The 71573-nt window shown below is 35.4% G+C and overlaps 6 protein-coding genes across 17 annotated transcripts; 2 read left to right on the forward strand and 4 right to left on the reverse strand.

Moving 5' to 3' along the window:
- Positions 1-788: 788 nt before the first annotated feature.
- Positions 789-21786, reverse strand: LOC105216129 (39S ribosomal protein L10, mitochondrial). Of its 3 annotated transcripts, none has more exons than XM_029042804.2 (4): positions 21598-21786; positions 20563-21537; positions 4811-5430; positions 789-916 (listed from the first exon to the last, which is right to left on the reverse strand). In XM_029042804.2, the coding sequence occupies exons 1-2, from the start codon at positions 21617-21619 to the stop codon at positions 20795-20797; spliced, it is 765 nt and encodes a 254-aa protein (XP_028898637.1). In that variant the 5' UTR covers positions 21620-21786; the 3' UTR covers positions 789-916; positions 4811-5430; positions 20563-20794. The 3 variants fall into 3 exon arrangements, with proteins under 3 accessions (XP_028898637.1, XP_054083463.1, XP_011188754.1); XM_054227488.1 differs by having other exon boundaries at positions 4811-5480; XM_011190452.3 differs by lacking the exon at positions 4811-5430.
- On the forward strand, positions 10041-20114 carry LOC105216130 (iroquois-class homeodomain protein irx-5). Of its 8 annotated transcripts, none has more exons than XM_054227479.1 (4): positions 10041-11691; positions 18250-18341; positions 18738-19652; positions 19715-20114. In XM_054227479.1, exons 2-4 carry the CDS (start codon positions 18280-18282, stop codon positions 19941-19943), a joined length of 1206 nt encoding a protein of 401 aa, XP_054083454.1. In that variant the 5' UTR covers positions 10041-11691; positions 18250-18279; the 3' UTR covers positions 19944-20114. The 8 variants fall into 8 exon arrangements, with proteins under 8 accessions (XP_054083454.1, XP_054083456.1, XP_011188756.1 ...); XM_054227481.1 differs by having other exon boundaries at positions 10044-11691; positions 18250-18329; XM_011190454.3 differs by lacking the exon at positions 10041-11691 and adding an exon at positions 13705-16442.
- Positions 21787-21844: 58 nt separating the features above from the next.
- LOC105216146 (uncharacterized) lies at positions 21845-31102 on the forward strand. The gene is made up of 21 exons (XM_011190499.3): positions 21845-22018; positions 22078-22199; positions 22474-22681; positions 22796-22928; positions 22990-23123; positions 24613-24938; positions 25066-25348; positions 25485-25689; positions 25754-26136; positions 26201-26766; positions 26837-26967; positions 27026-27206; positions 27308-27457; positions 27515-28010; positions 28193-28428; positions 28483-28662; positions 28719-29187; positions 29267-29394; positions 29461-30383; positions 30449-30833; positions 30900-31102. The coding sequence occupies exons 1-21, from the start codon at positions 21982-21984 to the stop codon at positions 30981-30983; spliced, it is 5760 nt and encodes a 1919-aa protein (XP_011188801.1). The 5' UTR covers positions 21845-21981; the 3' UTR covers positions 30984-31102.
- Positions 24606-32964, reverse strand: LOC105216128 (peptidyl-prolyl cis-trans isomerase, rhodopsin-specific isozyme). The gene is made up of 4 exons (XM_011190451.3): positions 32278-32964; positions 31546-31769; positions 31388-31488; positions 24606-31231 (listed from the first exon to the last, which is right to left on the reverse strand). The coding sequence occupies exons 1-4, from the start codon at positions 32552-32554 to the stop codon at positions 31129-31131; spliced, it is 705 nt and encodes a 234-aa protein (XP_011188753.1). The 5' UTR covers positions 32555-32964; the 3' UTR covers positions 24606-31128.
- Positions 32965-36604: 3640 nt separating this feature from the next.
- On the reverse strand, positions 36605-46005 carry LOC105216127 (serine/threonine-protein phosphatase 1 regulatory subunit 10). Its single transcript, XM_011190449.3, has 6 exons — positions 45866-46005; positions 45546-45711; positions 45323-45420; positions 44862-45136; positions 42818-44455; positions 36605-39278 (listed from the first exon to the last, which is right to left on the reverse strand). Exons 2-6 carry the CDS (start codon positions 45546-45548, stop codon positions 37567-37569), a joined length of 3726 nt encoding a protein of 1241 aa, XP_011188751.1. The 5' UTR covers positions 45549-45711; positions 45866-46005; the 3' UTR covers positions 36605-37566.
- On the reverse strand, positions 45862-54548 carry LOC105216126 (ring canal kelch protein). Of its 3 annotated transcripts, XM_011190447.3 has the most exons (10): positions 54171-54544; positions 53872-54021; positions 52284-52685; positions 51757-52221; positions 51041-51689; positions 50853-50977; positions 50271-50785; positions 49541-50197; positions 49039-49472; positions 45862-48964 (listed from the first exon to the last, which is right to left on the reverse strand). In XM_011190447.3, the coding sequence occupies exons 1-10, from the start codon at positions 54368-54370 to the stop codon at positions 47975-47977; spliced, it is 4587 nt and encodes a 1528-aa protein (XP_011188749.2). In that variant the 5' UTR covers positions 54371-54544; the 3' UTR covers positions 45862-47974. The 3 variants fall into 3 exon arrangements, with proteins under 3 accessions (XP_011188749.2, XP_028898643.1, XP_028898644.1); XM_029042810.2 differs by lacking the exons at positions 53872-54021; positions 54171-54544 and adding an exon at positions 52777-52990 and having other exon boundaries at positions 47387-48964; XM_029042811.2 differs by lacking the exons at positions 45862-48964; positions 49039-49472; positions 49541-50197; positions 50271-50785 and having other exon boundaries at positions 50879-50977; positions 54171-54548.
- Between the last annotated feature and the right edge of the window lie 17025 nt (positions 54549-71573).

Raw genomic sequence — 71573 nt, forward strand, 5'->3', positions numbered from 1 at the left:
CAGCACAACGGCAGCTGCTGAAAATTCGGCAGCCGCCATTCATCTACCGATTCTGGTTGCCTGGTAGATGACGCGCGACGAGTACAACACCTTAGCTGTTGGCGACCACGCGACGGCACAGGGTGACCAATGCGATTTAAAATTTTGAAAAATTATAAAAAAAATAGCCCACTATAGAGGATTTCATTAATTAATGAATTTTTTTAGAATGAAAAGAAGCAAATTGTATGAAAATTTATTAAAAATTAAAATTTTTGTATTTTAAAATTTTTATTTATGCATTTAATCGTTAAATTATGGTAAAATTTTTAGTAAATATTACATATTTAAATTAATTACAGTAATAAATGGTTAATAATATATTTTTTATTAATTTAAAAAACAATTATTGCTAAATTTAATATATTATTGTTGTGTAGACCATACGAATGCTGCTACTACTGGATTCAGGCGAGTTCTTCCGGATGGCATTGGCAACCCTGCCTCCACATTCGGCTTCTGGATATGGAGCGTGCTGTGTGGTGTTGCTTGCGGCTGCTGCTTGTTGATGCTTTTGTTTATCCACTGCCATTTTTGTTGTTATTGTCGCCGTGTTGCCCTGTCGCGATGCAACAATTTCGATTTGTGTATGGAAAAGCGGGCGCGCAGGAAAGCTAGTAGCTGAAATGGAATATGAAAGACATGTTTAGGTGATGTAGATACTTTTTGTTTGTTTATACAAGCACATATATACATATACACATATTTAATTTCATTATTGTGTACCTGCATCGTTTAGTAGCTATACATTTGGTGTGTATGTGGCGCACTATGAATCGTGTGGTTGTTTACATTTGTAGAATGGCCGCTTGGAAACAGCTGATGACTGGAACTGGTGAAAGTTAGAGGGAGGAAGTTTCGGTGTGCGCATTGAGACCTGTAGATATAAGGAGAGCAGATTAAAATGGTTGTAAGCGAATGTATATAGACAAATGTACAAGCATATTAGCAGGTAATCACAGTTAAATACATATATCTGTAAGAATAATTTCTTTTGTTATATTAACATCTATTGCAGCTAGTTCGCATCGTGCGCCTGGAGTATAGCCGCAGTTTTCGGCAGGGATACCCATTCCGCAATTTCCGGTGAGTACTCCCATTATTGCCACAAAATGAGCAGGTTTTAGCGGTTATCAAGCTCGCAAAAGGTCCAGTGATCCAGGGCTAGAGCACAGGAGAACAACGGAGCACCGACGCGTTACCAGGGACGACGGGTCCCCCCTTCTTACTCACCCGCTGTGCAGCTCCCAGCGATTCCGCTGTGACCTGGCACCCACACGAGTCCGATAGTGAAATAGCTGGACGCTATCGATAATGATCTAAGGCACTCCTTAACTAGCTCTGAGCACGCATTCAGCGAGCTCGGTGCCATGATTGCCGCTCTACTATCGGAGTGGATACTCACCTCCCTACAGGAGGCTACTTTTCGGAGCAGTTCATCTACCTTAATTGCAGACACCTCTGCTTGAAAGACACTACAGTGACACAGGTAACCTGAACCAAATTTTTTTTCGAAAAACTCTCCCTACAACCTTTCCACACACTCCCCTCCCTACTTTTCGATCTATCCGTGAAAATGCTAGCTGCGCCTCTTCTCCAGCGGCTTCATCCTGACCACATACCCCTCGGGGAAAGTGAACAGAGAAGGAACCACAGAGATTGGGCGCCGCGGCACATTGGTCGATGTTTTCAGGGATGCCGTCGAGGTTGCAGAGAATTTCGGAATTTCCCAGCTTGGAACCCTTCATGGCCCGGGCTTCTCTGAGTCTAATAGCAGCTTTTGCTGCAATGCAGCTGCCAACGATACCCACAGGCGCTATATGCAGCCCTGCATTCAGGGTTATTATTGGCGTAGGCCGTATTGCTTCACAGATGCTAATGAGAAGCGCTCTTTGAAGACGTTCTAGCTTTTTAGCTAGTGGGGTCTTTTCGAGCACCCTCCCTCATCCAAAAACGCCATAAAACCGTATTGGCTTAACCACGGTTTCGTAGGGCCAATTTACCACTTTTTGTAAGAGGCCCACCACTTCCGAATGACTCCCCTACAACAGTATAGGACAACCGATGCCTTCCTCACTGTCCCCCCAATGTTTGACTTCCAAGACAGCTTCCTGTCTAGGATGAGCCCCAAATACTTCACCCTGTCAGCAGGATGCAACAGAGAGCCCCCCAAAGAAGGAAGGGTGGTGATGGTATTTTATACCTTCTTAGTAAATAAAACCAATTCGGTTTTATTTGGGTTGACGGCCCTACCCCTTCTCACTGCCCAACCGGCTACCACATTCTGGTACCCTTAAGTGAACTCATACGCGGTATCCGGGAATTTTCCTTTTACCATGAGAGCTACATCGTCACCTAGCACTCGACAGCCTTGTTCCTAGAGCTCCTTTAAAAGATCGTTGACAACTAAAATCCAGAGCAGAGGGAGAGTACGCCACCGTGAGCGGTAGCCCTGTTAACCTTTCGGAGTGCATGTGCACTACCGCATTCCGCCACGACAATTCTATTGCACGGAAGGCTGTAGTAAGGTGCTTGAGGTTCGATTCGATCGCAAATTTATCGAGCCCTGTCTACCGCCTTACATTGTTGGAGGCCTTCTCGATATCGAAAAAGGTACCAACCGCTTATTTCTTGTGCATAAGAGCTCCCTCAATTTATGCCCCGATACCGAAAAGCGCAGTGTTAGCCGACCTGCTGTGCCCTTAACAGCTTACGCCTAGGAATTTTACTTCTGATGTACAGGTCCATTAGCCTCTCCAATGTTTTCAACAGAAATAAGGATAGGCTGATGGATCTGAAATCCTTGGCACTAACGTGGGAGCTTTTCCAGCCTTGGAGGCTGGCTAGACAGTGTTCACCCTTAAAGCTGGTAAAAGCTCTCATGTCACTGCCAAATATTTCAGGCCCATTAGCCTCTCTTCGTTTCTTTTGAAAGCGCTGGAGAAGCTCATGAATCTGTACATAAGGAATAAAATCCCTACAAAAAAGCTATAAAAGCTCAATACGCCTACTGTAAAACAGGAAAGTAGACACCGCTTTTCACTCGGTAGTGCAACGGTAGGATGGAGGAAGCCCTCCTTTTCGATGGTTATGCAGTACGCATCTTCCTCGATATCGAGCGGTCCTTTAACAATGTAAGACTCGACTTTTGGAGTCAAAGCGATCCTCAAGCCTCTCATCTACAGTCTGATCAGCGATAGAACTATCATTGCGGAGTGGAGTAGAGCACGTGCTCCTCGGCCGTAAATAGGGGAACCACGAACGGTGGTGTTCTCTCCACTTTGCTCTAGATCGTGGTAGTAAACGACCTACTGAAGGAACTTGGAAAGCAGGGATGTCGATTAACAATGTAACCCTTATGGTAAAATGGAAATTCCCAATGACCGTCTATGAGATGACCCAAGGAGTCTCAAATATGGTAACCTGTTGGGGCGCAGAAGTGACTTAGCCATAAACCCTAATAAAGCAGAACTCGTTTTATCCTCATGGAGGTATAAAATCTCAAATCCCACTTTCCCCTCACTAGGAGGCTCCTTCTGCAACCCGTTGACACGGTGGAATACCTGGGGCTTGTCCAATCAGGATGCTGTCTTCCAAACATTGAGGAGAAATTGAAAAAGGCTATCGACCTGTACTGCTTTAGAGGAGCTATTGGGGAAAAGGTGGGGCCTCTCACCAAAAGTGATTTAATGGTTCTATGAGACCATAATTACGCCCATAATGTTTTAGGGCGTTGTCTAGTGGAGGGCACTCGGAAAAATCACACTAAACAACTAGAGCTGGTCCAAAGAGCGAATCTCATTGGAATCAACATAGGACTAAGGACTACACCAACAATTTCACTAAATGCCTTCCTACACGTCGCACTTGTATATAATATAAGCAGGTGCATTGCGACAAACGTCGCTATCAGGCTCAGTCAGAGACGCTGGGTACATGAAGCGTCACAAACAGGGGTACTCCAAAATCCTCCGCCAGTTCGCTGGCATCTCTGATTACTTGAACCACTGCATCGCGTAATCGTCCCTCAGCGGTTTCTTCTCTAATCTAAGAGGGCTATGTGGGAAGGGAGAAGCCGGTGGCAAAGAGGTGCAATGAGCTTTTTCACGGATGGATCGAAGCTCAGGCGGAAGGTCTTTAGACTACCAGTCCACTGGAGTGTTTTTCAAGCAGAGGTGACTGCGATCAAGTTAGCAGTGGACACACTGCTCCTTAGTGTGGCCTTCTTCTGAGAGATATGCATTCACTCCGAAAGCAGATTGGTAATACTAGCATTGAAATCGACGACAGTACGCTTCAAGCTAGTTAAGGAGTGTCTTATATTGTTATCAATAGCTCCTAGTTATTTTGCTATCCGACTTGTGTGGGTACACGGTCACCGCTGAATCATTGACAACTGCAAAGCGGATACAAGCTTGCGAGAGGGTGTACCCTATCAACATCGGAATAGGAAGGGAGAGAGTATCAATCCATGGTCCACTTACAAACAGCACCAGTGCAGTTGAGACTATATTTTCGACCGAATTGGAGCCTAAAAGGTCCTACAAACTATTTTCTCTCAGCAAGGTCCATCTCGGCGCGATCATTGGAGATGGACCTTACCTGGTTCCTAATGTGCCTTCGCCTCAGGTATAAGCGGATGTTATGAGTAAAAACTACTTTTTCTCACTTCTGAGTGAGTATTTCTATTATCACTAGTATAACTGTATGTACATACGAATATGATAAATAAATACATAATGTAAAATATGCTTATGATTCTATCACTCACCTTAATAAAGATTATCTATCCGACGTCCAGGATAATCACTGCTTCACTCCTCATGAATTTGGTCAAATGTATCCAATTTAATTGCATGCTTTATGTTTGTGTACGATGAAGTTAAAGCATGTAATAAACACACAAACGTTGATATGAGCGAAATATATTATTTCATTCGCTTGCTCGTTTATTTCCGGTTTTCGTTCATAGGCTCAAAATGCCTATAAAATCATCTACCAATGGCATAACATTGCAGCAGAGCTTGCAGGCCAATCATCGGTGCTTGGACTCCACCCTCGATAAACGGGATTGTATGAAGGTAAGTACGGATAGGTAGTAGTTGTAGCAGTAGGTACTCGTTACATACAAGCTTGCTATAATGTTGCTGTGGCAAAAAAGCTCATCGCAATCACGACGACCGAATCCACCTCCCAGTCCACAGCAACGCACAGCCAACGCCATGCTAAGTAGTCGCTCGGTCGGTTGGTCAGCTACTTTATGGAATGTCGCAACTGAGTACCTACAGCGGTTGGAGTGTGTTGTGGGATGACAGGGAGGCAATATCAAGTGGCATAACATATTGCAAAAGCACGATTAAATCTCCAATCAAAACGTTGCAATTTTCACTACTACCAGTTGCGGCCGTTGAGTGCCATTGGATTAAATGCAGAAATAAAATCTATTTCATTGTTTATATTTTAATAATAAAAATAATTAATAATTAATTGCATATTGAAAATAACACAAACAATATGTTTTATAATTTCAATCGGTCGATGTTGATATAAGTGTGTATGAAAAAGTCCCTCATTAGCAATCCCTTAAAAGAAACGTTATGCATTTTGCACTGTTTATTGTGCTAATTTCCGTTATGAACGCGATTGTAACGGAAAAAACTTGTTTACTTTGACAACTTTTATTTTCAATTATGCATACTATTGCTATTGATTAGCTTGGCTTGCATATTAATATTTGTAAATATGTATGTATGATTGACATGTTACAGTGTTGCCTTTTGCATATTTATGAGGGATGAAAAATATGGACAGGTATTATAGTTTTGATTAGAAATAAGTGTAGTCAAAAATATATGAATCGGAGGTTTTTTAAGAACTCAAAAATGATAAATGTATCCCTATAATTTTTCTAAATAATGGTAGAAAATTAAAGACGCACTAGCCCGATCGACATTGGCAACAAAAATGCGGAGACCAGAACCCTTTTTACGGGTAGGACCCCACCCAGATTTTCAGGGTGGAAGAAAAGACATACAGAGAAATGCGCTCGCGACGAATAGTGGGTTCCAGTTTTTAATAAACCTCCCAAGGAACAAACTAATAAATCTTCCACTCTGATCTCTGACTTTATACAGGCTCTGATAGTAAACTCAGGAAATACCTGCACAATCTCATCGGAAAACTACCGCTTCCCTGACATGGATGATGAAACTCACCTACACCTTTTGTTAGAATGTGAACCCCACCTCAGCAGAATCTTGTAGCTTAATAATCCAAGCGAGAAGCGCAACCACTCCCTTACTTCTGGCAACATTCTTGAGTTCATCAGAGTACTGGAACCTATGGAGTCGATGTAGATGTCATGAGGATATAATAGACCATAGGTCGCAGTACAAAGATTCAACCGATTGATAGTGCGCACCCAAAACAACTAAGTACCCCAACCTTAAAGCAAATGCCAAAATAATTATATATTTGCAGTGAAAGACTGGTCTATACTCTTTTAACTTCGCTTTCGATTTCTTCGACTTCTAAACTGGCGAATTTCCTCACCGAGTTTTTGTTCTTAATTAAAAATGGATCAATTAATTATGTCGTTTTCCGAAAATTTTGAATTTTTGAATTCGAAAACCTTCAGATTATGCTTTTATTTAGAATTTTTTATGAACTACGCATAGTTTTTGCTTTCATTGTCTTCGGATCCATTTATAAATACTTAAATCAGCTTGGGAATGCGTTTAATGAAAGCGGAAATATTCAGAACAAAACCACAGTAAGTACCGACAGTTAGACAGATTGATTTAATGTTCCGGAAGTAGATTTAAGATTGTCCAGTCCAATACAAGACGACAAATATTTTTTAAAGTTGCAATTACTAGAAACACTGGAAAATTTGCTGTGCTGCTTTAAACGAGATATTACGTTTGCAGTGTTGATTTTACCAAGGACGCACTGCACTAAATATACTTCATAAAATGTCCTCAATCGAGTTTAACTAGTTAGAAGACGCTTTAATTAAACAATCGTAGCTGTAGCTTGTAGAGTTCATGAAATTCTCAGTACATATTAGCATAGCTAATGTTAAATAAATACGCACACTTGTCAATATAATAAATATAAATGCTCAGTACATCAATTACAGTACAACAATTCATAATTTGAAGTAGCCAAGCCACTTAAGTGCCCAGTCGAACGATTTTTGGTTGGTCAATAATATTCCTCCCAGCTGATAGCCAACCGCATCAGCAGCCAACCAACAAAATACTAAGCGCACAAATGCACACACCAACAAATACCTTTACCCACAAACAAACATAATTCGCATTGCCCTGCATAAAACGGCGCTATAATCGATAGTTGATTGTTGACTCTTACCGGCAATCAAAACGGGACGAAGGCAAAAGTATGATGCCGCTGACATTGTTGGGTGTGAGGATGGTGTGTCAACTGAGCTGCCATTGTCGTTTTCAATTTAAAGCGGCAAATAACAATAGGAGGAAAACCCCGGGAACAGCCAACCAAACACACAGCAACTGACGCCACAATTGTACTACAATACTACCACAACACTCAACACTAAAAAGGCACAACAATAAAGCAAAGAATGGCTGCGAACCAGCAGGCGCTATCACGATAGCAGCCACACACACACACACGCAAACACACCGACAGCGCAGTGATAGCACAACAATACGTGTACAACAACAGTGCGCAGCAAAAGCAAAACAGAAGCAGAAAACAGGAACACCGAAACCCAAAAGTCAGCAGCTCTACAACAGCGGTAAACGTAAACAGCCAGCGAGCAAGCCAGCCAGCCACCAGCGAACTGCAACACTGGCACTGACAGCCAATAAGAACATTCATCCAACTGTAACAATGCAAACACTTTCGGCCGTTGCTGTGCGCCTATTATTCGGGATGTACGATTCGACCAACACGAAATTTTCGAAATTCATTTCTGCTATTCTCGCACGGCAACGACCAATAAAGTGCTGCGACTGCTATTTGAGCAACAGCACCAACCAGCAACGGGGGCACAACAACAGCGCGCCGTTGCCATTTGAAGGCGAATGCAGTCGTCGACGTCGAGCAACAGCCAACCACGGTAACACGGTCACACAACACTGCCAGTTAATACAGGCGCGCACGTACACAGCTCGTCTCGTACTCGTCGACACTATCGACCCAGTCAGCCAGCTAGCCGACATGCCCAGCCCGCACTAGCGCCCGTGCGTAGTCTTCACTTCGAAACAACAATGCGAATAACGACCGACAGACCGAACGACCATGCCCATTCCAAACGCAGACGCCGCGTCGCATCGATTTTTTCACTTTTTCATGTTTACCCCCTTTTGATATACTTTCGCTTAACAGCCAGCCAGCCAGCCAGTCAGTGAACAAACCAACCAACCGACAAACAAGCAATCAACCACCTAAACAGTCGTCGTCGTCGTCGTCGTCGGTTAGTTAGTAGTCAGGCAGTCACTTAGTCAGCTGTTTGTATAATAGTTGTTTGTGTTACATGAAAATCGATCGAGCGAACGAGCACGTTGCTCGTATTAACTGCGCGTCGAGTAGGAAATGTGCTGTTGGCTGAGGTTAGGCGTGCAGCCGCATAAGAAGTCGCTGGCTTCGACAAAAAGGTTCATTTACGTAGATACATGTGCGTCACGTACACAACAATACAATAAAAGTGAATTTATGAATATACACACAAACAAGCAGAAATATATATTTATGCTCAAGTGTATGCAGTATGTATCTAAAGAAGTGTGTTTGGATTTTGCGCGATAATCAACACCAGAACACAGTGTTCAATAATAGTGAAAAAATGTTTTAAATATTTGTATACAAAAAATAAATAAAAGAATTATAAAAAATAAAGAAAAATAAATAAAATAAAATAATAAAAAATAAAATAAATATATAAACGATTAATAAAATAATTATAAAAAAAAATAGAAATTAAAAAAATTCAAAGAAATAATTTTAATTTAATTTTATAAAAAATATTTTATATAAAAAAATTAAATTATAAAAAATTAAAAAAACATAAAAGTAAAAAAAAACTAAAAACAAAATTATAAAAAAAAAAATAAAAAATGTAATTTTATAAAGAATAAAAAATAAATAGAAATTTAAAAAAATATTTTCTAAGAACCGATGTATATAAAACTATTTTTTATAAGAACCTAAACATTTAAAAAAAAAATTCTTAGAAATAATTTTAATTTAATTATATAAAAAATATTTTATATAAAAAAAAAATAAAATTATAAAAAATTAAAAAAACATAAAAATAAAAAAAAATAAAAAAAAAACCAAAAACAAAATTACAAAACAATTACAAAAAAAAAATAAAAAATACATAGAAATTAAAAAAAAGTTCAAAGAAATAATTTTAATTTAATTTTATAAAAAATATTTTATATAAAAAAAATTAAATTATAAAAAATATAAAAATAAAAAAATAAAAAAAAAACTAAAAACAAAATTACAAAACAATTACAAAAAAATAAAAAATTTAATTTTATGAAGAATAAAAAATAAATAGAAATTAAAAAAAAATATTTTCTAAGAACCGATGTTCATACCTTCACATTTAGGCAATAGCTATGCACAAAATATTTGATAAAAAAAGAAAAATCCCCATAATAGATGACGCAATCAATATTAATGCAATATTACAAACATATATGAGATCTAGAATAGAACGAATCACGTCCCTGGGTTTATTGAATTTTTTCGACAATCTACATTTCCAATTTTTCTTTTAAAAATGCTAGTTTTCGTATTTTTATTGAAACTACTGAAACCTAGGAATGTCATTGTTAGATAATTGTGCTTTTTATTTTGGGGTCATAATTTCTAACTCTCTAATAATATGGAGTATAAATAAACAAGTAGCTCATTTATCTTCCTAACACCCACCAAAGCAGTATTTATGCCGAAATTTACACTACACAGTTTTTAAATTAAATTTGTGTAATCAATTCACAACACTAACCCACTGTGCCATATAATTGAAAAAGTAGGAAATGCGCGCCACTAAAATTTGCCGTAACGAGTGTTTGAACACTGCCTCACGCATTGCTGCGCGCCTGTTGAAAATATCGGTAACGCTGTGCAGCCAACGTCATGTGCAAACGACACGGCAAACGACAGCGACAATCATAGCGACATTACGTCGTTTGGCGTTTGCTATGCTATGAAAACGGAAAGTAGCACGAAAGCGCAGCGGCCAGTGCACGCGCTTACAGCCGCATTGTGTGTGTGTCAAATGACGGAAATGGGTGCGGCTTGCGACTTTACGCGTTTGGTATACAACGTGAAGACGGACGTATGACGGCGACAATAGCGCGCGCGAATGAAAGCGTTAATCCAGCGAGCGCGCGCTTTTCAAAACGATATCGCTTTTGTTAAAGTATGCATTGCAAGTAGTCCCGATAACAGAAAGGGACTACTCATTGCTGCCGCGCTATGTACTTTGCGCGAAATTTTTGCTCAGCGACGAACGGAAAGCGCGCGCGTTGAAGGTCAACCTTGGATACACTTTTCGCCTTGATACGTGTTCGCTCCAGATTGTTGTCCTTCGAAAGTAGGGCATAACCTTGGCGCTTCAAGGTTTTCACCTTGTGCTCAATGTCGCATGCGGTTAGGTCAATGGCATGACCTTGTTCTTTGGCGGTCATACGAATGGCATTGAGCGTCGCGCGAAGAACAGCGGCAAACTCTTAATCTTAGTAGCGGAGCGGAAACCCGATAAGCTTTGTACAATGTCGCATTTGAAATGTGTGTATAACGCCGGCAAAGCGCGAACGCGTAGTCAGTGTATAGTGTACAGCAAAACTTAAGCACAAACACACGCCGTATATTTATATTAGAACAATCATTAGAACCGCATACACACATATAAAGCACGAGATAGATACATTCTCAAACTTTGGGTTGAACGCGCCATTATTTCCATAGCCACATGTGTCGATACTCGAAAGCTTGTTCGAGTTTCGTTGGTCGCGCCGCCAGCCATACCGCGCTCGGTTTCAATTCGATTCAAGGTTTGCGGCGAAGCGCTTTTTTGTTGGCGCTGGCGCGTTCAGCGCGAGCTCAACATCAGCTAACAGCAGCGCACGAAAGCCAAGCAAGCGAACGACCACCGCACAATTATCGAAACTCGTTTTACCGCCAAAAAGTTTAGCGCTTGAGCACAAAAACCTGCCATTATAAAAAGAACATCAGCGGCAGTAGAACCATCTCACTCACACGCCTTGTCTTGGCGGCGAAACGTATCGGCAAATTGTAGCGCCTACCTGCCGCGTTCACTCACACCTATAACGACGCTCCGTTAAATGTACGCGCCGCGCCACCTAGCGAACTCAATCAACCACAAGCGATGAAGGCGCGCGCTGTACTATGTTGAGCGAAGTTGGCGCGTATACACGCTGCCGCTGCGTTTCTCTGCGCCTAGTAAGACGGTCAGAAATTTGTTTCACTTTTGTTTTGCGCGCTGCGCGTGTATACACCGCGCGGCATTGAATACGCTATGCGTGTAAGCGGCGACGTTGTGTTGGTGCCGAGTTCAATGTACGACAGTGATTTTTGGTAGTTTCGTCGGTTGTTGAACCCATCGAAAATGTAAAAGTAGGTAGAAAGGTAAGTGACCCCCACAAGTGACTGAACTGTAGACTGAAGACGCGCGCACTCATTACGTTGTCGCTTTGGCGTTGATGTTGTTGTAGCGAGCGCACCTTAAGCCGGTGAAGGTTTTCACTTTTGCCAAGTCGAAACGCACTTTGGGCGCGCGCGTATGTTCGAGATGTTTGTGTGTATGTACATATGTTTGTTTGCACGTATGGAGGTGGAATGAACTGGAAATTTTATTTTATTTAAGGTAGATTAGACCTATTTGTGGCGTGGCATAAAAACAGGGGTAGAGCAATGCTTCTACAAACAAAGGAATATATAAGAACTATACAAACTTATATATGTATGTGCTTTTTACCGTTCAGGTTCTGTACTAAAAATTAAGAAAATATTAACCCTGTAGGAAAATATATCTATATCTTTATTTGATAAATGTGGCATTTTTATTCTATTTCCAGGGTAACTTTCGATTTAAGTCGAACTCAAACAAAAATTATAGCAAAATGTACGAAATTTTGGATATAAGTTCGAAAATGGGTTTCAAAATTTTTTCCAATTTATAGGAAAAGATTTTTTCACTTTTTATCGGTTCCCATTTCTAATTTCAATTTGCGAATTATCGGATATCGGATTTTAGAACCTCACAACAAGGAAGGTTATCAAATTTAGAAAAACTGTCGGAAGTTATGACCTAAATTTATTAAATCGAAATTATTTTCTTCAAGAAATGAAGTCGATTAACGAGAAATATAAAAAAATTGGCAAAAATATACAAAATTTCCAAGTTTACTGGATGATTGGATGATGGGTTTCACCACCCAATAAAATAATTAAAAATTCGTCGAGGTAAAATCTATTAAAAATTCTATCATTAGTCCCAAACCATTTTCCACATGAATAGAAAATATCTCCAGTGACCAAAAAATACCACCTCATCAAACGTAATTAAGCGCAAGCGGCAACCCTAATTCCACACAAAAACAAACAGCAAAATCACATCACACACACTGTCAAATTAGATTTTATACACCGGTCGTTCGTCGAGTATATTTTAACAGCTGCAACGGAAAGTTGCCAATTTTCTCGCAACAATTACTTGCGGTTTTTGTTGAGCGCCTAGTACGTATAAACTCGGCAACATTGCAAGTACTGCAAACGCGTTCGAGTTTGGTTGGCATCGAGCGAGCAAACGAGTCAGCGACGAATATCACCAACGCGTTTGGCCAACCGGTGGTGGTTGGTTGCTCCATTATGTCGATGCCGCACTTGGTGACCGTTTACTAGGTCGCTTGGTTGTTTGGTTGGTTTGTATGTGTTATAAATAAGTACATAAGTAGATGGCCTGAGTGCTTTAACGTTGGCGAAGCCGAGAGTCACTCCATTTAAGTAAAGTTGTTTGTTCGTCGTCAGCTGTGTTTGTTCAAAGTCACAGTGATTATCGCTCAGCACACTACCAAGTGGTGAAAACAACACCTATACACATACAAATACAAGTATGCGTGTGTATCTGTGTGTGTTTGGCGCTGTGTTAAATGCTCGCTCATGTCTTTTCACCAATCGGATTGGCTGTCAAGTTTGGTGTTATACGACGAGCGGCTAATTGCTGCTGCGTCTGTGTACCTGTTACGGTTGAAGTAGATTCTGTAAAAAGTATCGGGAATTTATAATGAAAAATTGTTCCCGAATGGTTGGTTGGTTGGTAGCACTGGTGCTGCTGTGTAGAGACACTGCTGTATTGCGAATTTATTATTGGTGCACTCTGTCAGCTGAGTCAGTCTGTTAATTTTTTGATTTGTTTGAAATTATGCGAGCGAAAATTGTTAGATTGGTCTAACTGCTAACAAATATTTAGCTAAACGTTCTTAGAATTCGAAAAATATATAAAATAATTTGGTAACAAAATTCTATGGCTTCCGTAATTTTAATTAATTTATTTACATTTCAAAGAGTCTTCACAATTTTGTCGCAACAGTTTTAAGAGCAATGCAATGTTAGTCAAACTGCTACGTTGAAAAATACGTTATTTTTTCTTATTGGATTTTTATTAAATTTAATATAAAATTTTGGCGAAAATTTCAACCATCGAATATTTAGAAATTTAATGTAAAAAAAAACAATTGTGCCTTAATTACGAAAGCTGCGTCGGATGAAGCAACCATTCTAAGTAGGTTGTTAGATCCCGTACAGGCCAAACAAGTCTCGAAATCTTTCAAGTTTGTTCTGAACGAAAACATCCATAAATCCACATAATGACTTAGTGAATACTCTAAAGACCTCAAAATTTTAAAGCCTGCCGGGTAGAATGATCAAAATGTTATCCCAGAAATCGAGTTTCAGAAGTGTTTCGATGATTAAGGACTATTTCAAAGGCGACAACAATAATTTTAAAGAAATTTATTTTTTTAATAAGCCTGATACGTGGCATGGTGTCAGGCAACTTCCAAAGACCCTCAGTAAGTATCCTATATCGATTTATGTATACATTTCGCGCTGTTTTTAGGGTTAACATCAATTTGTTTATCTCTCCACAGGTTTTCTTCTTGCACACCTTTGTCAGGTCTTTTTTTTATAAATATTTCATAATATATGAGCTTTGTCTTGTTCATGTTCAACTAACTTCTCCAACATCATTATATACAAAAAAAATATTTAACCTCGATATATAAGAATATATTCCACCAAGCAACACTAACAAAGAATCGCTCATTATATCAAAAATATTTACAATAAAATAGAATTACTGAGAGAAAACATGACTTTTCCACACTAGTGCGCAGAATCCATCGCGTTTACATTTTTTTTAAATAAAAAACAACGATAATCAAATGCTTACATATGTATATAATATGTAAATGATATTTTAGATGACACGATAATCATGTTTTCCTTCATGTTAAATGTGTACTTAGTGCACTTAGAAAACGATTAATTAAATTAATTATTTGATTTCTAAATAAATTGCATCATTAGAACTAAATAAATTTAATGAATGAAAATTAGAGAGCTAAAATAGTGTCTTAAGCGAATCAAGTGTGAATTTTGTACGCTATGTGCACATTTATAAAAATAAATTATATAGAAGACAGTGGGAGACAAAAAAATGAGGACAATCAATTTTATAAGATTATTTAATATTATGTTATACCGACAATTCTCAGAACGGGTGATCCCAATTAGACAATTGCAATCAAGCCTTTGGTGCTAAGTCGACAAATTCGAATAATACGAGGTGTGTTCAAAAAATAACGGGAATTTTCCAATTGTCAAAATTTACTGTATTACTGTAACGATGCTCTAGCCGCCATATTCGCCAGATATGGCACAGTGTGACTTTTTCCTATTTTCATAAATAAAGAGAACGTTAATGAGCCTTCGTTTTAAATTTAAGGAATAAATCGCCGAAAGAGCCGAAGGCAATGCCAAATAAAGGAGTTCAGTGTTTCGACAATTGGAATAAGCGCCGCTGGATTAAGTGCATTATATTGAATGTATATTATTTTGAAGACGACAACATTAATGTAGATGAATGAATAAATATTTTTTTCAAGAAACAAAACTTCGCGGTATTTTTTGAACACATCTCGTAAGAATTTTTTCTGGATAGCTGAAGACAAAAGCGGGACAGTCAAACAGACAGTCGTCCAGCCAGAAAGCTACGACAATAGAAATTTAGTTAGCACACCCATTACTAGGATAAAGAGTCTTACTGAGCTCAAGGAAAAGGAATAATAAGGAAAAAGGGGTAAATAGTTAAATATCCATTTCAGCGGAACTGTTTCCATCTCAGAAAAAATTAAATAGAAAATACAAGCCAATTTATATTTATGCCAAGCACTGTACCATACACACACATTTATACTGTATGGTATTTTTGAAAACATCAGTACAACAAAAATACTACATGTGAGATGCCGCTCTATTTTTAATTAGTGCTAAGGTTATTTTTATTGCTCAGTCAGAATAAATGCCTTCAATATCTATTTAATTATAGTGTAAATAAATAGTGTTTCTTAGCGCAGCTACAACAGTAAATGTCACAACAAAAACAGCGAGAGAGAGAGTGTGTGAAAGTGCTTAAGCGATTAGTGAGTGAGGTATGCTACGACGGGTATAGGATAAGAAGAAGAATCCCATATTTGAATGGAAATTTTAGGTTTTCAAGAACTAAGTAAATCTATGGACAAAAATTAATGAAATTTACGAATAAAGGAAAATAATTTATTTTAAATAATTTTAAACAAAATATTTCAGAAAAGTTGTATATTTTATTTAAAGATCTATCATTCAACGAAACAGACTCGAATTTTTATCCGACCAAGAACCATCGATTCGACAACGAGCTCAAAAATTACTTCAGAAATATTTTCAGTCAATACAACAAAAACAGCAACAACAATGATCATCATATATCTTTTAAAAAACTTCAAATACAAAGCTACATGTAGGGTGCATAGGTAAAAATAAACTTACGGCGCCTAAAGATCTACGCTCACAGAGTCCAAAACAGAAACAAAAACAAAACCAAAAGAAGCTAATACTCAAATCTCGACGATCTATTAATTGTACAAAAGATTGTGTCTCTCCTACCGAATCCAAATCAAAGTCAGGAAAATAAGATGAAGACAATCGACACACACATTTCCCCAATGGTCAGCGAGTGTCGAGGCAAATCAATAGCAAATAGTCTGCGCCTGTTGTTCAAGCGAAACGCTGGTGAAAAACTAAATAAATAAACACTGTATAAACTTTCTTGCAATAAGGTGGGTGTTTTTTTTTAAATAGAAAATTGTTAATAAAAAATCAAATAAAATATGATTTCATGCTGAAATCAAGGAATGTAAAAACGATTGTGATTTTTGAAATAAATATGCGCATACGAAAGTATTTTTAAAATAACTGGATACTTAAAAAATATGTTTTTCAAAATTTTGTTTAAAAGATTTAGAAAATTATGTAATATTTATGTAGTTACATGTAGTAAATACGACGCTGGAATTTTTTTGAAATGTAATTGTGTTTTAATTGCATATTAATTAAATAAAAGAATTGTTGTCAACACGAATATATTATATAATTCACACAACTTTAACGAAAATTTATATATGTGGCATAAAAAAACATGAAAACATGAAGGCTGTTTTCGACAACGCACTACCTTCAGTAAACAGTTTCATTTAATTTATGGTGCCAATGAGGAAGTTAATCATCGAAAATATTTTTGTTATATACTTGTCAGTGGTGCTTCTTGCGTTAGTATTTAAGCTTGTACAATAAAAAAAAATTAGAATATAATATTCTAAAGACAATAAACTGTTACTTCAGTGCGTGAAATATGAAAAATATATACAGACAGCATGTATTAAAATGAGCTTAGTATAAATTTTTGAAGATAATTCAATAAAAATACAAAAAAATAAAAAAATAATTAAAAAAAATATATATTTAAAAAAAAATATTAAAAAAAACATTAAAAAATATTAAAAAAATTAAAAAAAAAATATATTTAAAAAAATTACAAAAACAATATCTAAAAAAATCTATATACATTTATTGTACATATGTACGTTATATACACATGAACCTAATATCCAAGGTCTATGAAGATATACACACATACATACAAAGATATTTGCATATAAATGTAAATAGATCTGTAGAACTGTGTGACTTTTCTCCGCGAGTAAATATAGTATTAACTGTGAGATACTTTGAAAAATCAAAAGGTGGTTTTCAACACACCAAATACTGCAAGCACTCGCGTAGAGAGTAAAAACACTTAGTGTTAATTTATTTGTGATTTTCCTTGCTTGCTTGCTTGCGTTCTTTACTTAACACCATTCGTCATTGTGTGAAAAACATGAAAACTCATTTCGGGTGTGTGACAACAAAAAAAAAATTCAAATATAATACAATGAAAACTTGGTAAATGCCTAAGCACCCACGCAATATTTTGAAAGTGAATATTTGCTGTATAAATAGCCGAGTACATATGTATAAGTATATAAGTATAATTATGCACACATTTTATGATTATTAAAGCTGAAGAAAATGAAAACATTGAATGAAAAAAAGCTTTTCGAGCAATGAAATTGTGTGCAGAAATCAAAAGTGTTATAAATTACTGAAAATCTTCATGTAAATATTTTTTTTAAATTTGCCAAACTAATATTTTTCATACAAAATTTTATAATTTTTTCACAAAAATTGTGTACACAGGGTACCATATCCCCAGAAATAGTGACGACAACTCATTTGTTAAGAATGCTTTACGTAGCTACTTTGCCTAAATTGAGCATATGATACAACAAATAGAAGATACAAGCAATAGTACATATAAATATATATATACACGAAGGTACTTATAAATATTGTGTGTGAATAGTTTTGAAAATATTTGGGAATTTTTAAGATTTTATACACAAGAAATCGCATAAATTCTGCAAATACACACAAGAACAAAAAAAAAAAATATAAAAACTTGGAGATATATTTACATATATACAAATATACATAATATACTATATACTAAATAAAAGCTTCCAATCTCTTTCTATACTCTAAAAATAGTGAAACGGTCAGTTGCATTCAATTTTCGAAATGGAGAAATTTATGACGGGCCGTCCGCAACGTAATCGACGACATAGCAGGTGCGTCTGTGTGTGAGTACACATGACAGGGCTGCTCAATATTGTTTTGAACGCTTACTAAATGTACTGATTTATTACAACTTGTTGCCAAATGCTAACACCTGTGCTTTATTGTTATAATAGTACACTGCTAATTAACACAAATTTTATATTTCTTGTATTTTAAGTATATTTCACTGCATACTTAAAGGCGTTTAAACGCGATTGTTATGTTTTTAAGGTTACATGTGTGTTATATTTGCGACTGACTGCTGTGAACTAGCGCAAACTAATATGTGTGTTAAAACCGTAAGTTTCCGAGCATGTGTTGCATACTTTAAGGCGTTAAAAACTGTTTGCTTATTTACAAATTTTTATATGAAATACTTTTTACTTAAAAAATTTTAATAAAATATTTTCTCCTTTTAGACGCGCTTGGCCGCCAGAGGATGACCTCCATCAACCGCGCCTTGTTAAGCGTCTATTTACGCCCGAGATCAAGCGCATGCTCAAGGATTGGCTTGTGCGCCGGCGCGAAAATCCCTATCCAAGTCGTGATGAAAAGAAACGCTTGGCTATTGAGACCGGCCTCACATACACACAAATCTGCAATTGGTTTGCCAATTGGCGACGAAAATTAAAGAACTCCGAGCTGGAACGCAATAAAAAGTCTTGGGGTCATCTCATTAAGCATTACAACACCAATGCACGTGGCAATGTGGAGCAATTTAGCATTTCTTCAGAAGATAGCATTTGGGAGGAGGAAGAACTGGAACGCGATGAAGACGAGGGCAAGCACAGTGATGACGATGAATATGAATCACGTGAAGATGGTATTTCCAGTGGCACCGAAGGTACTACAAGCTCAACAGGCGGTTGCAGCTACAATAGTTTTGTGCAGAGAAAGCACAAACTGAGCTGCTTTGTGAAAAATCAACCATACAAAATACGAAATGTAAAAACTACTGCCATTGAGAATACGCATAAACCGCAAGGCAACACTGAATTTTATGGTAGTACAATAACAATACAACAACAACCCCAGATGGTAACAAAACCTAACTCAAGCACCCATACAGCAAAGTACAAACAGAAAATGATGGAGAAGTATCTGCGCGATACAAATGGAACACATACAACTTCAGTGACGCCACAATCGAATGCACACACTGACACTGCTGAATTCCACAACAAGCAAAACGATATCGAAGCGACTGTGCATAGTGGTGATGACGGTGATGGTGTTTGCAATGGCGATAATAAAGCGCTATCCAAGTGGTTGGAGAGCGCCGCTCGCTTTACACCAGACAAAAACAACTACTTCATCGAGTGGAATGGCAAAACGTGAGTTACTCAAAATTCCAGCATTAAAGTTGTTTATAAGGTTCATTTTTATCCTTTTATAGCGGCAAAATGGAACAGAAACAACGCATAAAACAACTACGCCGCATCACCATTGTACCAGTCAACTCAAATGGCCTCACAAGACGTCCATCCTTGCACACCTGCCCAACACAATTAGAATTAGATGCCGCCGAAGCGTTGGCAAATATGGCATTTAATTGTCGACAACGTATTATGGATTGTAATCACAATGGTGTGAGCCTACAGACTGTCAATGCAATTAGTTCCTAGCAAATAACTGTATACTCCTTAATAAACTTGAACATTTACAGCATTCCAGTGTAAATAATGGGTGCAAAAGACTAAGCAAAATTAGAGAATAATATTCCTGACAACATTAATGTGTTTAAAAGACAAAGAAATGAGTGAAATGAGCGAATGAATAAATGCAATTAAAAATAATATTTTTTTTTTTCAAAAGAGTTAATTTAAAATTTAAATAATTATGGTAAGTATGGAGGAAATCAATGAAAGAATTTTTTTGAAGTGTTATTCAGCAAGAAAAGTACTAATTTTTTAGGAAACCCACGCCATAAAAAATAAATTATTCATGCATAAGAAAATATGGTAAAATTAATAAACATGTGTAATAAAATATATATATGTAGATTAAAATGCTTAAAATGAATGTAATAATTGTTAATTATGAAAAGAAATAATTATAAAATTTAATAAAGAGTGTAAAATATGTTAAAATAGTTTTAAATTAAATTAAATTAAAAAAAAAAATTAAAAAATAATAAATTATAAAATTTAATAAAAATTATAAAATATAATTAAAAGAAAAACATTTTAAAAATAATAAATATATGAATTGCAATGATATATAATGAAATGAAAAGCCTATTACCTAATAATAATGATAATATCCAGTGCAGCTATGATTGTAGATAAATGTAGTTGCTCCATCCAAAATTATGCAGTTACACACGTATTTAAAGCTCTCAAGGAACACACACACTTCTTTCACACATAAACACTTTGTTATTAAATTATTTTTAAAAGAACAAGTTTTGTTTTAAATTATATTTAATTTTTTTTTTTTTAATTTAATATTGAGGCACTAAAAATGTGAATACACTTTACGCCTTCTCCTCTTCGTTTGCCTCTTTGGCTGGCACACTTTCGTTCGTCTCACCCTTCGCGTATACATCAAGCACATTCACAAAGTTCTTTTGATGAGTTTCCAATTGTTGAACTACATTGCCCGCTGCCATATTAAGAGTTTGCACTAATTGGCCTTGTGCTGCCTGTAGTCCCGGTAATTTTGCATATTCCATAAACTCATTACGACTTAGTAAACGTTCGTCCACAATACCCGCCAACAATAACATTTGTGGAACACGTCGGGTGATGCGTAAAAGTTGTGGCACCTGCTGTTGCGTAGAGAAAACCACACAATTATTGCTTTCGAATAGTGGCAAAATAGCTTCGAAACGTGTGCCTTCCACAGCTTTTTGTACAATCTTCTTGCCATACGATTTTAAATGCATATTTTGTTTATGCAATTGTACGCGTACGCTGAAGAGTTCATCATCTTTGATTGAGTTCAGGTGATAGAAGCCAACCATATGCGAATGTTCCAACCAATTACTTACTTCACGCGCAATAACCGCAATATAAGGATTCTCTATATCTGCATCGCGTTGTCGACGTTGGAAACATGCACTTTTCTTTTTGGGTTCTTCCACTTCAGCCGGCAAATATTGTGCGGCAGCTAGCACCTTGGCACGTTCGTAGTGGGGTGCACGTGGACGTTGTATATTAATTTTACCACGGAAACGTTGTGATTGTTGAATAGGTGCACGGCAGGAGAGTAGTGTAACTATAGAATGAAATCCAATTACCAATTGGCAATCTTGTTGTATAATCACAAATGACTTACCTTGTCGGAGTAGCTGTGACATAGTTGTTCGTTTTATGTATTTCTTTTATTTGAAATTATTATATTTATATAATTATATTTAAAAAATTGTCACACAACACAAATTGCAAGCACACTATATTTACAAAAACTATAAAATATTTCACCTAAATAACGGAATATCGGAAAATATTTTTCCCACACGAGCTTCGCGCCGCTAACAAAACAAAACAGCTGTTCGCTTATTGTGACAATTGTGTGACGACCATTCACAATAGTGCATTCAATAATTTTTTGTGAATATACTTGAACTTTTTCAATTTGAATTGAAAAAATAATTTCAATTTGTGTGCACGAAAAGACGTTATTTTTTTGAAAAAAATATACATAATAAAAATACGCAAAATGCCAAAACAGAATTATTGCTGTTCCGCCAAACAATGTAAGAAAATTACCACTAATTTTAGCTCTAGTAATTCATCGCTGTATATATTAATGCAGATTATTCATATATGAGGAATTTGGTTGACACGTTGATTATAGTTCCGCGTATGATTATATGCAAAAAATTGAAGAAAGACGAGCTCTTTATACAAACTATTACCATCAAAAATAAAGGATTAGTAAGTACCTTTATACAGTAGAACTTCCATAATTCGAAGTTCTCCATAACTTGCACTCTTGAATTGACAATAGAAGCAAATTTTATACAAATTACCTTCCATAACTCGAAAGTCTATATAACTCGATGTTTTTTTGTGGATTATGGTGATTCGAGTTAGGGAAGTTCAACTGTATATTGTTTAAAACTATAAATAATATATTTTTTAAATATATAATTTTATATATATATATATAATTATTTTCTTTTAATTTTTTTACGAAATATCTTTTTAGTATCCTCGAAATATGACATATTACACGGATAGTCTACTGGATACCAGCATCATATTGCCTCGATATTGGGAACATACATACTTGCAACCGGATGAAATTTTTGAAATAAAAGTTGTAATTAAACCGACTGCGCAAAGTTTGCATACTAAATGCAGGCATGTTTATATAGAATCCGCACATCCAAATATAACTTTCGAAATTCCCATTGGTAAGTTTTAGGAATGTCTTAAACTCCCATTTAGGTTAGGTTAGGTTAGGTTAGGTAATTATTAGGTCGCCATAACATAAAATAATATAATTAATATTCTTACTTATCCATCAGTATCAAAAGGAATGACTCAGGTCTGTTTGCCAAAATCAATAGATTTCCCCTCCACAGCACTTGATGACATAGCTTACTATGATTTTGTCGCCTACAATCCAACGAAAGATGCCCAAACACTTTTATTTAAAAGGTAATAAATGACGCCAAAAACAATTAAAAAACAATAATGCATTTTAGCATAATCTAATTAGCTCTCCAAAGAATATCAAGATCACTCAGGGTAAAAATCGCATTCCACACCACGACAGCATAAAGATTTTGCTAACTCTCAAAGTGAATAATCTTGATACAATGCAAGAAGTTATTAAAACTAGAGTCGAAGGCGGTGAGTACATTGATACCCAATCAAAATATAAACAAATCCTTGTCGAAGGTCATTGACCCTTGACCCAAAATGTAAACAAATCCATCCAAAAGACAAAAATCCATCCCAAAAAAAGACAAACCTCTGTCAAAGGTCATTGACCTCGACCCAAAATGTAAACGAACCCTTGTCAAAGGTCATTAACCCCGACCCAAAAGGTAAACTATCCCCTGTTAAAGGTGGTTGACCCCGACCCAAAAGGTAAAGATGTTCAAAAGGTTTGTTTACATTTTGAGAGGTCACGCGAGATAAGAAGATTTGCGTTTTGAAGGGCCAAGTGATATGAAGTGAGATTAAGTTTGTATATGTAATAATTCTGAATATACCTATGTTTTGCCGAATATATCGGTTGTCAGATATCTTAAAGAATTGCACAAATATTTTCGCGAAGTATGTGCATATGTATGTATGCCTTTGACACTTGTAAATTGCAATAATATATAATGTTCGGATTAATCGTTCTTCGTTTATTATTGTAATTACATATAACGGGTGATTTTTTTGAGGTTAGGATTTTCATGCATTAGTATTTGACAGATCACGTGGGATTTCAGACATGGTGTCAAAGAGAAAGATGCTCAGTATGCTTTGACATTTCATCATGAATAGACTTACTAACGAGCAACGCTTGCAAATCATTGAATTTTATTACCAAAATCAGTGTTCGGTTCGACAAATCGAAAAATCGACAAATCGACAAATTTTGTTCAGCGATGAGGCTCATTTCTGGTTGAATGGCTACGTAAATAAGCAAAATTGCCGCATTTGGGGTGAAGAGCAACCAGAAGCCGTTCAAGAACTGCCCATGCATCCCGAAAAATGCACTGTTTGGTGTGGTTTGTACGCTGGTGGAATCATTGGACCGTATTTTTTCAAAGATGCTGTTGGACGCAACGTTACGGTGAATGGCGATCGCTATCGTTCGATGCTAACAAACTTTTTGTTGCCAAAAATGGAAGAACTGAACTTGGTTGACATGTGGTTTCAACAAGATGGCGCTACATGCCACACAGCTCGCGATTCTATGGCCATTTTGAGGGAAAACTTCGGAGAACAATTCATCTCAAGAAATGGACCCGTAAGTTGGCCACCAAGATCATGCGATTTAACGCCTTTAGACTATTTTTTGTGGGGCTACGTCAAGTCTAAAGTCTACAGAAATAAGCCAGCAACTATTCCAGCTTTGGAAGACAACATTTCCGAAGAAATTCGGGCTATTCCGGCCGAAATGCTCGAAAAAGTTGCCCAAAATTGGACTTTCCGAATGGACCACCTAAGACGCAGCCGCGGTCAACATTTAAATGAAATTATCTTCAAAAAGTAAATGTCATGAACCAATCTAACGTTTCAAATAAAGAACCGATGAGATTTTGCAAATTTTATGCGTTTTTTTTTTTAAAAAGTTATCAAGCTCTTTAAAAATCACCCTTTATATTTTATTTATTTACAGTTAATTTGGATATTCAGATAATGCATAGTCCACTAATAAATTCATTTTACATGAACACAAATCTCATAACCTTCGAGGCGTTGAAATATGAACGGGAGACAACGCGCAGTTTCATTATTTGTAATGAATCGAATGAGGAGAAGCATTTTACAACAACATTCTTTAGCGATCCAATACAATTAGCAGACAATCCTGACTATAAATCGGATGTAAGACAATCACAGGCATATTCAATACGTAGTTCCAGTTCTTTCAGCATGATTCATTCACCATTAGCCAACCCATGTGATTTAGTGGCTTATAAACACTTTCAAATCCCCAATGAGGTGAGTATTAATAGTACAAAATTTAAGCTTAAGAATATGGTAAATTTAGAGATTAGTAAGGAGATCTCAACAAAATCTGCTTATCCGATATATATACTATATAATTAAAATATATTTTTTTGGACAGAATTTTACGATTCAAGGCAAAAGTTCATTAGAGATCCCTGTACGATTTTGTCCGGTTACACTTGCAGAGTGTGATTTTAAGGATGAAGAGTCCTCACCACACAAAGTGAGGACGATATTATTTCTAACTATTGGCGATGAAATATCAATGGTACGTCAACTGATAAATTTTCAAGGTGCTATAATTGGACCGGAAGTAGAGATCACGCCAAAAGAAATTTACATACGTACCGTTTATATGGGGGAAGAACACTGCGCGATTATTAAGGTTTTGAACGTGGATGGTGAGTACCCGCATCGTTATTTCAGTGATTCTTCCAAAAGAGGTCTCTGTCAAATCTGTAAAACTCCATTTATGCGACTTCAAGTAGATGAGGATTCTTGAACATATTTTTATTATTTTCTTTAATTTTTCAATAGGTAAAGTGAATGCGATTATCAAGTTCAAAGATGTTTTTAACTCCGACACTGCCGGTGCTGTTGTACAACCGGAAGAGGGTTACAATTTGGAACCTTGTCAAAGTGGTATCTTTCGTATTTCGTTTTTCTCAAAGGTGATTGGCGCTTTTGTGGCAAAACTACGTTTTAAGGTCAAAAACGGTATTATGGAAGAAGTGAACATAAGGTGGGTGTTTATAACTGTTCAAGTATTTAGATATGGAATCACATATCTAAATTCTCCTACACAGAGGTCACTCCTTGCATGCGCGCGTTAAAATGTTTCCAGATGAATTGGATATTGGTTATGTACCATTCGGCATACCGTGCAAACGTTTCATATTGCTAGTGAATCCATTTATGATGCCGGTTGCGCTACAATTCACCGTTGGCGAAGATGGTGACGAGACTCCTTTGGTACTAAATGTGAACGATGCTGACGGTTTGCCGGTGATAACAGTTAAAGATTATATATCCGCAATGATTGCAATGGCGGAGGAGGAATTCGATCCGTATGCGTATGAAGGAGAACAAACGGTACAGTTAGTAAGTAAATCGGAATCATTGCTATCGTATCGCTCCGTAAGCACCGAACAGTCCACATGCAGCACATATTTCGAAGAGGAAATCTTGGGTGAGCATTGACAGTGATATTTAATTTTTGATTTCAAATATGTTTCATATTCTCCTCCCTACAGAGAACATACCCGACTTCGCCTTCACCATTATTCGGCAATTAAGAGAAGCGCGGCATTTGGAGAACAAAGAGGTCGAAGAATGTGTTGTCAGTGCGACTTTAGATGTGCTACTAAAGACCAATTACTTCAATTCGCTCAAACAATTTGCGAATTACGCACAAATGGATTGGAATATTATACCATTCAATCCGAAAGAGATCTACTGCGATAAGGAAATCATATATCTACAACCGAATGCGGGTAAAACGGTAACGGTACTGCTCATACCAAACCGCGTCGGCTTATTCAATCGTGCGCTTAACGTGCGTATTTGTCCAATAACCGAGGAGGAAATGAATATGAAAAATGTGGATTTGTCTTGGGATCTGCGAGACAGCTTTTTTGTATCATCGAAAATGTTTACAACCAAACTTTGGATGGAATATGCCTGCCATCTGCCGATTATTAATTTCACACAAGAGATTAGCTACGAATCGGAAACGACTTACATCGATGATGAGGTGCAATGTGCTATGCTCTTTAAGAATTCATTCAACGTACCCGGCTTTTTTTACTACGATGTTATAGTAATTATATTGAGACTGCGCTTAAACTGCTGAAATTCAAATGTCTTTCTTTTCTTTGGTATATTTTCAGCCTTCGGATGAAAGTGGCGAAATGATATTTCCGGAAAATATTTTGAAATTTTTCATACCCGCATTTGGACAAGTCGTAGTACATTCTACGGTAATATTTCATCGCTTGGGCAAAGTTAAGCTCTCTGGACTGTAAGCGACAACAAAAAGAGTAGTTTATAACGATATTTAAAATATATAATTTTTGCAGCATAAAAATCGTAGGGAATTTGAATGGTTCACCATTTCATATAGTCGCCAATGTGAAGCCTGTGAAAATTAAAGTATCTACGACACGAGTTTATAGAAGGCAGAGGGTGCTCGAATCAACTGTGGAACACATTTATATAACAAATGATACGCCCACGGTGACGAGATTCACAGTGAGATTGGTGAGTTTAGTACTTTTTTTCTTAAGAACCCAAGACATGAGTATCTAATACTCATTTTACGGTTTACTACTTACTATCTTCCTTACTACCGATATTTCTAGAAAAATTACAAACATCAATATATTGAGCCTCTTGGCGCCACACTCTCACCAGAAGGACAGGGAACTTATGTGTCAATTTTTTCGAAATTCTACGATGCCGAAACCTATCATAATACCTTACTCATAAATGTGGCGAATTGTAGTATCATAGTAAGCGAACTGTGATATATCGTTTTACAACTCCTCCGACTTAATATAATTATACAGGAAATACCAATCATCTACGTTGTGGAGGGTTCACCCCTTAATTTGGAACCGGACATTTTCAAAGGTCATGATTGTGGTACACTTATGGTGAATTGTTTTGATGAATACGAATCGGATGTACCAAGGTACCTACAAGAGGTGAAATTGACGAATAATGGCAAGCATAGATATTGCATATATATAGATAAACTAAGGAATAATGTCACAAAATGTGCCATTGAACTTGGACATGGTCATGTGACTGTGTCACCGAAAACACTCTGTCTGGCGCCACAATCGGTGGGTACATTATATATAACAGCAGATTCGTGTGAAGCTGGTGAACTTTTTAATGAATTTCGTGTGAGAACTATTGATCAAGAGCACAAACTAAAAGTGCATACAATACGTTTTATAGCAACCGCTACATTTGTGGAACCGGAAATACATTGGTGTCAGAAAGCAATCAATATGGAGTACAATAGAACGCATATTTTTAAAGAACATCCGGTGTTGGGTAAGAGTGAAACTATGATTTTATATTACGGTAAATATTTCTATAGAAGTTGTGGGACCCACCAGCCAGTTGACCTATTGATCTGCTTCATCAGTGGATCAACTCGTTTAACGCCATTATAATATGTATATAGTATAATCTAAATCTCATTTTTATTGTATTCCTCTCTTTCGTTATCAAAGCCATAGCAAGTCTAAAGAACATGGTGGACGTGAAGTGCAAAGTATGGCTCAAGAGTGTGGGACCTTTTAAAATAAAGAATTTTTTTGAGCAAAATTTCGCCAAAATCATAAATTTTCCCATGCAAGGTCTGGAACAAAAAGATATTATAATTGCTCTAAATAAATCTGCAATACGTGACGAATTCTGCTCTACCGTCGATGGCCGTATACTCTGCGAAGCCAATAATAAATATCAGGTAATACGAAAAGTAAAAACTATCCACTTTCATTCACTATTGAACCCTATATAGAGATCACTGCAGTTGAAATTGAAAATACGTAGTCCAGAATTGAGAATCATGCAACCGGATATGATACTATTTACACGTGAAAACGCGAGTGTCACCTATGTGGAATTGCGCAATATTTCCTGTTTGAATGCACAGTACAAATGGAAGAAAGTCGAAGAGAAAACGACATATGTAGCGGATGTAAGGCAGTAAATAATATAAGTAACTTTCTTCAATAATAATTTTACACTTTCCAGTATGACGACACTTATAAATTTTCACTGGACATACTCTCCGAAATCCTACGTATGTTGGATATTGATGGCAGCGATTCAGATGAAGATTCAATTTATAAATGGAATATGACATTGCGCTACCAGAAATATCGTTGTCGAATGCATAAGCTTGAAGACCCGATTGGCATTGTTGAAATCATCAATGAAATCATAAACAATTTGGATTTGGAACATAAACGTTATATAACAAAAGCCGATGATCAGTATGATGAGTGTTTGAGTGCGCAACGTTGCTCTTCTGGAGAATTTGTACGCAAAACATTGGATGCCGTGCTGTATGGGCTGAATTTGGAAGATTCCTATGATATCTCACAAGAGAGTATAGAAGAGTGTGATAGTGATCGCACCATACATTTCATTGAGAAAAGCGGTCATATAGCGAAATTTAAAACAGCGCAATGTGCACTATTTTTACCCCCGGTGAAACCGGGTAAATCTTGATATATTTTTAATATACATCGAACCACCTGTTGGCTCTTAGACTAAATGTTTTTCCGAATATTTTTTAGGTTATGCTAAAACGGCGGTTTTTGTACTCGACACAGTTGGTAGTTGTCCTCAACAATTTGATATAACACTAATTAATTTGGAAAGAGTTATGCAATTCTCTTCCGAAAGTGTATACCTCGGCATACAGGTATTACTTTAAAAATAGTTAAATAAGATTTTCCTAAGCAACTCATCCTTTTTTACGCCTTTTAAGCCTTGGTATGAGCTCTTCAGACAATCGGTGAGAATTATAAATGTCACACAATATCCCATCACAGTTAGTATAAGTCATAAAACTGTGGTGGATAAAAATCAGCGTCTCAGTCAAGGTTATGCAAAAATCATTGGAGAGAAGACCTTCGACATTTGCAAATTCAAATCAAAACTATTGACCGTTGAAGGCTTAATGGGCTTCTCCGAGCAATTCACACACGACATACTAGTCAACGCTAATAAGAGCGAGGAACAGATTATACACTTTCGTGGGCAAGGTATTATGCCTATAATTGAGGTTACCACGAAATTAGCACGACCTGAGCAGGATATGGTAGAAGTATTGATGGAATATGAATTGCTACAATCAATTTATTATTTCGAAGTATTCAAGTCCATCACCGAATACGATGAGGATTTGCCAGCGCCAAGAGAGGAGGACAATGTCAGTATGTTGACCACCAAATACTCGATTAGTAGCTTACAAACGGGCAGCACTAAGAGTACTACGAGTAGTCGCGAGGCACGTTTCTATCACATGATGAGAAGCTATGTGATTGTTAATAATAATGCGGAGCTACCACATGCAAGCGTATTGGAACAACTGATTGAGACACAAAAGTTCCTTAGACAATTGCGGGAAAATCCAAAATTGGTTATGTTGTTGCGTAAAGTGCATCAGGAGTATTTGAAAATGCTCAGCAACTATGGTGAATCCATGCCAATTAACTTGAAACATTTCACCACACAACCCTTGCCATTCCATCAACAGGGTTTTATATTAAATATGAATGTTTTGGTTTTGGGACAGTTGAGAAAGTTCACGATCGATTTACATTTCCACGGACCTGGCAAATTGATTGCGTCTGTGCGTACCGAAGTGAAAATACCCGGATTATATGTGGATTTCGAAGTGAGAAAGAGGTATAGTTATAGATTTGAAAATAATAAAATTTCCAAAAAATATTAATTTATATTATGTATTTCAGTGAAGATCACGATTACCTATTTTTTGCAGCTGAAAAGAAATCGCCCAGCTTATTTGGCAAACGCTATCGGAATATGTACGAACGGGTCATTGATGCGGAAACAGATCCAAAAGTGAAGCATGCACATTCCTTCGATTTCGATAAGACGGAGCATCATACACGCTTGGAAGTGGGTGCCAAGGAACGCAAAGAATTGCAAAACTATTACAATAGTTTGAACAAATCGGTTTATGAAGATCAAAAGCATCACTTTACTTTATGTAAAATATTTAGTAACAGCAAAACGAACTACTACAGTGGCGAGGCACAACTCGTACTGTTGATAAAGCCAGAAGCAAAGTTCTATGAAGAGGGACAAATGCTTGAAGATTACCTATACATCGATGTGAGTAAAAAAAAATAGAAAAAATTTATCAGAATTTTAAATATTTGTAATTTTTTATATTTCTAGTTGCACTTAGGGCCAACTTTGCCCATTCTACTACGTGGTATCATCTCCAAACAGTATCGAAAGCAAAACGATGCGAACAAATAAAACGAAATAGAATGTTTCGGAAAATTTTTATATTTTAGTCACATGTAAAATTTTATTATTGCTATAAATATATAATTAATATATTTAATATTAGTGTTTAAAACGCACATATACAATTTTATGGAATTACATAATTTTTAAATAGTCAACAGTACATATTTAGTTGACGGAAAAAGTAGTGGAAAATAAACAAAACAATGAAGCTACTCATTACAGGCAGTCCAGCGGCCTTGACCCAACTCATTATGCTGTGGAAAATAAGAAAATTATATTAATTTAAATAATTTTTAATTTTTGTATGCTTATATTTTTATTATTAATTAAGTTTATTATTCTTATGCAATATTTTCCTATTTGATTTCATTTAATATTTTATTTCATAAAAACCTGAAATAATTACTTACTTAAAGTCATCGGGATAAAACTCAAATGGTTCTATTGCGATTTCACCACAATTGGTAATGATAACTGGATCCATAGGACAATCATCAGTATCCGTTTTAACCTAAAAATTCAGCACTTTACATATTTAAAGCAAATTTTTAATTAAAATTAAACTCACATCTTCAATTGCATGTACCGTATCCATACCATCGAGCACTTTACCAAACACTGTATGCTTACCATCTAGCCATGAGGCCGATATAGTAGTTATATAAAATTGACAACCATTTGTATCAGGTCCACGATTTGCCAACCCCAAATATCCAGGTCGATTATGTTCAATGGTTAATGCCTCATCTTCAAAATAATCACCATAAATGCTGGTAGAACCTGTACCATCCCCTGTAATTGCAATAAGTCGGTATGGTATATAGGAGAAATGCACCACCTAATATCATTACAATTGTCAGTTGTTGTTAGATAAAGAGTGGACAACAAAAAGCTCACTAGTTATTACTTGAAACCTTGAAACCTCGTAACCTCCACCTGTGAAACAAATTTCGACATAATTTGTCACAAATAACCTAACCCATTCTAATTAGCGATGATGACTTGGCTTTGGACTTCCCATTGAGCTTTTAGTTATGTCCGAAATTCGAAAAATGTTAAAGAAGCGAAAATTATCTTTAGCTAAGCTCATTTTTAGTTTTCTGAAAAAACTTTCTATCACATCAGTCATCGCTATTTTATGATACAAATTAATTTAATTAATGATGACGTATTAAACCAGCAGACAATCGAATTACTTGTAAATTTATACACATATATACTATTTTTCACTAATAAAATCACTAACTAGACACAACCACTCATCCACTTTAAAATATTTCACGAACTTCTAACCACTCACCATTTAAAATATCCCCACCTTGTATGAGGAAACGATTAATTACGCGATGGAATTTTGAACCCGCATACGTGGTGCCATTAATGCCACGTAAGCATATATGACGAAAATTAGCGACTGCTTTTGGTGCAGTTTTACCAAACAGCCCTAAAACTATGCGTCCAAGCGGTTTCTTTTGATGCTTCACTTCTAAATAAACTTTAGAAGTCACCGTAAAGCTCAGACCCTCAGCTATTGTTAGTGCAGAAATAAGCGCGATTAATAGTTTATAGAGTTGCATGGTGAAATTTTATTTGTTAATGTTTGTAATATATTAACTACTCTTAAATTTTCTAAAATTATAAACGTTTCTTATGAACACATCCGTCGAACTAAACGCGATTGATGTGGATGGTCGATTGAGGACGCGCGAAAATAATTGGAAATTTTACAAGAAACCTTAGAACTATTGAAAGTTAAGTTCAAACGCATAAATTTTCACCACCCACATATATACATTTGTATACACTTGTGCATTGGTAGGCAAATATATGTAGGTGTTCGTTAACGATTCTTGCACACACAGCTATTTACATATTTACCTAAAAGCGTAGCTATTTGTAAATATTTTGATTTTCCACCATTGCCTAATAGATGACGAAATTGATTTTTCATTCTTCTTTATTTTTCATTTTCTTACATTTTTAGTATTATATTTTTGTATTAATTGAGCATAGACATATACTAGTTTAAGTTAAAAAAAATACATATATGAAAATGTTATTATTGTTGTTGTGTAATGTTGGCTAAGCGAGAAGCTATCGCTAGCAAACTAGATCAAATTCACAGAATATCCTCTCACAGTATATAACTTTAGTTAACACTGAGGAGATAGTGGACTTCTTATGATATATATTAGTTGAATAAATTTAATATATTGATTTTTTTGATTTACACATATATAGAGTATTCTAAAATTGTTTAATTCGTTAATATGAATTCATAAATAGACATATGTATATAAATAAATTGTATATGGTAGTCCTTCTTTTATGTGCATAAACAACAAATCATTTCAAATAAATAGCGTATAAATTATTAAAAATATTCAATAAATAACAAAACACTCACCCGTATATATTTATTTCCATTCATATACTGAAGAAGCATAATTCAGTAAGCCTCCAACTTCACTAGTAAGCATATTAATGTGCATATATGCATTACAAATACAAATACCACACACGTTTTGTTTTGATTAATTTTCCTTTTAATAACTTTTTTATTACTCGTTTACTTATTCAGAAGATTTTGTGGCAGCGATTCCAATTCGCTACTTTGCTTATTCGCTAATTCACTTTCCCAAAGCTAGCATGTACACACACACATTTACATATATGCAATAATTCTCGGATACTGCGCTTGCCGGTTGAACTTACTCGCTGCCGACGCACACTCATTCTTTTCATTTGCAAATTAAAACAATAAAACCACGACTAGGTTTATAATTTTAACACGTGATACAACACAACATGATAAACACAAGCACTTCTTTCATATTATCATAAATATATTTAATTTTTAAGCAGTTTTACACACGATTTAATAAATTTTCACGGAGCGTACACCTGTAGCTAGCTTTTTCACAACGAGTAACGGAACGGGAACTGGGAAGAACTGTTAGAAAGGGAAGTAGGCTTGCATTGGTATAGCGTGGCAAGGGTTGTCGAGCAAGAGTACTAAATAGCATGATTGATACTAAATGTACTTTTATTACTTTATTATTATTGTGGGATACAAAGTATATTAAATTTATGTAAACTGTTTGAATATTATTTCAGTAGTTAATAAAATTTACAAATTATCCTATAAAATGTGTTTTAAATTAATGATTGATGAATATTGAAGTATATTTTGATGTTAAAAATTATCTGAAGTTTGCCATTGTCGAAGAATTAAAATACTATAGGTATCTTATCTTATTAACATATACAATGGACTCGGCCCGCGTTATTATTATATATTGCTTTATATCTGATAAAAATTACTGTATTCAAATTTATCTAACAGATATCACTATTTGTATATTCTAGTTGAAATCATATTATTGGTTATAGGAGAGCTGGGCCAAGGTCTGAGGCAAGGTTGGACCAATTGCATTCTTTTTTAACGCATGTGTTCAATTAAGTATTTCATACTTCAATATGAATAAACAGGATATAAAGACACCGGAAAATCGAAATCTAAATATTGGATATATTTGAGCAAGTAGAAAGTCTGATTGGATTTCATCTATTTTTTGTACTCAACTAAAATATATTGAAGAACTAATTACCACTTAATTTTTTAAAAAGATAACTCATGTATTGACCAATATATTCTACTTAAAGTCAGAAAGAATAGTCAAAATCTCTATATTTAGCATTTGTTCAAGAAAGACGGAAGAACATATTATGATACAGGTTTACCGTTAAGTTTTTTGTGTTTCAATTTCCTGTGCGGTGACGCCACTCAAGTCAGAAAGCAAAACAAGCCAACGAAGGAAAAACAGTCGAAGTGCACGGTAGAACAAAACAGTAAAACCAAGGCAAACAGTCGAAGTGAACGTGAGTGCTTCGTTATTATATAAAATTCTAAGTGAAATATATGTATATTAGTTTCAAAATGAAGTTTGTAATGCCGGAATATAATAACAATAGTGCAATAGTACAAAAGAATCGCCTATAAAAAGTTTTTTTTTTTCACATTTATACCAACAAAAAAGTTTTTGTAATCAAACAGAAAATTTTAATTATAATATTCTGTTATTTGCAGGAGAATTTTATAGATGACTATTTTATGAATCTTGTTCAAGACGAAATTTTATTAAAGCATTTTTCAATTTGTTTCACTATATTTTACACTTGCGATTTCCATTACACATTCTATATACATACATATACATTCTCTTTCTGACTCGCGTGACGTCATTGTGCCATAATCTTATCTTTTATCATTCTTGGATCTATGGTTATGCATGGATTTCACAAATTTTTGTGTTTGATTATTGTTTTTGCAAATTCTTATATAAAATTATATACGACGCAATCAAAATAACGAAATTCTTTAAAATAGTTATAGATGGCATCTGAACCGATTCAAATTTTCAGATTTTTGTTACTAAAGAAAGAAAATCGATAGTAAAGTGGTGCCACGCCTACTGCCCATTTTTAAATACAATACAATCCAATGCTCTGTGCAACATGATGCAAGAGTATAATAATTACTAAATCACCGTGCATTCATGCAACTATTTGAAATTAATACCAGCAAATGCAACCCTACTTCCTCTTCCAATAACTCTTTTCAGTTCCGCTCCATTTTTAACAACGAAAAGTTGTGCCGGTAACGATTAGTTCGTGTAAATATTAAATTTCTGAATTGTTTAAGCGTTAAATGAAATAATTTCGCGATTAAACAAATCTATACATATATTTCAATCAATTAAAGCAAAAAAATTAGTGCGAGCAATGTTTTCTATGAATTATTTGCAAGTGCAAGTTGTTAGCGTGTGTCAGTGTATAAGCAAAAGCAGCGCTAAAGCCAAATTGGCAAGCGCAATAGAGGAAATAGTATGTATACTAAATTTGTATGTGCTCGCATACGGAATTCCTTTAAGTTCCGCTGCAACACTTAACAACGAAATATTGAATTTGTTTATAAATGAAGCTTGAAAATTAATAATTTAGTGATTAAAGAAATCGGTTTATACAATTCGATCAATTAGTGTAAAAAGTGCGTGCAATGTTTTATTGTAAGTTATTTGTAAGTGAAAAGTGTATGTATGTGTGTGTGACAGTGTATAAACAAAAGCAGCGCAGAGGCTCAAAAGTGAAATTATGCCCAAATTTATGCAGTCATCAAAAATTAAAAAAATTGTGTAATCTTTTTTTTTAATAAAAGAAAAATAATAATTCCATAAAGTTAAAGTTATTATTCAGTGTTAAAATTATGTGAAATATATTATATAATAAATTATTTAAAATATATAATATATAGAATATATACAATATATAGAAAATATATGTATGTGATTTATCCTTTGGGCAAACAAGGCGCAACGAAATGGAATTTCAGCAGTATCACTTAAGGATGCAGTAAGCACGTAATAAGTGGTGAGTGTTTTCATAAAATATTTTTATACATATGTAGTAAATAAATTTGATTATGTATATGGCGCAACTAGTTTCATGAACAAAACTTCAAACTTCATTCCTACTAAAATTTTTATCTCTGCTTTAATTATAAATTTCAAACTAGATTTGATTTCTACCAAACTCTTCATCCCTGCTTTAATTATAAACAATTAACATTTAATTGGCAAATTCTTTTATTTAATTTTATTGCATTTTTTTACAAATATTCTTATTTATGCAAACATTGAAATGCTTTTCATTTGTGTGTATCTTTTATAAAGTTATAATGGATTTGTTTGTTGTTTATATACATATGTATGTGTGTCCTAAGATTAAATAAGCTACCCTTAATTACCATGATACATGTGCAAAATTATGCAACATGCATGCTTTACTAGTTTCAATAAATTCTACATTTGGTTATCTATTAATGCAATAATACATTTATATAAAATTAATGAAATATATTATATGTTATAATATTCGTTGAATACGTCCTTGACGCTCTGCGTAAGAAGTTGATAATTAATTACAAACTAATAAGCACAGTGTTTAAATGTAGGGTTCTGTAGATAAGTGTTTAAATAATAATAATCTATATTATATATGTAAATAACGATTGTTTTTTAATGCAAATGCTTTTGTAACATATTATTTTGTATTTATACATGTATTCAATGACCTATTATAGGATTCATAATTCTAAAATGCTAGTAGAAAATCTACGACTTGATCTTTTTCGATTTATCATCTTTCATTCACTAATAACATATTATTTTTAGTAAAAAATTAAAACCTAACGATTTGTACAGAAACATAATTATTTCATAGAAATTAAATGTATATATTCCTATTTTCTTGTAACTTCTTTCGAATTCTGCTTTACGACGATGGCAGCCTGAATTCTTTAATGCAAATTGGACAATGTTCAGGATTGTGGAAATCATTTTTGGTGGCCAACGACTTGCGGTGGCCTCTTAAGAACGTTTGGTGTGGTTCAAAGGCGCGCAGCAATCTTTTCTTCTCCGATCGTTTTCTTGATCGATTAGACAGTTCTTTGGTGCATCGACTTGTCGCCACTATCACAGTTGTTTTTTGAGATCGTTGTTGAATCTTCATCAGAAGATTCTGGCGAATCCTATATACGTTTGCTCTTTGGGTGTATAAACTTGCAGGATTTGCCCAAACGACAGTGACCACGCATGAAAGCCTTACACACACCGTTGTTAGAGTTGCCACCGCCAACACCACCGCGATTCGGTCCACCGCCAACGCCACCTCCTGAACGCCAATTACCGCCGCCATTGTTATCTTGGAAGTTGGAGCCAGTTCGCCAACTGCCACCATTGTTGCGATTTTGGTTGTTATTGTTGTGGTGATTATTATTCATATTATTGCGATCAAACATATTTGCTGGTCCCATATTTGGCATAACGCGCGGCCCCATCATACCCATCGGTCCGAAATTAGGTGGATTGTTGAAGGGACCTTGTCCTGGACCATACTGACCACCAGCATGCATTTGCCATTGCGGATTGCCAGCTCCAGGACCGAATGGTCCCATCATATTTTGTTGTTGTACTGGTGGTGCACCAGCCATGGCACCCAAATTACCATTGAAATTTCCTGCTTGCCACGCTGGATGTGCTGCCGCTGCTGCTGCGGCTGGTAAAGGTACTGCCCTTGGCATTTGCGTTGCCAGTAGATTGTTCGCTGGTACGCCAGGATATTGAGGCATAAAACCTGGATAAGTATTCAGATTATTTGGCGGCAATGTGTTTAATTGCGCTGGTGGCATCTTGCCAAGATTAGGAAGATTATTTTCCGTTAACTTAGGTGAAGTCTTTGGCTCTGGCCAAGGCATATTAGTGTAATCGCTGACCGCATCCGGATTGCCAGTAATATCTTCCAAAGGTATAACAGGTATGTCCACTGCGAAATGTGGTTCTAATTCTGCTTCTGCCGGTGAATCGGGGATCATGCTATGGGAGAAGTATAGTGCGCGCAAAGTAGTCATCTCGCGTTCGGCTTGTACCTTACGCTGTTTCGATTGATTGCCATTTGGATGTGGTGGCACACCATCAACTTCGATCAGTGGTCTCCATTCGGTTAATGGTCTCATATTGTCCTCATGTGTGAAACCACGTCTGGCGATATTAATCGCATCGCGTTCACTAAAACGTTCAAGATTCTTCATATCCATAAACGATTGCGCTTTAGTCACATTTACACGCTCTGTTTCGTCCAGTTCGAAGTAACGGATTTGCTCTAGATGTTCTTGAGGACGCCAAGTTAACTTCTTTTTGGGGCCTTTGCGTCGGTGTAGCATAAGTACACCGGGTGGTCCGTCGGGACCACAACCAGGACCAGGCGGTTTGCGCGCCTCCTCTTCTGAACTTTTTGTAGCGGCATCTTCTTCCCCATCACTACCGGTGATATCGACGGAGCCGCCGGTCTTGCTTACAGCGGTGTCACTACCATCATCAGCAGTCTTTTGTTCTCGCAGTACCTTTTGTTCTATATCCTCTTTAACCTTCTTCAAGGGTATATCATCATCGTCTTCTGTGCTATTTCCCCTATCGGCTGAATCCATATCTTCAGATTTGTTATTATTATCCTTGCTATCATTCTCCTTATCGGATTTGTCATCGCTCTTCGTCTCATCCAATGTGTCTTGATAGAATTTTAAAGGCGCAACCTTTGGTGCATCTGGACTTGTAGGTGGTGATGGACCTTCCTTATTTTGTCCGGGCCCGGGGGTAGTTGATCGTTTACGCTTTGTAACCTTTTTAGGACCCGTCGCTGCTGAGAGCGCATCTGAGAAAAGATTTGTCTCAACAAGGGTTTGAACTGAAATTAAAGAAAAAAAATAATAAAATTAATATAATGTTAAGTAGCAAAACATTTGGGATAATTTCAACGACGAGTTCCATAATGCGAGGAGTTCATGATGATAGTTTTTGCTATTGGTCCATTGTATACAGCTAGACTCTGCGCGTAAGGAGAGAATTATTTAATATTTACTAATTATAATAGCTTAATTATTTTAAATATATAATATAAATAAAAAATAATAACAATTTTATAAATATTTCAACCTCCGAATAAGGTCACTACACAAAAAATGTCGGCACTTGGTGATCGTTATGTTCAACCCCTATAGCTTGCTACACTCACTAAAGAGAGTTTTTAGGTTGGAAATTGTGGTACATTATTAAGCTTTGATCTCGCTTTTGACAGCGTAAGCGTCGATTGTTTCAGAATATCAATACATAAAGAGTGGTATCAACGAATAAATTCGCTTGAGATTTCTTAAAATAGTTTAATTGCGAAACTTTGAAAAACAGTATTTTAAAGGTATTTTACTGGAACCAGCTGCTGATCGAAAGGGGCTCTGAAACTCGTACAAAACACATTGAACTGTGTCACACTAAGCTTTTGATAAATTTAAATGCAAGGGAAGCTCGTAAAAAAATTATTTCAAGTTTTTGGAAATTTCTTAAATTTTCTATATCTGAAGTTTAATATTTTTGTTTGCGATCACAGCTCTAAAGTAGTGAAAGTTCACAACTTAAATAGATTTACAAAGAAATATATAAAAAATCGAAATATTGAAACTAATTATATAATTTTAAAGAACAGATCGTGATCTTAATATATTTAAAAAAAACGGGAATTTATAGCAAATGAATAACATAAAATCGCATATATTAATGGGAGCAATAAAAGGGGGTAGGGGCATAACGATAATATATAATTGTTAGATCACTTTTAATAAAACCCCTTGCGGATGAAACCCGAAACACTCCAGTACATACTGTCGTGAGTGTTGTACGTGTTGTTGCACCCAACCGAGTTATATAAGCTCGAAATATATTATTAAATACTTGTATATACAATAAATTAAAACACGCTCTAGGCAGTCGAAGCTTGGAGGCAGACAAGATATTTCTTTGGTTTTCTTCAGAAATTTTCGAAAACTATTTCAATGTCCTCAGCCGTATAGTTAAAAAAAAAGTTAATAGATTCAATTGCAAGATATGTAGATATTTGACATTATACGTGTAGTCTGCAGCGTAATTTTGGGATTTCCCCTTTCGTTACGATTTCGTCAATGTCTCTTGTTCAGTTTGAGAAAACAACGGTGTTTTTTGTTGTTGCAGCAGCATAAAACCCCAAATACCTATGGCAAATGCTGCTGAAGTGTCAGTTCTTGGGAGATTTAAGTGTGTGATTCTACTTAGATCCAACTTTCGTTGAATGGAGGTAATAGATAGTTAGCTCAAGGTCGTGTTCTCACACCAGAAACTTTAGTTTGGGATAAACATTAGTGAAGTTTAGGGAGGCAATTACAAATTATGGATGGGTGTAAAATTTTTACTTAAGAAATGTATGTAGTGTTGTACACAAAGTGACCTCTTTTCGAAATTTAATTTTTACAAAAATCCTATTTATAATTGAAGATGTATTGTGTTCTTGACATAAATATTACTTGAAAGCTGATCGGTTGGTGTGAAATGCCGAGTCATTGAAGCATACTACATTTTTCGTAAAACACGATTTTGAGGTTAACTTATTGCATGAAGAATCTCTATATTATTTCGCGATTATTATTGAAAATTGTACTGTTTAAAGATCATCAAATATGGCGTAATTCTTATAAATATTTATAGTCGCATTATCTTAGCTGTTCTTTTAAGGTTAAATAGGTTATATTTAGCCAGGAAAAAATGCGTCACAATTTCATGACTTTTATGGGTTGTAAGAATTGACAACAAATACTTTTCATTAATGCATTTATATATATTATATAAAAACGGAAACTCTACAAAAATGCATTATATGTATCAAGGGAAGTTGGAAATTGTAATTGCATATTACAGGTCTGAGGTGTATTTGAAAAAGATACCATTTATAAATTATTTTTTATAACTCTCTAGTTGGATTTGTTTAAGAAACTAGCATAGCTTTTTTCCAAACGAATTGGGACATAATGCTTTAATTTGAAAATATGCCTTGATTGGACTTAAAAAATTAATGCAGAAATTTCGGTTAATTAGACGTCATCTTGTCTTTAGTGATTCTCTTACTAATGATGTATAACACATCCATTGGGGTAATAACTTCAATGTATAAAATGACAGAAATATCGAATCCACTATCTTTCCATTTTTGTGTATAATTTCTTTGCCGTATCAATTATTAAGACTGCTTCCAAACTTCAACGACCATTAGCTCAAATAATTTATTTTGTTGAAAAGAATTGTTTATTATTCACCAACTCTTTGTCTTATGTTTTAATGTTTGTTTTCTTATTAACTAAAAATAATAAATATGTTCGTGGTATCACAACATTGCAATGTACACGAATAAAGTCAATGTGAATATTAAAATTATAATATAAGATAAAATTCATACTTAACATCCTTTTTCCACTTGATTAGGTGGTGATTCTATGAATTAAACAATCACATCTGTAGTGATAGTCTCATTGCGGTTTGTGCGTCGTTTAATTTTGTTACAAAGGAGCCAACAAAAAAAAAATAGTGCCTTTAAGAATTAGTTTCTCGGCACAACGTATGATTGTTCATGCTAATGAAGCCGCTAAATTATTGTTAAATCCGTTTGCGACAGTTTTCATCTTAAACTTCGTTCATGGTTTTGATGCTATTTCACTGTACTATCGGCCAATTTCCCCGCAAATTATAGTTGACTGGTATATAAGCATTTGCACATATCTCTCAATATGTATGTTTTATCAATTACAGCAACAATCAGTGCAATGGGTCACAAATATTAAATACGAACAAAATTTGAATTCGAAATGAAAAATATTCGCTACTAGTATGGATGTGCAGATCGATCTAAGAACATCTTTAATCTCTCCCGTAATTAAGAATTAACTGTTATTTATCACTTCGAAACAGCACATTAACTTTAAAAGATTTAAGCACAATCAGCCTTTTCGAGTTATTAAGGAGCCAATCCAAGTTTTCATAATTCATTTCAATTTTTTCAGTTTTTTTTAAATACTTAACACACCAGGAGAAAAAAATATCCGCGTTTAAACATCTTAAATATAACTCCGCTTAACCATTGAGAGACCATCGTAAGTAGTGTTTGACAATACGCCAATGTTGCTTCTAGTCTATGTAGGAATTTTGGAAAATAACGATTCAATAAATTCAGTTTCATCGTTCCACACAGCCCAATGACGAAGCGTGGTGTTGCCAACACTAAGGAGTCGACAGTCTAAATTTTTATAAACACACAAAATACCACCTTAAAGAGTATACAATAAACCACAAGCAAAAACTAGTATCATCCAAACTCCTGCAATGAAATAACACAGAATGCCATTAGTAAATGTCGTAACACAAAATACTTACTTTTCTTGGGAGCGATAAGTTTGATAGCTCCAGGCTTCTCATTCGCTACTGTCAGATTGTTGATGTCAATTTTAGATTTCTTTTGCGTTGGCGAGTCACTGCTACTTGGTGGTGGTGAAGGCCGTTTGAGTGATGATGGCAAACTGGTTGGAATGACAGTACCGGGTGCCGAAACACTAGAGGCCGGTTTCTTTAATCCTTTTCGTGAGGGTGGTGGTGGAGCTTCCTCAGTGAGACCATGTGAACGAAATTGGGATTTGTAAGTTTTTACAGTTTTAGCCTTTTCAGAATCACGACGAATTTCGATTGACATTGAGGCCTTCTTTGAAGGAATAGTTATTGAAGTCGGTTTTGTCACATCAGTTTCGGATTCATCTTTATGCTTTTTGGGGATACGACCGAGTTTTTCAGTAATCGATGACAACTTGGAACTAGTTTCCTTGTCCTTATCATTTTGTGTTTCTTTTTCACGTTCTTTTTCTTTCTTATGCGACGAAGAAGTATTAGCTGATTTGTCCTTATCTTTATCACGATGTTTATCTTTTGAACTTGTTGAGGACGAATACTTTGACGATGAAGATGATGATGATCTATGTTTACTTGAGCTGCTGCTACTGCTACTACCTCCCTCTTTTCGATCTTTGTCTTTGCTTGAACTTGAACGATCCCTATCACTTCGATGTTTATCACTTGAACTGCGGTGTGAAGAGGATGATGATGAAGATTTTGACTTGCTCGAAGACGAACTTTTCGATTTGTGGCTAGATGACTTGTGGCTTGAGGATGACGATGATTTCCTATCTTTATCGCCTTTATTTTCTTTATCCTTGTTTTTACTATCTCTGGAATCTTTAGAGCTCCTATGTTCTTTACTTACAGATTTTTCACTTTCAGTATCTATAGATTTTTTTCGTATGGCAGTAGATTGCTCTGTGGACAAGTTGTTATTATCCGGTGTAATTTGAGATTCATCATCAGCACTACTTTCACTATCTTTTTCATGTTTATCGACTGATGTTCGGGTATCTTCCTCGTCCTCTATCATTGTAGACTCCGCACCTCTATCATTTTCGTCTTCCTCTTCTTGATCATCTAAACCAACTTCAGTTCCTGCGTCGCCGTTCATGCTTGCTTCGACTTCGGCATCATGATCCATTTTCTCACATTCATCCTCATTCACATTTCCTTGCTCATTTGGTTCTCCCTCTCCAACAGAAGCAGTCACTTGATTGGTCTTTGGTACTTTTGTCAAAACTTGTTGACCATCTTTGTAAATCAGTTTGAACACCAATCCGGCTTCACTCGCTTTCTTCTGCGCAGGTGTTGGTGCATAAGTTGAAGGCTCAGGTGGTACATCTGTGACATCTGCAAGTGGGTCTTGTTCTACGGAATTTGAAGATTGCCGCTGTGCAACTGCAGGCCCCTTTACTTTTATTGGTATGTTAGAGTTTGGTGGTATTTTGCTGTCTTGTCGGTTGACAGGTGTCGTTTGAATGGCAGGCGATGTAGAAACAATTGAAGGAGTTGTCCCACCCACAACGGAGGGCTCTGTTGTACTATCTGCTTGAGAAGCTGTGGTATTCTCTGTCACTACCTTCAACCATTGCTCTACCAAACGTTTTGCAAGTATACGTACTCCTACAATAAATAATAAAAGTATGTAAAAATATAATCGTCATCTAGGCGATTGTCTAATAGAATTTTTATCAAGGAAAAAGATTTAAATATTTCAAAATAAATTTTGTAAGAGTGAATTTAACAGCTGTTGTCAAATGTTGACAACAAATATACATACAATAAATAAATTTTGACAGCAAAGCAGCTAATGACAAAGGGTATAAAAAAAACTTCACATTTCTTGGATGTCAAAAAAAAAAAATTGGTCCTATTAAAAATTGTTATGAATGCTTTCAATGACATTATATTTTTAAAGTAATTAATTTGCAATTTAAAAAAAAATACAGATTCCTTATTTTCATCAAATCAAACATTTAAATGAACCGTAAGAATGGCCTATAAAACTTTGTAAACAAATAAAACTTACCTTCATTGCCTCCATCACGGCAAAGTCCTTTTACCAATTTTGGTGCAGAATTTATCTTCAATCGATCCACGTCAACTGGACAAAGTAAAAGTAACTCTAAAATTTCCTGCACAAGTGGCCAGTTCATTGCCCGTATTGCATCGTTCAACCAGTTATATACCAATGACCAGCCGCCAACACCCATAAATTCACCAAGTAGTTCTGTTTTAGTTACTTTTAAAATTTGTACATAAATGCATTTTGATACAAGTTTTTTTGAATATCTATTCATTAATCTGGAATAAAAAAATATACAGCTTTAGTTTAATATGCTAAAAATTAATTCATACATATTTGTAAATGCAACCCTAAATTTAAAATTACAACTTTTACGAACGCATTACGCACAGTTGCATGCCAATTGAATGATTTTATGTTTTTATATTACAATTTATCAATACAATTAAAATAATTAAACTCACCCCGCGATCCGCTTTACTTCTCCAATGCTAAGGATACCTCCATTATCGTCCAAAAGCACCTTCAGGCACTTGAGAAGTTGCAAAGGTACTATGCGCGGCTGAAATTTTAACAAAATACAAAATTAGTACATTGACATTACAATTTAGGAAAACACATTAAAAATGCTCTTAGAAAATCTTTATTTAAGAAATTTATTACATTCAAATTAATTAACCAACTCACCATATTTGTATGAAGATTACTTCGAAATAATCTTAACGAAAGCCAATAATTAGACGCTTGACGTCACACTAGTTCTCTCGTTTCCACTCCTGATACAATTTATAGTATCGATGACTCAATTTACATAACTTCCTTATGATATCATTTACTTCTCATTTATTTTCAACTACAAAACAAAAGAAACCATATTTAATACTATGCGCAATGTGATACGTTCTTGAATTACAATATATGATGAAACCCGTACAAAGAAAACCTAACCCCTGAACATGTTTCTTTATTTCATAACCTCCTTAAAAGTCAATGAAAAAAAAAATTACCTAAATGCTTTTATTTGCAATAATAAACAAACATAACTAGTATTGTTATGAAAGACAATATTTTTAATGAATAATTTTAATAATTCAATCCCTCGATGACGTTCTTGTTAAACGTATTATTTGTCCAAGGTGTTTTGGAAAACTACTGCGAAAATATTATAGAGAAATTTTCTATAATGGCGACGTCTCAATGTTGTAATAGATGCTATTTACATATTAAACCGCAGCTAAATTGAACTTATATCTACCAAGGTTGCCACATATCTGCTTCACTTGGTATGAAACGAAATTCAGTGGCTCTCAAAATAACAATCGTTTATTTTCATGCACACGAACTCCCAACTTCAATCAATTCGTGGAATTGTTTTAGTATAAAATACTTGCCAATGCAATCCCCATCAAGTGGCAACTCGAAAGCGTGTAAAATGGTTCATGTACAAAATACAATCTATTACAAAATATTCAGCCACGTTTCCAGAATTTCGCCATTTTGTGATGACAAATATATTTTCTCGTATAGCAAACTAATTAAGCACTAATTTAACTTATTGCAAATATAGACACTATTTTTTAATATATCGTTTAAGTTTTCGGTTTACAAGAACGATAGTATTAACCGAAATTGCAGATTTTCTTTGTACTCGGCACTAGTATGCCTTTTGAAGTAACACTTGAGATCAATAAATTTTGTAGCGTGGATTTAAATTCATACAGCTCCTTATAACAAGTACAAAATAGTAAACACAATTCTTCTCTGCATAAAATAACTACTTATAACCTAGCAATAAAAGAACTCCATTTTTTACTTTGTTTTCGCTTTTTTCTTTACAAAAGTACAGTCTCTTCAAATATAAGTAGGTATAATGCAGCAGAGATAAAAAAAAACAAAGAAAATTATCAAATAAACGCCCAGCGCTGCAAATTTTCACGTCCAACTCACCCGCAAACACGATTTTATCTGAACAAATGCTCTCGTTGTTCGACGATTCGTTGAATTGAACATAGGGTTGCATTCACCGAGTTTGTTCAATAAAGCTGTTTTACACTGAAACGTGTTGTACCACACGCAGAGTTTAGAAATGCGACAGCAAGCTCAAATATTATTGTTTTTTAATTGAAATAATTGTTTTTTTATTTAAATATGCATTTTGATGTTTGTGAAGCATTTTTTAAATTTTAATATGCACGTAAAACTAATTAAAATACACACAAAGGAATCACATTAAACACGTAGAAAGAGGTAAACAAGTTGTTGAGGGTTGTTGCGTTTAATAAATAACATGAAGTTGGCTGCGACCACGCGCTCCGGGGTATGAAAGCAGACAAAATTAAAGCTGGAACTACATAACGCGCCTAAGCGTTTGACAGTTCAGTTGAAAACAGCAACGCATAGATTTTGAAAATGTCTACAAAATGCAAGAAATTGACAGTGTAGAGACATTTGAAAACGAAACACGCTGCATACAGTAGTGGCAGTTATTATGCGCCCTGAACTTCTACAGTTTAAATAAAAAATCTAAATTTGTTATTTAATAAGCCCGTAGGTATTTTTACATGTATTGTCTTTATCAAATAAATTAGTACATACTATGTATATATATAATAATAAACAACAGAGCAATGAGCATGTTGTAAAACTCATGCAATGAATAATGCAATAATGAGTAAATAGAAAAAAAAACTTATACATATGTTTTACTTATACATAATTAAAAGTCAACATGGATTAACATGTAACTGAAAAAAAAATGTCGAAAATACAAAGGGATAAATCCTGTTGAGTTCATCTAATTTGTAGACTATAATGCAAAATTGTTTTTTTTGCCTAAGGAAATTGCAAATTGCGGTTTTTATGTGCGTACATATATCTTTAGTACAACTATTTTCTAAATTCATACTCATGGCTACTAGTTCACTACGATATTGAATATTTAGTATTTGATATAGTGATATATATAATTTCAACTGAAAGCTTAATACACAAAATTACTGGTTTTCTTATATTGATTTCTAATTTCGACAGCTTCAAAATTATTAGTTATCTCTTTGTATGTATCATTTAACAACTAATTTGTTCAACTGAGCATAATTATGCAAACGCTTGGGGTTTCAATCGTCGTTTTGTTCATTGTTAGTAGACTTTACATTAGTATTGTTGTTGTCGTTAGTGGCTTTTGTCTTTGTAGGATCAGTCTCGTTGTCATTTATGTTTACATTTTCTCTTCCATTAACTATTACTATTCGATTTGAATTTGTGGGCTGTACGCCTTCGTTATCACCCATACTTGCATGGACACTGCAAGCGGCCACTTCATTGTTGAAACCACCTATGGCCTCATCCACTTCGACTTCGAGTTCGCCAACTGATTTCACTATGTTTGCTTGTGCGCTCGCCGGTGGCGGTGTAGACTCATGCACGTCAATAGTATCTGATAACGGATTATTTATTACTTCAGCTGCGCCAGTTCCATTACCACTGCCACTGGCCACACAATTTAGAGTGTCGCTGTTCTCAGATTTCACCAATTTCGGTTTGAATGTGTTGTTCTCCGCATTGAGTACATAATTTTTGAATGTATCAACATATTTTGTTGTAGTATAACCCGCAGTGGGTGCTGCGTTACTGCCACTCGGTGTTGCATTGGAATTTTGGCGCATGCGTCGTTGTTGTGTGCTGAAGTTTGGACTTTCGGAGCGCGCACGTTGTAGTTGGGGACGTGCGGTGCCTGTTGCATTCTGATGATTGTGATCATAATCACGTGAGCGTCCAAATTCAAACCCGTTTTGCCAATGCACGTGTACATTTTCATATGAGGGATCTTCATAGCGATGTGTTGTTGTTGTCTCACGCCGATTCTGTTCATATTCACGCAAGCGATTCAAAGCGCGCGGTCGCATATTCAGATCGCGTCTTAGGGCTGTCGATGCGGCTGCACAAGGCGCGTGCAACTCGGCATTAGCTGCACTGAAACGCATTAAATCGTGGGGCATCATGCCACCTAAACGTGGCGTATAATAAGGATTGGACATTTGCGTGGCAGCGGTTGCAGCATCACAACCGCTGCAATCTCGCGAAAACATGAAATTGAAGTCGATCACCTGAAAGTGTTGCAAAAAAAAATATATATATATATTTAAAGAGTTGTTATAAACATTAAACTACTCCGACATACCTTGCACTCTGGGCCCTGTCCAATCCACAGTGGCAACCATTTGTTTACCAACAACCATTGTAGACTGGATTTTGAAATCCGATTCAAGGTGCTCGAATTCGCGCTGTGTTCTGGGCTAGTTGTGCTTGTTTTAGCAGTTGTTGTTGTTGCTGGCGCGGCACTGTTCGTATTATTTGTTGTTTTCTTTGTGATTGCATTTTTAATGGAGACCGTCTTCTCTGCTGGTGCGTTGTTGGCATTACTTGCAGAGGTGCTGGGTTTGTTTGGGTTCATTGCGAGCGCTTTGATTTTTGGTATAGCGCCTGTTTGGCGATTGCCTGTTGAAGTGGAGGGACCATCAACGGCAACGCTGGCATTGCCATTATTAGTGCTTATTGTTGTCGGGCCCGCAGAAACAGAACGTGGTTCGCGCTCTTTTGTATTATTCGGTACAACTTATGTAATTAAAGAATATGGAATTTTATTAAATTAAACAGTTATTAATTTATTGTTGTAAACTTACCACAATTGAATTGCGTCGGTATTTGTTGTGCACCAGCAGTAGCGCAGGTGCTTGCCATGCCACCACCCATACCAACAGAAGCACGATAGATATTGCTCATACTCTGCGCATTTTCACCCTGCAAACAGCTGAAGAAGGATGAAGCGCTGTTCTTCACATTATTAGCATCTCTCTGACTGCCCGTTGTGGTCACATTGTATGTGGTAGACGCAGTGGTATTTGTTACTGCCGGATTCATACCACAACCGCTATTAATAATCGGTGCATTGGTAACAGTGGCACTGGTATTTAGACGTATGTGACCGACAGTACCGAAGTGTGAGTGTCCGAGCACCGCATAATGCCCTCCCAGATTGTAGTGATCAATATTGCCACAGGAGGAGCTCAAATGACGCTCAATACGTCCGATGCCGTGACCAATGACATCTAAACGCCCATACACCCTTGCGCCACTGCCTGTATTTCGGTAAATGGGTTCATCACGTATTTGTTCGTAAATATTTTCGTAGCGCAAACTTGGCTGATAATTGAAATTGTAATAATTCTGTGATTCGGTATCATCGAAACTACGCTGACGTTGACAGTTATTGCTGCTGCCATAAACCGAAGTGGGTGCTGTGTTGGTTGCACTGGGACGCGAAGCGTTAAAACGATTGGCTTTTGGAAAGAATTAATGATATTTTTTTTTAATATATATATGGAAAATTATTGTTGTTAAATTCGTAATTACCTCCTTGTAGATCAATGTGAAAATTGCGTCGAAATCCCAAACCGGAACGCACTGCACGTGGCACGTCATAAGCTGGCGATGTAGTGTTTGTGCGATCGTAGAGATCATTCCTATAACTTATGTTGGGTAAAATGCGTGGTTGGTTATTGTTGTTGTTGTTGTTAGCGTTGTTATTGGCATTGTTAAGATTATTAATATTGGGTGGATTTACATTGGCATCGGCTTGAGGTTGGGGCAATGCATCAGCAGGGGCAACAGCGTTGACACCAGCTCCAGCAGCAGCAGCAACAGCTGCATTATTATATTGCTCAAGGGATTCATAGATGTTTTCGTAGTGTGGATGATTTTGTTGTTGCTGTTGTTGTTGTTGTTGTTGGGAAGCATTACCATTGCCATTGTTGTTTAAGTTGATGTGCACGTCATTACGTGAGTAACCAACTGCACCCTCGACATTGCTGCCCTCAGCTTGACTATTTTCATCATCTATGATTCCACCGGCTGCTGCATTAGCTTGGCTAAAAATGTGAAATTATTTATATTTAATGAAAATATTTTATTATTAAATGTGACAAGAAATTTTACCGTGCCATTGCACCCTGCTCTTCCATTCACATGGGCTTATCTATCATACATACACCGGCGTAGCTGCGTCCGATTGTCATGGAAGCAGGCAATATGCGCCAGGTGTCAGTTTCTGGGCAGTAAACCTAATTTTAAAATTATATTTTGTTTAATGTATCTACTGAAAAACTAACATAAAAGCGACATACCTCAACGGAGCCCAAATTCGAGGTGCCATCATCACCGCCCACAACAAACAGCACACCATCGTGTGCTACAACACCAGCATTGCGTCGACAGTAGGCCATATCAGCAACGGCATGCCATGCATTTGTATCGGGATCATATGCTTCCACAGATTTGCGCACCATTGGACCATCATGACCACCCACAGCATAGAGTATATTATTCAAAACACCCACACCAGCACCCGAACGCCGTGCTGACATATCAGCTACAGGTGTCCACATGTCAGAGTCTGGATTATAACGTTCCACAGATGATAAGCATTGACGTGAGAAGCCATCATAACCACCGACCGCGTAGAGTAAACCATTGACCACACCAACACCGACAGAACTGCGACGCGTTGACATCGATGCTATGAGACGCCAAAGTTCGGTCTTCGGATCGAATACCTCTGCGCTGCTGAGACCCGTTGTGCCATCAAAACCACCCACAGCATAAATACAACCATGCAATACGGCAACACCGAGTGTTGAACGACGTGCCTCCATGCTATTACATGTAAGCCATTGATCTGTAGCCGGATCATAAACATCCACAGTACGCACCCGCAAAGAGCCGTTGAAGCCGCCAACGGCAAACACCTTATCACCCAGAACTGCCAAGCCAGCACTGTAAGCATACATATATGTAAATTAATTAAGAACAAATCGACTTAGTGCGGAGCAAAACTACTTACCGACAACGTCTATTTGGCATCTCGGCTGCCTGATACCACTTCTCATCACGCAGATCATAGCATTCGACGGAACGTATTGCCTTCGGTGCTTGTCCACCTATGACTAAGAGTATTTTCGGCAGACCCACTGGTTTCCTCGGTATGGTACGTGCAGATTTGGTGTCATTCGGCAGCAGATGATATGTTAATGCTTCTATTATTAGATTCTTGCAAATTATATTGCCCTCCAACAATGGCTCCTTGTCGACGCGTTGCGTTATGTATTCTTTGGAGAGAAAGGGCAGTCGCACATGTTCCATGAGCAGAGCGGTGAACTGTTCGCGCATAGTCGGATCGTAGCGTATCCATGATATAACACATTCGTACACCTTTTCCTCACTTGGCACACAAATGCGATCGTTACATATTAAAGTTATCACTTGTTCGTAATTCAGATTGAGAAATTCATCGAATTGAATTACTTCACTAAAAACATGCGAAATTATATTATTTGAGGTTATATTGAAAACTTCAACCTTATGACTTACTTGAAATGCTGTTCGATGTAAGTGTCTGCATAGTTCAGTAAATCCACACAACCGTGTATATCGGCAAATTCACGTATGCCCAAACAGTTGCTGGCATCCAATTGTGTTTGCAAGTAATCGCAACAGGCCTCACGCACATCGGTTAGCTGCAGTAGATTGGCAGCAGTTAATAACACTTGTACATTGTCCTCGTTCACTTCTACTGTCGATGTGTACACATATTCGATGAGCAGTTCCAGCGCACGATGATCAACACCTTGTAGTGTGATACGGCCCTGACGTGATTCCTCAAATCCGGTGAACATGGCATAGAAGTAGGGACTGCAGGAGGCAAGTACCATCTTATGTGCCGGTATCTCAATTTCATCGGCCACTAACGTGACATCACAGAGTAAATTTTGTCTAAATAGTAAAAATTATTTATTAATTTATTGGAAGTGATGGAAAGGTTAAGCGCAAACACTAAAATTGTAAAATCAATGTTTCCTCGTACCAACTTAGTGATTTTCAAAGGTAGAATTTAATTTTGTTCTGGCTTAAGAAATCTGTTCTGGTGAAATCTATTTTCACTAAAGCCTTTTGTCATAAGTTTATCAATTTATTATTTATGAGAATTGCATTTTGTGGTTACAAAATTAACACTTTTTTGTTATATTAAAAGCTCACTAATTTGCTGTGAGTTTCTTAAATGTCACTTCAAGTACTATATAACAGCATTAGGTAGACAAAATAAAAATAATAAAATACTGTTATGCATTATGCACAAGCAATTTAAATTCACATACAAACATAGTATATATTCTTGCCTATGCATTGTCTAAAGGTTTCGCCGAACAACAAATCATTTTACAAAAATAAACAGACAATGTCAAAAAAAGAAACACACACAAAATCTTGTTAAGGGGCAATTCAAGTTCAAGGCATGTGCTTATAGAAATATCAATATTTATTTTGTACTAAATTAAATACTTTATTTATAGCCTTGGCGAAGTTCAAATACGCTACCATTTGCGCACACCGACTGCTCACAAAATATAAGCGTTATCAATATACTCGTATAGTATTGCTAGGTGTGAGCATACTCAATTATGGAAAATACTATTATTTCCTATACGCAGATGTGTTTTGTTTATTAAACACTTTTGGCATTTTCAAAAGCGGCATAGTAATCGTTACGTGCCAAACAAGTTTTCGCTTTGTACGTAGCGTACACATAACAACCTCACATATGTATATATGTATGTAAATACGGTGTTCAAACAAGTTAAGAGTGAAATGAAAAGCTCGACGTAATTAAACAAAGCAAGTGTGTAATTGTGCGCACAATTAATAATTGTGCACATTCGTAAGCATGTAAATGATACACTACAGCTGTTATTTTTATTTATACTTTTCCGTATTGACAATGCATAGCGGCGTTATGAGCTGGCGCTGTGAATTTGCCAAAATTCTTGAAAATACTAATTAGCAACATAAATATTTATACTTTTAATTTTTGGCATGTTTGCTTGCCTTGGATAGGAAAAAAACCATGCACAATGTGCAAATTTATAAAAGTTGTTGTTGTTGTTTTTTCTTCAAAACTTACTTGCGCATTTCGTTCATGGCCTCAAATGAACGGGTTGTGTGTTGCTCATTATGATACTGTCCAACGGTGCGATCTTTGCCATTTGGGCGTTGAATATGTTTCTGTGAGCTTTCATCCAAAGAATTTTGACTTGCGTAGCGTAGCAAACAACTGTTGTGAAATTTCAATTATAATTTGCATATTAAACACATATGTGAAATCAATTAAAAATATATATGCAATTAAATAAATAATAATTGTAAATAAGAAAAAAAAAAACAAATAAATTAATAACTGAAAGTTGTTAAACAAGCTCTGACCTGCCGCGCTCCATGCTACCTTCTGCTGCTGGATTTTGTATAACATTGCCATTGTTGTTACCCATACCACCGCCGCCGTTGCCGCCGACACCACCACCGCCACCTGCACCAGAACCTGCTCCACCCGTTGGCTGATTGTGTCCTAAGTTGTTCATGATGCCCAGCGTGTATTTGGTCAGCAGTGCACTCAACGATATCATGCACCAATCACTCGTACCTAATACCACCAATTGTGGGCCGCAAAGCGGTCGTTTTATTCACACAAATATCGTACTTAGAAATGTAGAATTTTTTCTTAAATCAAATATAAACAGACAACAAATTCAACAAATCAACTTGTTTCTCCGATATTTTTCTTTTGACTACTTTTCTTTTCTATGCTCTTCTCTTTCTCTACACAAAATTTACAATTTGTGCTGCCGCATATTTCCAATTACCGGCAACAGCTGATCGTACAGGGTGTGGCATGTGTTAGGAAATTGAGAAAATCCAATTGGCGACAATAAGAAGTTATAATAAAGAATTTTAAATTTTGAAATTTATCAAAAACGGAAATTGTAATAAAAAAAAAAATTTTATAAAAATATTTAAATTTAAAAGAAATATTAAATAAAATATATGTAGGAAATTATTCTAAATTTTTTATAAATGTATGTATGTGCATAAAGTATGTATTTGTGCGATTATATTTTTTATTAATTAAGCATATTTTTTAATAATTATATTTTTATTATTTTTGTGTTGATGAATGTGTCAATATTTTCACAATAAATTACCGTTAATATTAAATATGAATCCGTTTATGCGCCCAAAAGTATGCAACTATTATTTTTAACACTCTGTGCTTTCTGCAAGCGAAGTGAAGAAAGCTCAGCGGAATGCCGGCCTTCAGCATACGGTTATTTAAGCTTTTTAGCTTAGCTTTTTTTTATCATTAATGGAGTTGATAGCCGCAAAGGGCAGGATAATAAAAGTTTAGTTGCATTTGAGACTCGTTGGCGTTTGGTCGAGAGTTTGCTGATAAAACCAAAGAGATAAAAATAATCATAAATAGTGCTTATCTAAATATTCCTAAATAGTAAAGTTTATTATTTGATGAAAGTTATAAGTTACAGCCACAATTTTGAGATATAGAAAAAATATAAAGAATCAAAACAATAATGACAAATAAACAATTACAACTTTTTGCACAGAAAATATAAACATATAAAAAGTGTTGACTATTAAAAAATAATATTTTTTTTTTTTACTTAAAACTATTTTTTTTATTTTATTAATTCAGTTACATAAAAAAGTGTTATTTTCGCCTTACTTTATATTTTTACTCCATCCCCCTCCATTTTTTTGCTTTATAAATTCCTTCTAGGAACTTGCTCTCTCATTTTACAGCAATTATGACTTCAATCCGGATGCGCTAATGGCATAATTTCGTCATTTGAATTGCCGAACATCAACTGCAACTTCAGTCACTCTGGCGTTGTAGCCGGCATATGGCGCTCAACAGCGTGTGTTCTTAGAGAGAAATTCAATAATAGCGCTGTGACAAAAGCAATGAAAGCCGCATCATCAGTACAACGTCACTTTGTATTTGTATTTGTATGTGTGTAAGTGTGGGTAGATGCTAAAATGTTTTGGCGGCGCCTTTTTTCGTGTTAAAGTGAAAGTAACGGCTTTTATGTATGCCGACAGCTTAGTTTTAATGGCACTTCAACTTTGTGTCTATGAAATGTAATGAAATCTGCATTGGCTCTGGCGTTCAGAGGCGTTGGAATTTAGTGCAGAGAAATAAAAGAAAGTAGTGGTGAAGAGTATAGAACTTAGTGTGGGAGGATTATAAAAACTGAGAGTGACAGATTTTAATGAACTGATTTTTATAGCCGTAGGAGGTTTTATCGCAATTAGTGCAAAATTACAGTTTTATGAAACGGTTCGTTTAGGTGTCTGTTGGATTTTTTCTGAAAACTGCTACGTTTTGTATGTATTTTTTTGTTGTTGTGACGGCTAAATTAACTCAATTTTGATAATTAGATTTTAATGCTGTGGCTGAGATTATAGGTGATAGAGATTTTTTATATCTAATTCTTGCATTATCGTCGGACTAATTCCGACGAAACTATTCCCTTTTTATAGTATACTACCAAGTGGAACTTAAACCTCTTTTTATAAGCTTCTTACCTTTCTCAAGGTACTTGGCATAGCTTCGTCGACTGATTTTTATCTATTTATGGGTCTTTTAGATTGTGGTTAGATCTTTTTGACGGTTTCGAATGACTGGATCGTGATCAGGAATGTACTTACGACAGATTCGACATCTTTTCCTCTTTTTTATATACCTATTCTGATATTCTTTCTTTGATATATAATATATATTTTTTTTAACACGTGATTGGCATTAAAAGTGCATATAATCTAAGCAACAAAGTAAAAAATACGAAAAAGTGACATAAAAAAACTGAGTAAAACTAACAATATTAGTACTAATATTAACAATTAAAGTAAAATTAAAAAAAAAAACAATAATAAAAACTGTTACGAAAACTACATTGGCCAGCGTCTCTGGAGGTTTGTGCGCCTCTCTCGTTATAACTACGTAAGTAACTAAATTACTTTAAATATGTCCATTACAGTACTCGTTTATATTTCACCCTTATAGCTCTCCCTCTCTTCACTTTCCTTCCTTTTCACTTCCTCCTCTTAACATACTAGATGTTGTTTCCCTTAATGACTTTGTTTGTTGCTCGTAATTTAATTGTGGTCTAGCCGTTCAATTTATAGCATTTCCTTCCTTCACATACCAGACACACATATATGGACACACATATACATATATAGCCATCGGAGGACCAACTAATGTAAGTTGTTACTTAAATGCTAGCCGCAAGCTTTTGCATGGCTGGCGTTTAATGTCTTTTCCTCAGACAATTGTAAAATATGTTCGTCTTTTGTGCGCTAATGAAGGGCAACAAAAGAGAAAAAAAAAAACCAAAAACAAAAGCAAAATAATAAAAAAACCAAAACTAAGTCAGATAAGATAAATGTCAGGATGTATAATCACATAGATTATTGCCGCTATTTTTATGTGCATTGTTTTGTAATTAAAAGCCTGTCTGCAAGTACGACACCGGGGCGTATGAGTAATATGACACCTGTTGGCTGTGCATTGTATTGCGAATGAGTGAAATACTTAGAAAGACGCTGGTTATTTATAGATTTTTATATATTTTTATGTATTTTTAGTGTGTTAAGCATTATATTACAAATAATACGGTGAGGTAGGTCAATAATTAGAAAAATTTCCAGCAGAAATAAATTTAGTTTTTGATTAATTTCCTGATGGAACAGTTATTTTGTATATGTTTAGACCTGAATTCGTTCCAATATTCACTTTGAGAGGATTGAAATTCTAAAGTATGCAGATTAGAGTGTCAAACCACTGTCTCCAATTTGAATTCCTATCGGCCGCTGGATCACTTAAGGTATGAAAGTTGCCCAAATATGTTGCAGAAACCTAACCGTATCAGCTTTCCTATACCAAAATTGGTATATCTTTATATATTCCTGCTTCTCATGAATATCTATGTGATTGGCGTTGCAACCGTTTAGCCGGTTATAGCCGAATCGACGATACTTCACCACTCCCAAGTGTAACCAGGTCGCTATCCACCTGGTCCCTCCAGCGGAGTGGGGGCCTTCCCCTTTCTCGGCTTCCTCCGGCGGTTACTGCATCGAGCACTTTCAGGGCTGGAGTGTTTTCGTCCATTCGGACAACATGATCTAGCCAGCGTGTCGTCGTATAACTCGTGCAGCTCATCGTTCCGTCGTCTGCGGTATTCGCCTTGCCAATGTTCTGAGGTCCGTAAATATTGCGCAGAATTTTTCTCTCGAAAACTCCTAGTGTCGTCTCATCTGATGTTGACATCGTCCAAGCTTCTGCACCATAAAGCAGGATGGGAATGATAAGCGACTTGTAGAGTTTGATTTTGGTTCGTCGAGAGAGGACTTTACTGTTCAATTGCCTACTCAGTCCAAAGTAGCACCTGTTGGCAAGAGTTATTCTGCGCTGGATTTCGAGGCTGACATTGTTGGTGTTGTTGATACTGGTTCTCAGGTATACGAAATTATCTACAACTTCAAAGTTATGACTGTCAACAGTGACGTGGGAGCCAAGACGCGAGTGCGCTGACTGTTTGTTTGATGACAGGAGATATTTCGTCTTGTCCTCATTCACCACCAGACCCATACGCTTCGCTTCTTTATCTAGTCTGGAAAAAGCAGAACAAACGGCACGGCTGTTGCTTCCGAGGATATCAATATCATCGGCGTACGCCAGCAGCTATACACTCTTGTAGAAGATTGTACCTTCTCTATTTAGCTCTGCAGCTCGTATTATTTTTTCCAACATCAAGTTAAAGAAGTCGCACGATAGTGAGTCACCTTGTCTGAAACCTCGTTTGGTATCGAACGGCTCGGAGAGGTCCTTCCCAATCATGACGGAGCTTTTGGTGTTGCTCAACGTCAACTTACACAGTCGTATTAGTTTTGCGGGGATACCAAATTCAGACATCGCGGCATAAAAGCAGCTCCTTTTCGTGCTGTCGAAAGCAGCTTTGAAATCGACAAAAAGATGGTGTGTGTCGATCCTCTTTTCACGGGTCTTCTCCAAGACTTGGCGCATGGTGAATATCTGGTCAGTTGTCGATTTTCCAGGTCCAAAGCCACATTGATAAGGTCCAAAGCCACATTGATAAGGTTCAATCAGTTTGTTGACGGTGGGCTTTAGTCTTTCACACAGTACGCTCGATAGAATATAGACCATAAAATTTGTCGAAAGTACTTCTATAGCGAAGGTCTCCATTTATTAAAAACCATTTATTAAAAAAAATCTTCCAATTAAACAATAGCGCTACAGTACTAGTTCGAGACTCATTAAAATATCTAGAAAAAGTTAAATTTTTTCTTGTAAATAAAACGGAATTCGAGTTCTGAGTACAAGCTTGCACTGGGACCCTGTTTTCCTCAACAAACCTCTCTATATAATATCATAATAATCATTTACTGAAGAGTAAACGAAGAATTAATCGCTAATATTACAACTTCTTGGACCACAAGAGCTTTTAAAGTTCAACAGAAGCTTTATATATTTTTTAAGAATTCCACCGTTAGTAAATATATATAAATTTGTATGTCATTAGTCCAATTTGTATTCGTATCTAAGTCAATACACCGTTCAATGTCAAAATTACGTGGGCTCGACTCCGATGCTGCCATGCGTTAAGGCACCCACACAATTCACCGTCTATTTTACAGTTATATACGTGAATCGTAGTAAGCCTATACCGCCTACTTATTGGCGCACGTAGTATTTGTTGTGATTTACACATTTCTTTGGCAGTCGTTGTAGTATTGCGGATTGCGGATTGTTGCTTGAATTATTCATGAGTTTTATTTTATGTGATTTGCTCTTGAATTTCATTGAAAGTTTCGAACTTTTCACTCAACAACTTACGAAACAAGACAACAACAACAGCAGCAATGTGCAACGAACGACAGTTGCTTTTTGTTTTCGTACGTAATGTAGTAGAAATAAAAGGAATTTCTGTAGAAAATCGATACAACACTTTGAATAGTTTATGCTTTGGGGGAACAGCTATGACATAAGTTATGGTTAAAGAGGCCATAAGTGTGATGTAGTAGCGGTTAAGTTAAGAATATAAAGTGAACTTAGGCTTGTGTGGGCGAATGTTGTTGTTGTTAGATGAACTTTTTAGTTTAAATCTTATTACATTGATATTGATGCTAGGTCAACGAAATATTCTGAGTGCAAAATATGTTGTTGTAATTGTTGTTGTAGTGGAAGAAAATATTTCTAAAATACAGTACTTGACAGTACCTGATCGTACAAAAATCCGTATATAAGTTAGCGGATTGATGAACGAGAGTGTCTCAGGCCTCGTGGTCGATTCTTCGGAGCCCTGTGAGGCGTATTACAGCACACACAGATCACACTTTGTATAGTGGTAAACTAGCATTCTTCTAAGTGAACCACATTGAACTGAGCAATATTTTGACTTTTTGTCATGCAATTTCTGTAGTTCGAACACCTAAATGTGAAATTGAGTCTCAAGGGTACTGATGGACTAATTAAAATTCTCTTAAAATTGTCTTAGGCTACGGAAACCTTCTCTAATAAGAGCCCCTGGGGAGTATGAAAATGATTGCTCCAGCAATAAATATGCTATTATCTCTTCCTTCTCATACTCTCTCCCGAACCCACCGCATAATTCAAGCATTACAATTTAACCGGCCAACGGCAGTCGTCCAATCATTCAACCATTTGTCCACACTTGCAAAACAAATTGAAATATTCATTTATTCAAGACCGACCGCAATAGAGAATGAAAGTGAAATCGCTCGCCTTCAAGAGACTGCATGTTGCGGTAGACCGTAATCATAGCGCACAGCCACACAGTCACACGTACAAAAGTCATAAATGTTTTGTGTTAAGCAAATCGCTTATTATATATATTATATATTTATATATATTCATATGAATACCCTTTGGCAAGCTAGCATTTTGGCAGCAGTTAAAATGGAAAGCCAAGCAGAAACAAAACACACAAAAAAAATGCAAATAAAATGGCTACAGCAATGTTTAGCACGTGTGAAGAAGTAAAGTTGTTTCAGCAATTTTCGCTGATGGCTGGAAAATTACTTTTGCCTGTTGGCTGGCGGAAAATGTTAACGTTTCGTAATAAATGTCAAGCAAGCATGAAAAAATTCTACACATATAACTATGTATTTGTATATATGTATGTATATATTATATATGTATAAGGTATCGGGAAGTTATTAGCACTTACATACAAACATTTGCGCTTATCAAACAGCAAAAATGTGGGAAAATATTCATTGACTCTCATAACACAACATATATTATTTTTCGATGAGTGTGAATATATACATATGTATATATAAAGTACAGGAAGTGAGTGTGTAGCGCAATTAATGACCTTGAACGTTGTTTCCGAGACCATCACGTGAATTATGGCATAATTATAGTGTCAGAGATGGATAAAATTTTGCTTTAGAAATCATTTTTCAAATTCAAAAAATTTATAAAATCGATTCTGACTCTTTATTAAGCCGAATAAACAATTTTCTAAACCTTGTTTGCCTTCCTCGGTATATATTACTAATTATATAATATATATTTTAGTATAATTATGTAAGGAGTTATCTCAAAACACATTAAATTCCTTCAATTTACGAAAATATTTAATGATTTTATTCCATCTTCCTTAATTTCCTTTACACATTACACTCAATCAAGCACTAACACGCTTGTATATATTCCAGAATTCAGCTCATTAATCATTTAAAACGTTTATGAAAGCATCAGATGTGTGTACATTTTCTCGTGTACACAAGCAAATAATTATGACAGTTATTAACGCCATCAAAAAATAAGAAAAAAAATTGCTCTCTTCCTCATCATGCATGTTATACTCGCAAATTGCGCTATTCAAGTGGCAATCAAGTGCTACGCAAATAATTGCTTATCAGCTTAATTGCCAGTTAACTCATCGATGCTCAGAGGCAATATACGGCACTCATGTAATAAATATTTACAAATGCATATGTGTGTGCGTAGTTGCATAATGTGTGTAACGTGGTAGCATGTTAATCACATTCGCAGTAGTTGCATGTGGCTAGAGTACACTTGCACCTAGCTTAATATTTCACTGTAGATATGAGTATACCTATGTATGTAGTGGATAATATTTTGTGCAGGAGTGTATGTATGTAATTATAAGCGTGTAACTGTCAATGTAGGCTTGCTTGTGCATATATATTATCCTTAACTCGTACGCCATAGCCATAATGACAGCTGCTGTTAGTTGGTTATACATGGCGTATGAGTAACATTTAATTATTTTTCTGCATTCGTCCACACCCAGTCCACCTGTCACTCATGGATTAAATTATTCGCATGTGGCATGTGGCATAGGCATAGTAAGCTGACACATGCTTGATTGCTATGTACAGTTTTTGTAATAGGAGTTTTCATTAATTAGACGATGGGATGAAGTCAAAATTGAATGCAATTTAATTGAAATTAGGAATTTTGATACATTGAGTGTAAATTTTAAAGGCATTTAATGCGGGAAGTACTGAAAATTGCTTTTAGGTGAAAATTTTGCATACCAGAAAGCATGTGTGCGTTTTTCAAATAATCTATGCTACTTTTGTGCCTCGTATAGTCTATTAATCAAATAATAAATAAAATTCTTGGCGTACATATGTGCAACGAAATGTGAGTTTGTCAATATTTACTTGTTTTTGATTGACGGAAATTGGAAAATGCAAACGCTCGGTGAGTGTATCAGACTAAAAATGATTGATTGTTATAGAGTAGACCGAAAAATGCACATATATGCTATACTACATACTTATTTGTAAACTATTTTGATAAATTTGTTTGAGAAATATCATGAAAATAAAAAAGGTTTGTCAAATTTTTTGACAAGAAATAAATTTTTTAGATTTTTGGTAACAAATTTAATTACAAAGAGCTTTTTCTATTTGATTTAGGTAAATTTATACTCAAAAATTTTCTGCTTTGTAGACTCAAGTAGATTTTTTTTTACCGAAAAATAAGTAAAATAATAAATAAAGAAGAATAATATGAACTTGTGAAACAGTAATGCAGACATAATCAACCAAGCATAAATATAATAAAATAATAATAAAATTATATGAACTTGTGAAACATTAATTCTCTCAGAATTCAAGAATATATAAAATAATAAATAAAGAAATAATAAAAAAATATGAACTTGTGAAACACCTAGGAGTATATAATATAAGCAATCACTGAAGCAAATCACAAAAGTTTGCAATGAAAGGTACTCATTTAAGCGAATATAGTGAAAACTCTCTTGAAGGGGCATTAACCGCCGAGCGACTTTTGTTTGCCCAAGAGAGATGTTCGCTCAAGTGAAGTGTCCATCTAATAGAGGTGTCCGTTAATTGAAAAGTTAAATGCTTGCTGTTTTTGAAAAAAATGGTTATAAAATTATATGAACTTGTGAAACACTGACTGTAAGAATGACTGATCATCTAATTAACACAAAGTTTGTAATCAAAGTTATTCCTTTAAGCAAATACAATGAAAATTCAAAGGTTATGCTTGCTGCTTTTTGACTTTCAAAAGTTGTTTGCCGCTCTAAGAAATGCCGATAAATTAATGGAGATGATTATTCATGATATCAAGTACACTTTTGAAACAAAGCACAAAGTTACCTTGAGAAACATGCATTTGCCATTAAAAATTTCCGAATTTTGTTTGAAATAACAAAGAAACCAACAAAACTAAACTTTAGAACAACTTTTTACACTCACACTTGCCTTAATTTTATTGAAAACTTTTTCATTAAAAGTCATTGAGCTGCTCATTATTTACATACATACTTTAAGAGTAAGCAAAAACTATATCCACTTACATCCATAATCACAAAACCCACAGCGAAAATCAATATTAAAAATCACACAAAAACAAACACAAATCACGACAATGCAAAAGCAAGCAAATGTGTGTGGCAACAACCACAAATAGCGCATAAAATAATGTGTAAGCGAAAATTACGCTGGAATTCCAATTGGCATTGACAATTGATGAAAGTTGAGAATGAAAACCAAAGTCGCAACAAATCTACGACAGTGAATTGTTACCAGCGCTAACGGTACAACAATAAAATACACAAATATATATACAGACAATGTAAAGTTGTCGAAACAAAGGAAACATTTGCGTTGGCTGTAAAAACACTCGCCATTCGCGGTTAAATGGTTTGTGGAGCGCTTCGGTCGCTCATCCAAGAGGGTGAAGCGTTGGTAGATTTAAAACCAATATCGTTGTATATATATTACTACGTGTAAGCGTATTTTGTGTTGGTGAAATTTAAAAATTCAGATTTACGCACGCAAATCTGCTAAACTAATGGTCACTGCGTAAAAGTTACGTATACGCCGTGCTGCGGTTTTGTCGTTGGTTTAGTGTGTTGCATGCGATTTTATTTTTAAATTTGAATTTTCGTATTTGTTGATGCGTAATATTTGAATACTATGTGATCGAAATGTTTATTAGTATGTTTACATAATTTAGTTTGTATATTTTAACGTGCAGTGATTGCTATGCAAATTTTAATTAAACACGCTTGAATAAAGGTTAGATATTTTCCATATAATTGTAATTTAGTTATCATTTGCAATGTGTGGTTCATTAAAACAACATTGCGGGGGATTTTATTAATTATTAGTTGGAAGAGTGAAATGAAATATATTTCCATTTTATTTAGAAGCAAAATTAAAAAAAAAAATATATTTAAAAAACTTGGTGATCTACAGCATTACCGATTATTTTGAGACTTGGATAGTTCTGCATAATATTCTTGGTATTCTTTAAGCGATATTGGGTGGCTTTAATAACTTTACTAAAGTATCATATAGAAAATAACTACATCGGATAAATTTGGAATTTGAGTTAGTCGATCAATGCCTCATCTTGTCACAATGAATGATTAGATATTTGATTAAAACCATTGAAAGCGAATCTAATAGCCTTTTCACACAGGAGATAATTGATCAATTAACCGGTCTCTGCTCGATTAAAACTCTTATTAAGATCGATTTACCATACAAAACAAAAATCTACATTAAATTTTAGTTGAATTCTAATCGACTTGAATATGAAATGCAACTCTGCGACAAAGACTATATTTGTAATTATATATACGTTCTTTGTCTGCGATTGGCTGAATTTTTTGATAAAAAAAGCTACGGTAGATGTCGCTGCTAAAAATATCAATCAGCTGATGAAACTTGCCAACTTCTTACGACCAGAAAAAAATAAAAATGTATAACAGCTGTTCGGTTATTGAGTAGCCGGCAGTATAAAAGGCAAAAAAGGTTTCTCAATAAAAATGTTGATTGATCAATTAATTTTGCTGTTTCAGTTTAGGATTATTGCCTCTATTGTTGTTGTTGTAGCGGCATAAAACCATCCCTCCAATAATTTTGAGGAATTTTGCGGATTTGACAGTCCTTGGTTGGCTAAAAATCCAGGTTAGTTCGGGTTATGTTGAAACGACTGTTGTGTAGACGGTATCTCTCTTTATAAGCTCTTCAGATTGCCTCGTGTGCCTCGTTTAAGAAAAAACTTAAAGCAAAGCTGATTGACCTCTCTAGTATTTTGTAAGCAAGATGAAGTTTTCGAAGACAACCTCATTTATTACATTCTTGAATATGTCTTAAAGTTATTCTGTGTTCTTTTAAGGTGCCAGCAGAGAGTCTAGCTTATTCTTAATGTAGTTTTTGTATTTTTGAGATACTCTGGAGCTTTAGATTGGCTAGTTGAATTGGATGCATTAAGTTTATTCTATAAAGCTGTGTTTGATATTAAAAAAATATATTTTGTAAACTGACGTTGAGCAACACCAAAAGCTCCATCAGGATCGGGAAGGACCTCTCCGAGTCGTTCGATACCAGACGAGGTTTCAGACAAGGTGACTCACTATCGTGCGACTTCTTTAACTTGATGCTGGAAAAAAAGAGCTGCAGAGCTAAATAGAGAAGGTACAATCTTCTATAAGAGTGTACAGCTCCTGGCGTACGCCGATGATATCGATATCATTGGAAACAACACCCGCGCCGTTAGTTCTGCTTTTTCCAGACTGGATAAGGAAGCGAAGCGTATGGGTCTGGTGGTGAATGAGGACAAGACGAAATATCTCCTGTCGTCAAACAAACAGTCAGCGCATTCGCGTCTTGGCTCCCACGTCACTGTTGACAGTCATAACTTTGAAGTTGTAGTTAATTTCGTCTACCTGGGAACCAGCATTAACAGCAATAACAATGTCAGCCTAGAAATCCAACGCAGAATCACTCTTGCCAACAGGTACTACTTTGGACTAAGTGGGCAATTGAAAAGTAAAGTCCTCTCTCGACGAACAAAAACCAAACTCTACAAGTCCCTCATCATTCCCGTCCTGCTTTACGGTGCAGAAGCGTGGACGATGTCAACATCCGATGTGACGGCACTAGGAGTTTTCGAATGAAAGGTTTTGCGAAAGATTTATGGTCCCTTAAACATTGGCAACGGCGAATACCGCAGACGATGGAACGATGAGCTGTATGTGTTATTCGTCGACATAGACATAGTCCAGCGAATAAAAAAAACAGCGGCTACGCTGGCTAGGTCATGTTGTTCGAATGGATGAAAGTGCTCCAGCTCTGAAAGTATTCGATGCAGTACCCGCTGGTGGAAGCAGAGGAAGAGGGAGACCTCCACTCCGATGGAAGGACCAGGTGGAGAGGGACCTGGCTTCGCTTGGTATAACCAATTGGCGCCAAACTGCCAGATGGAGGGATACGTGGCGCGCTGTTTTGGACCCGGCTATAACCGCGTAAGCGGTATCTACGCCAGTCAAGAAGAAGAAGAAGAATGTAAGGAAATAAGATCAATATAGATCAAAAATATTCTAAAGGGAGAGTGGTTAATTGTCTTTAAATTATATTTAGAAAGCTTTAAGCTGAGAAAGCACTTTAACTAAATGAAAAAAAGTTGCACTTTGAAGCTCACAAGCCTCTTTTTTATAATTATCAAAACCATTTACTTTATATTCTATGGTTAGAATACTACAGTATCAACTACACACAACCACTGCACCGCCTTAATCTCCCGTCATTTTTAATAATTAACCAACAAAATGAAATATAATGAAAATCAACGCTCAGTTGTGTCATTCAGCAGCACATTAGCTAAACTTTGTCATTAAATTCTTCAATTATGTGCACACGCTGGCGCAAATGGCACTTTGGCTCATTATTAATGCATACATACAATTATATAAGTATATAAAATATAATAAGTGAAGGAGTGTATACGGTTATATGATATATATGCGCCTGAAAGATGCCATTAAAAAGCATAATAATGTAATGTGATGGGAAAAATGACTTGAGACTTTAGTGAAACGATGATATGAAGTATAAGAGAACGTATATTAATCAAATTATAAATTGCTGTGTGTTTATTAAAAGTTAACAAAAATAAATGTGAAAGTGAGGAACGAAAACTCTAGCGAAGAAACCGGAAAAACAAAAAAAATAATCAAAAACAAAAAATTAAAAATGACAAAAACAGTAATGAACAGCGAAGTGTCTGTTGAAAACAATGCTCATGGCACCTATTTGCTGTGACCTACACGCAGCACGCGTATACTCTCTTCCCTTTGCATCTCTCTGCAGCTGCTTATTCGATGAATTTACTTTGCGGATTTGTATATAATGCCAAAGTTTTTGACATTCAAATGCAAATGCTCTGATGCCACGCGGTCACTGCGCTGTTGGCGCTTATCTTGACTTCATTTTCTTATATATAAAAATATTTATACATATACATATATATATAGGAGTGTATTCCTTGTCAGTATTTATCTGGTGGCGGCAACTTTTTACGTCTGTTGTATTAAGTCTGTCAGTTAAACTGTCTCTCTGCCTGTCCGTCTGTGCTTAGTACGTTCGCCTTCTCACAGCGCTTGACTTGACTTTATGGTAAATAAATAATTTTTGCGCATTATGCTTTGATTGCGTATTTTCTACAGATTTTTTGCGCTTTTATATGTGCTGCTTTAATATATGTACTTGTCAACATGAAATCCCACATACTTTATTATGATCGAAATCTTCATGTTAATAACTGTGCGTGCATTGTTTGCAAAATATTCCTTTGAATTGTAAGTAATATTGTGATATTTTCTTTTATTTTTCGAGAAATAAATATTGCGGCAAGTTTTGCCAATAAAATGGTTGCGTCCAGACGCGCAAATGACAATTGCTGCGTGAGTTTTGTGATTTGCTTGTTGACCAAAATCGCTTTTTGGAGAAGCCATTTTCAAGGCGTAAAGTGAGTTTGATTAATGTCAAAATATTAAATATCAATAAAATTGAATGTGATTTGGCGACAACTTTTACAACGAAGTCCCAATTTTTTCTCTGTAAATACCTTGTACATATTGGGTTTTCTTCTAAACTTTTAAGTGAAAGCTAACCTGTTGCTTACAAACTACGATATGTTCACTCAAGAAAACTCATCCCTAAAAACTAAGCTTTAAAAATCATGAAAGCTTTTCTTGAGAGCTTTCAACTTTTTTCAAGCTTTAAGGTTCGTGAAAACTTGAAATTTATTGTTTTCCTTGGTCTTAGTTGTTAAGATTTTTAACATTTTCATTGATCATAAAATATTGGCGCTGAAGAAAAAAATTAATTTTTTTTTTAAATTATTCAAGTGAAAGTAAACCTGTTACTTACAAACGGTGTTGAGTTCACTCAAGTTGCAGGTGAAAAAGATAAATAATAATGTTCATATTTAAAGAAAACTCATACCTACTAATTAAGGTTTAAATACATGAAAGCTTTTGTTTGCGAGCTTTTAAATTTTTCAAAGCTTTAAGTTTGATGAAAGCTATGAAAATTCTTTTTTTTTTTTCTTGGCCTTGTTGACAAGACTTAATATCATTTTCATTGAAAAAATATTGGCGCTGAAGAAAAAATTACAAGTTTTTTTCATCATTCAAGTGAAAGCTATCTTGTTACATACAAACTGTGTTTAGTTCACTCAAATAATAATGTCAATATTAAAAAAAAAACTCATTAACAAAAAACTAAATTTTAAAACACGTGAAAGCTTTTTTTGTGAACTTTCAACTTTTTCAATGGTTTAAGCTTCATGAAAGCTCGAAATTTCTTTTTTCTTTGTCTTTGTTGACAAGATTTTAATAACACTTTCGTTGATGATAAAATATTAGTTCTATATGCAGGAACTATCTACGATGAAAGCTTTAGAACTTGTTCAATCGTGATTAAAAAGATAGATAAATATATAGTAAAAACTTTTTTCCAAATTTTGTATTCTCTGAGTGGCAAATTACAATGAACCTTACATTTCAAATAAAAATTCATAGGCATACAGTGCGTATGAGTAACCTACAAAATATTGCACACATTTGAAACCTTGAAACTAACTTTTTCATATTCAATTATTTATATTACAATCCATTATTTGTTAAAAAAGTTCCAGTTTAACCATATGGAAAGGATTTTTTTTTGCCCACAGTCTTAAAACTAAAGTGATTGATTGCATTTCAATTTCTCATAAAGCCTCTTTCGAACAAAAGCTATGAAAAATATTAATTAAAAACTGCAATCACATATTCAATTAAGCTAAAAGCATATCTATAAAATTTCTACATGCAGCAAACAGTTATGGCAGCCATCCAAAAAGCAATTGGCATAACAACAAAGGAAACAAAAACAAAACGAAAACGAGTTCACAATGTTATTTTCAACTTTGATGTATTTGTTGTAAGAACTTAAGCTGATTAGGTGAGCATTGTATGCACTCAACAGTGAAATAGAGCAAGCCATAGTAATATGGGCACACATAGTTGCATCGTGTGTGCAGCAGCAGGCTAAGTTTGACTATGTGTGTAGGTATATGAATTGCAGAAATGCATCCACAACTGCAATTGCGTTGGCTTGAATTATTATACAACTGTTGAACTTGTGGAATTATTTATCTGCAAAATTTTACAAGACTATTTTTAGCTTTAAATTATTTTATATACTTTGTATTTATGGATTTTCTAAGGTTTGAAGATGTAAACTATGATATACATATGTTACTCATACGCCTAGTACATACAACATGACTGAGGTTACTCATACGCCATGTATACCTATGCATTTATTTTAAATTTAAATATCAAATAAATATTATTAAATTCATATTTTTAAGCTGTATATTTATATATTATATTTTCCTTCCATGGAAGACAACCATTAACCTTAATGCGTAGAAATCAGAACGTCGCCTGTGCAGAAAATTGCTTTCTCATCATTTTTTTACATACATATCCTTGAAGTAATGGCCTTACACCGTTATTTTTCTCACGTCTAACCAACAAAAATTTAATAAAATTATTTGAAGCATAAAATTTGCTGAAATGCACACAACCAAAACACACCAACAACAACATTAATGTATGAGCATGTATGCACATGTGTTGGTATGTAGTGTTATGTGGCACTGTCAACTTGAGTGAAAGCATATAGAGCTGAGTGCATTTGAATAGACACGAGCACATATATAGAATATATAATATAAATGTAAAAGTATTCATGTGGCTTGAAGTTGCTTGTGGGTGGACATGTAGTTATCAGCATACCAGTGCAAGCATACTTTCAAAATAATAATAAAATGCAAAACAAAATAAAAATCGCAAACAATGCTGTGCAAATGTTAGTTGTGGTATTAAATTTATTTTCGCTTCAACTTTTTTTTGTTGTTTTGGCATTTGTTCTTTTCGTTTCGTTTTTTGTTGCTTATCAGCAAACTAACAATGCAAGCAATCACTTGTCAACAACTCAAATTGTAAATTTCAACATTTTCCCTTTTATTTATATGCGATTCTTGTTGTTGTTGTTGTCTGTGCAACTATGCATTGAATAGTCCTCAGTTGTTGCAGGGTCAGTGTAGCAGAAATTTTACTGAAAAGTTGTTGAACTCAATTTGTATGTGCATTTACTTGCATTTGATTTGGTTTTAAGCTCTTTGTTGCTGCTACTTGGTGTAGAAATATTCTGGAAAAATGTTGAAATAAAATAAATACGAAATAAAATATAGAAAATATATGAAATTCTAGAGAAATATTCATATTAGTTATGTGCTAAACTGGGACAGAATTTTGGTTTTTGGTAGCTTAAATAAGTGAAAGTGATATGCATATTACGGTGAATATATTCATAATATATACGCATGCAGTACATCGAAATATGTATTACACAGAACAACTGGCAAGTTAATTTGCCTTATAATCAAAAAGCTCACAAATATTTCGTAGAATATTCTACCAAATACGCTAAATTTGATCTTCTTTGTAGGCAGATGGCCAATTTACTGAGTGATTCCACTCTAATTTTCATCCAAAATTTGAAAATATAGCTTGATTCTCCTTGTACTTAATCCGCTCAATAAAATGAAAAAAAGATAGTTGTTTTGTTATCGATTATTTCCGATAAAAAATCCTCATATTAAATCTATAAAAATACAGTTTTTAATTATCGATTATTTTCGAGTTTTCATTTCATATCCGTAAAACTATTGTTTTCGATTATTTCTCGATAATTAATTTTTATTTGATAAAACGACGGTTTTAGATTATCGATTATTTTTAAAAAACAATTTTTAGTACTCATGAGATCAACGATATTATAGAACCATAATTTTATGACGAATGTTATGTTATGTTTAAGGCAGATTCTCTTTCAATTACTTGGCATCTT

This window comes from Zeugodacus cucurbitae, chromosome 3 (assembly GCF_028554725.1).
Source record: "Zeugodacus cucurbitae isolate PBARC_wt_2022May chromosome 3, idZeuCucr1.2, whole genome shotgun sequence".
Classification (NCBI taxonomy): Eukaryota; Metazoa; Arthropoda; class Insecta; order Diptera; family Tephritidae; genus Zeugodacus; species Zeugodacus cucurbitae.

Excerpts from the sequence above, each read along its gene's own strand:
- LOC105216130 (XM_054227479.1), top strand. The coding sequence starts at position 18,280 with ATGGAGAAATTTATGACGGGCCGTCCGCAACGTAATCGACGACATAGC. Across the intron at positions 18,342-18,737 it reads CATAGCAGGTGCGTCTGTGT|ACGCGCTTGGCCGCCAGAGG; the intron begins GTGAGTACACAT and ends TTCTCCTTTTAG. Across the intron at positions 19,653-19,714 it reads ATCGAGTGGAATGGCAAAAC|CGGCAAAATGGAACAGAAAC; the intron begins GTGAGTTACTCA and ends ATCCTTTTATAG.
- LOC105216129 (XM_011190452.3), bottom strand. The coding sequence starts at position 21,619 with ATGTCACAGCTACTCCGACAAG. Across the intron at positions 21,538-21,597 it reads GTCACAGCTACTCCGACAAG|TTACACTACTCTCCTGCCGT; the intron begins GTAAGTCATTTG and ends TTCATTCTATAG.
- LOC105216146 (XM_011190499.3), top strand. The coding sequence starts at position 21,982 with ATGCCAAAACAGAATTATTGCTGTTCCGCCAAACAAT. Across the intron at positions 25,349-25,484 it reads TAAGGTTTTGAACGTGGATG|GTAAAGTGAATGCGATTATC; the intron begins GTGAGTACCCGC and ends ATTTTTCAATAG. Across the intron at positions 28,663-28,718 it reads AAACGACATATGTAGCGGAT|TATGACGACACTTATAAATT; the intron begins GTAAGGCAGTAA and ends TACACTTTCCAG.
- LOC105216128 (XM_011190451.3), bottom strand. The coding sequence starts at position 32,554 with ATGCAACTCTATAAACTATTAATCGCGCTTATTTCTGCACTAACAATA. Across the intron at positions 31,770-32,277 it reads AGGTGGGGATATTTTAAATG|GGGATGGTACAGGTTCTACC; the intron begins GTGAGTGGTTAG and ends TTGCAATTACAG. Across the intron at positions 31,232-31,387 it reads TTTTATCCCGATGACTTTAA|CATAATGAGTTGGGTCAAGG; the intron begins GTAAGTAATTAT and ends TATTTTCCACAG.
- LOC105216127 (XM_011190449.3), bottom strand. Across the intron at positions 45,137-45,322 it reads GAAGTAAAGCGGATCGCGGG|ATTAATGAATAGATATTCAA; the intron begins GTGAGTTTAATT and ends TTTTTATTCCAG. Across the intron at positions 44,456-44,861 it reads CCGTGATGGAGGCAATGAAG|GAGTACGTATACTTGCAAAA; the intron begins GTAAGTTTTATT and ends TATTTATTGTAG.
- LOC105216126 (XM_029042811.2), bottom strand. The coding sequence starts at position 54,370 with ATGATATCGTTGAGTGCACTGCTGACCAAATACACGCTGGGCATCATG. Across the intron at positions 54,022-54,170 it reads GGTAGCATGGAGCGCGGCAG|TTGTTTGCTACGCTACGCAA; the intron begins GTCAGAGCTTGT and ends ATTTCACAACAG. Across the intron at positions 51,690-51,756 it reads ATGCCAAATAGACGTTGTCG|TGCTGGCTTGGCAGTTCTGG; the intron begins GTAAGTAGTTTT and ends GTATGCTTACAG.